The sequence below is a fragment of the Conger conger genome, chromosome 13, assembly GCF_963514075.1.
Source record: "Conger conger chromosome 13, fConCon1.1, whole genome shotgun sequence".
NCBI classification, from domain to species: Eukaryota; Metazoa; Chordata; class Actinopteri; order Anguilliformes; family Congridae; genus Conger; species Conger conger.
In genome coordinates, this window is record NC_083772.1 from 22311679 (window position 1) to 22383767 (window position 72089).

Below are 72089 nucleotides of genomic sequence, written 5' to 3' on the forward strand. Positions count from 1 at the left end.
TACTGAAAAATAACAACATTACGACAACACTACGTTTTTGTAATTTATATGTTATCTTTTGATACCCAAGATCGAGATGAAGAAATTTCAGTGATCCAAAAATGTTGTTAAAATACATGTGTTAGGCGGCATGGATGGTGCAGTGGGTAGCACTGCCGCCTCACAGCAAGGTGGTCCTGGGTTCGAATCCCTGTCGGCCGGGACCTCTGTGTGTGGAGTTTGCATGTTCTCCCCGTGTTTGCGTCGGTTTCCTCCAGGGACCGTGTGTGTGTGTGTGCGCGCGCGCGCGCGCGTGCGTGCGTGTGTGCGTGTGTGTGCTTGCCCTGCGATGGACTGGCGACCTGTCCAGTGTGTATTCCTGCCTTTCGCCCAATGTATGCTGGGATAGGCTCCAGCCCCCCTGCGACCCTGTTCAGGATAAGCAGGTTAGGATAATTAATTAATTAATTAATTAATTCTAGTTTCTTCTCCCTCTCTCCTTTCAATTTAGATGCACGGGCCTGATTCCACTCATCATTCATCACCTGTTGCAGATAATCAGCTCACCCCGGCCTATATATATATTGCTCCTTTTCCCCTTCATGAGTGCTGTGGCAGAGCTGTTTGATTCTGTTCCATTCATTTTGTACGGTGTTTTCTTTTATTAGGTTAAGTATTCATGTGAAGCTTCTTTTTCTATATTTATTAGTCATTGATTTAATTTGTTTAAACAGCCAAATGTAGTTATCTTTTGTTAGTATCTGTTTGTTGCGCACAGGGGCAAACGGGGTTAGGCGAGATACCCTTGGGTCTACATTGTACATCACGTAGTCTTACCACCTGTTGGGGCGGCCTGTAGTGTAGTGGTTAAGGTACATGACTGGGACTAGCCACAATCCACACAGCCGTTGGGCCCTTGAGCAAGGCCCTTAACCCTGCATTGCTCCAGGGGGGGATTGTCTCCTGCTTAGTCTAATCAACTGTATGTTGCTCTGGATAAGAGCGTCTGCCAAATGCCAATAATGTAATGTAATGTTAAATACTCTAGGTTAGCAGTGAGCACCACCCGCTGTCACCTAATTCTTGTTAAAAAATATGATTTATTGCATATACTGGTTTCTTGGTTTGTGTAGCCTGCCACCTCATTTATCACCACATTGCTTTATGTTGCGCCCTCCTACTCTGGGCCACTAGAGGGCGTAACACATGTAACAAATAGAAAGGTGTTTTTACAGAATTACTGTACGTGTTCAAAACTACAATTTACAATTTGTGTGATTCTAGAGCAATTTACAACCAACATATGATTCTGACCTACTTACTGTTGCCATATTATTGTAGCTGAGTTTGTGCTGAAAACAAAGATATGAAACATTGTATATAAGGTTGATTAAAATGACATAAATGTCAGAGCACAGTCACCAAACAGAGAAACAAAGAAACAAACTATGAGACAGGGGCACAGGACTTGACAGGAATTCCAACCCGTTAAAGGAGGTAAAAGTAAAACTTAGACCTCCCAATTTTTGCTATGAGCAAAGAAACATCAGTGCATCATTTAGGGAAGTAAGAGCTGACTATTGTTATGTTATGTTTGCTGCAGCTGTGTAAAATAGAACCTTCATTCTCAAATGTTTAAAAAAAAAAAGTTTTTGAAGCCTTTTCAACGAGAATTCAGCATCTCTATCAGGCTGAGAACTGCCTGAACAAGGGGATAGAGGTGCAAATTAGAGTTAATGTTGCTTTCATCATAGAAGATGTCCACAGTGGACTCTGAGCTAGGAATGGAAATCACCATGGTGCTTAAACGCAAGTTTCAGTATGATAACCCCAAGCAGTCTTTGTATGCTGCTTGACTTGACAAAATGCATTTTGTCTGATTGAGGTCTTCCTCTTTCCTTGGGATCATAATAAGTGCGCACCAACTTTGCCATTCAAGCCTTGCTTGCCAGGTGATATTAAAATTTATTTTGTCACACATTACATTACGTTACATTACATGGCATTTAGCAGACTGGGAATATGTTGGATACCTCAGAGGTATTGACGAATCTGAGCTACGTCACAATTTGGTGTGTATTTTTACATGGCTGTCATTATAAAGGACTCAAAGCTAGAAATTTCTCTTCATTCAGATGTGGTGTGCACTTCTCTGAAGGCAAGGAACCCTGTGGACTGCACTTCTCTGAAGGCAAGGAACCCTTTCAAGGAAACAGGTATTCAATAAATATATGCTAGACTTCTTGTGCAAGTGTTCTCAATTTTTTTTTCGAAACCTTTCCAGTCTTGTGCATCACTGGACAGGTCCTATTGATTATTTTATTCTGTAAATGTAGTATGTAGCCCGTTTAACATACTAATAATTATTATCATTATTGTCAATACCAATATAAATATTTTTATCTGAGGAAAAGTCTTCACTGATATCAGGAAAAATGTTTCTACGCAGACAGTTTTCAGTGTGTCTTGCAGCTTGCCAGGTCATACAGTAGAGACAGAGATCCTCTGGGTTCTTGATGCAGTGCTGGATATTCTCTAGAGTCTAGACTGTAAGCAAATGATGAGCCTGAGAGAGCCCAATGGACTTTTCTCATCCTTATGGTTTTATATAAATTCTAACCAACTGAAAAACTGTCAAATCTTAATGCATTACCAATGCCATATGTTGATTTACTTCAGTGTCAGAAGTCCTCAGCTTTAAAATATGTTGACAAAGCCTCAAATTCTTCTCCACAGCACTGACTCTACATCCAGTTGACCATGGAAAATGTATCAGCAGTGACATCCTTTATATTGTCGGCATACACTGAACTGAGAGATAACAAATACTTATACTCCTTATGTTTTCTTCTTTCATATATTATTATATTTTTGGGCAATTCAGTTCTTATTTTGGTCATTTATATTGAGAGAGGTCTGCATGAGCCCATGTATTTGTTTATATGTAATTTATCTCTTAATGGACTGTACGGTAGTACATCTTTATTACCATCTATGCTTGCCCATTTGTTGTCTCAAAATTATGAAATATCTCTGACCTGTTGTCTATTGCAAATATATTGTTTACACTCATATGCTACGATTGAAATTACTATGTTAGCAGTGATGGGCTATGATCGATATGTTGCTATTTGTCACCCATTACACTATCACCTCCTCATGTCTCCTAAGAAGCAATATGTAGCTATGGCATTACCGTGGGTGCTTCCCTTACTTTACACTAGCCTTTTTACCATATTTGCTGCACAGCGGACATTTTGTGGCAGGATCATTGAAAAAGTGTATTGTAGCAATTTTCATTTAGTTAAACTGTCTTGTTTTGACACAACTGCTCAGAACCTTGTTGGACTGGCATTACTTCTAGTTTCACCTTGTTCTCAGTCTGTCATTGTACTATATTCATATACACAAATACTCAGAATCTGCCTGTTTGCTTCGAAGGAATCCAAAATGAAAGCTATTCAAACATGCACCCCTCACTTACTGACTGTGCTCAACTTTGTAGTGGGAGGGCTTTTTGAAATTATCCAAAGTCGTTTCAACATGAGTTACGTGCCATTTCAAGCTCGCTTGTTTTTGTCCCTTTACATTCTGATAATTCCGCCACTGTTTAATCCTGTCATTTACGGAATTAGTATTCAAGCAATAAGAGTTCAGATTTTCAAACTGTTCAGTGGTAAGATAAATAAGTGAACTGTTCTGAAGGCGATGGTTTTCTGTCTTAACATTGCATTATTATTCTGATTTTTTGGGTGATGATCACAACATTTGAAATAGATAGTTCACTTTCTGATGATAGTATTTCAGGTGTTGTTTGTTTTTTCAATTCACCCAGGCAGTCTTCTGTGTGAAGAAGGATCGAGACATATATTAGATATTATGTTTTTGATGCGCCTTTTCAAAGGCTGGTATAGGGGCATCATTTATTATTTAAAGCTAATTTAACAAATACATTACATTCATGATTTTAAGAAACAAGTTCACATACAGTACATTCAAATCCGAAACTGCTTGTATAGAGGTGTTATTTTCCCAGAACACATCAGCAGATAAACATTATAGCTTATATTCAAGATTAAGATCACACAATGCAGTTCTTCTTTCCCCCTTGTTTCTCAGTGCAAGCTCTTCACTCCCCAGGGCCCCCGCTGTAAGGTTAAGAAAACCGTACCACAACTTCCTGGACTGCAGGTGCTATGGACAATTGGAAATTGTTTTCTCAATATCGAGGGCTTAGAACCAGAGGGGCATTTGGCAAACTTTACAGGAGAGCCTAAATAAATTTTCACCAAACTTTCAACAACTGTATTTAATAACTTTCAGCTATAACATTGGAACCACATAGATACATAAATCAAATAACACTAACTGAACAATATAATCTTTTTAATATTCCTGAAATGTGAAACTATTTTAATAATGGCAAAAAGGTCACATATGCCTTTTTGATGGCAACTATTTCCTTTTCCTAGTATGTAAGCAAGGTGGCCTGTAGCATGGTGGTTAAGGTACATGACTGGGACCCACAAGGTCGGTCGTTCGATCCCCGGTGTAGCCATAATAAGGCCTGCACAGCCGTTGGGCCCTTGAGCAAGACCCTTAACTCTGCATTGCTCCAGGGGAGGATTGTCTCCTGCTTAGTCTAATCAACTGTATGTTGCTCTGGATAAGGGCTTCTGCCAAATGCCTTTAATGAAATGTAATGTAATAATGTAACATTAAAAAAATTAACCTGTTTTCATTAGATTTTTTGTTTTTTTTTACTTGAGCAATTACTTGATTGAATTGAATTAATTATTTAAAATATATATATAATTGGTAGAAATACAATTTAACAGTACGCACCAAGTTGTATTTTTCCATTAAAAAAATGTGTTCACTTACATCATTAAGTTGTATTGTCTTACAATAATTCCATTTATATCAAACAAGAAAAGAAACACTTCTGATTTAGATATGTACTCTTACAGTATCCCTCATAAAGTATTTATCCTTATCACATTTAAATTTAATTTTCAATAATTCATGTTGATTCTATTAATTTATCACCTTCAAAGCCTGATATAATTCTTTTTTTATTTCTCCCTTTATTTTATTTTTCCTTTTCTCCCAATTTGGTTGCCAATTGTACCCTATCTATACCAATTACCCATGTTATCTAGGATACACAGCATACACGCAACAAGGTCCCCCGGTAGCAGGAATGGATTTAAATGACCCGGAGAGTGACAATGTCCAAGCCGCATCGATTCCAACTGCAACTGTAACTGTGAGATGATCGCGGCGCTGTTGTTGTATACGGCGAGCCTCCCCCTGCTGAGTCCTCCCCCCTCCCTCGGAGCGGCGAGCCAATCCACATGAGCCAGCCAAGCTCAACCTTTGGTGCTTTGTGTCTTTTGAAAATTGATATGGGTTTGGTGTTGTGCCACCGTCAGTTTTCAGACTTGTTGGGGCAGATAAATTGTACTTTACAAAGATTGTATTTGGTTCCGCCTTCACATAATGAAACCATTTAATCTTCCGCTTGTGCCTCCTCATCTTTCCCCACTGTTTTTGAATGTGTTACTGCAAAGGGACTTGAAGTCCAGGAAGTCGTTGTGGCCAAGTTCATGAATATGGTAAGGGTTGTTCCTTCTTGCCACTCTCACAAGGGTGTAGTCGTTATCTGGCGCATAGATTGGCACTTTTCTTCTTACAGCCTCCACTGCACCATGGACACTGTCACACTGCATTTGACTGTGACCTGACTCCATGTATTTATGGCCAACAGTGGAAGGGAGCAATGCACTGACAGCATAGAAGCACATGGTGCTAAAGCCAGCATATCTATTCGGTCCATCACATGTATCTGTATACAGGACTACATGCTCAACATCCGAATTGAGTGCAGTGAGGTATTTGTGCTGACCTCTGAGGATCTACAGCCACATCCCCCCCTCATGAAACATATAACAATCTGCTTTTTTACTGGCTAATTCATAAACACTGAGATTGCAAGTCGTAATGTATGTGAGTAGTACAGGCTACTGATGTTGCTCCAAGGAGTAGTCAACACTTGCTCCAGGTGAAAAGTGGCAGCCTTGAATAAGGATTGCTGTTGTGCTTTCCTTTTATCATTTTCTTTATGCTCTGTGTTTTCCTTGACAGGTGGCCATCAAATGAATCTTTGTGATTTAGCTTCTCATTGTCTTCTAGGTGCAATACCACTCACAATATGTGTGAAAACCCAGATGGAACTGTGTCTCAAACACCATTCTAGATAGAATTACCTATGGGATTACCACATAGGATACAATTACTGTCCTTTTGGGGTTCTTCTATTTGTGGAACAATTTAATGTGTTGCCCAAATCTGATCCAAATGTGCACTATCAAGCTAAATACATCTGAAAATATATGTTCACAAATACATCTGCTAGGATATACAGTAGTAGTAGATGAAGTAAATAAGTCTGCAGTATTCAGCAACTTATAACTAAACACCAAATGCTGACAAAATGTAGCTAAATGCTAATAGCGTACTGGAAAGCTAATAATACATACAAAATATCCTACAAAATACAGCAGTAGGCTTACAAATGTACACTTAACAAAATAAACAGAAAACAATGTACTTTCACATTCATTTTAGGTTAACCCACTAAAATTACTGAATTTCCAATAATACATTTTCAGGGGAAAGCAACTCACTTTGCAATCTTTTTGCCTCACCACATTCTCATTTGGCTTTGGGAATATGAGGGCCAGAGTCAGAGACATAGAGTATGGCAAACCACAGGGATTACACTCTATCTTGCATTTGACCTTCTCATTAATCCAAATAGAGCACAATATTCATTTTAACGAGACAAGGGAATATATGTCGCTGCGTTGTAAAAGGGGTAACATTTAAATTGTACTGAATAATGAAACTGCATCAGATTTGATTTTGGTCCAAAATTTGAAAAATTTAATTTTGAAATACTTGTGTAATGTTAATTGACCATTCCGAAGCCCTGCCCACTCTAGGGACCTCAGTCAAAACATTCCCTCAAGATGGTGAGACTCATACCCTTAAGCCAGCTACAGCAAGTAATAGGTTTGTTTGTTGGTCTAGGTCGGAGTAAAAAGCCCAAACACAAGAAGGCAGTCCAAACAATCAACGGCACAGAACGTAATCCAAGAGTCAAATCAAACCTAAGCAAAGTTCCATACCAGGTGATCAGAATCATAACAGAAGAATAATCCTAAAAGCAGAAGTTGGGAGTACACAGAGTCAGTACACAGACTAGGCTACCAGACGAGCAATACACAGGAAAATTAACTGAAATGACGAACAGGTGCAGTTGCAGAGTAACAGGTAATGAGACACAGGTGAAGTAATGACTACGGAAAGCAGACTAGGATAAGAGACTTGGGAAACCTGGCAGGAAAGAGACAACGCTATGACAGGGGGACATGGAGTGTAACATTAGTAGCACTCTGTTAATTAGAAAATGCAGAAATGTAATATTACCATATGTAACAATGTAACACTACCGTGCGCAACTCCACCTGATTTCACTAATTATTTTACCTGCTTGATTCAGTTAAACCAATTAGTGAAAAGGTGGTGTAGTGCATGGTAGGAGCAAATAACAGCATCCACTGTGTGCAGCATTTATTTAGAAAAGGGGTGTTTGGAGACACCCAGTTATTCGAGCTATTGCACTGGTGAGCGTACACCCTAGGGTATAACATTCGATTTAGGTGTTTTAAATGGATAGAAGAGATCTTATTTGAACACGTTTCCTTAATGTTCACTCCCTTTTTCAGGCTGCTGAATTGGTGACCAGGGAGGGGGGGAGGGGTTGTTGCTGAAGTGGGGAGTGGGGGGTTGTGTTTAAATAATCAGTGCTGTGAAATATGCAATCGGGGGTTCCTTCATCCTTTCTGTCTCTTTAATTTGCAATAAAAATGCAATACTTTAGAAATGAGAATGTAGTATACAATTTCATAATCATAGTCGCTGCCTTGCATGGCAGCCATTGCCATTGGTGTGTGAGCATATGCGAATGGGTGAATGAGAAGCATTAATTGTACAGCGCTTTGGATAAAGGCGCTATATAAATGCAGACTTTTACCATTTCCCATATAATGTTTATGAGAGGTCATTATGGGTACAGAAACCAGAAAGCTGGGATCTTAGAGCTGAATTTAAAGTACTTTGAGCTATATTTTATGGATGCTATATAAGGTGCTATATAAATAAAGCTTATAATTATTATTTTAAAATGCTGTCTGTCACGCCTCCCACCTAAAGCTCATGCCTACCTATGTCCTGCCCCCAATCTGTCCAAACCGGGCTGATTTTTAAACTGTGACAAACTCTGATTGAAGGCTGATTTCACAAAACATACTTTAACAAGCCATATCTCCAAAATGGATTGGCCAATCCAAACAAACTATACCTGATTTTGTAGCTCTGATCTTTCAGCTTACATCTCGCTAAACAAACCGCTAAGATACACCATGGACAGTGTTGCGTCACATAAGTTTGATATCTCACAGGTATTGGCTGTAATTTTGCTGTAATGTCACATGTGTGATTATAAGACTACTATATAAGACTCAAAGGTGGAAATTTCTCTTTCAGTCATCCAGAGGATTACAGAACTGCAAGCACTCAAAAATGTATTTGAAGGCTTTCAAAAGAAGCAGGTAATTCACAAACAAATGATCCGAGATTTCGAGTTCTCCTAGACAAAATAATTTCCAGGTTGAAAAGTTAAATGAAGAAATTATGATGCTGAAGAGGGAATTCAACCAAGCAGAGACTGTTTCAGGGTAAATGCAATTCAATCAAAGCCTTTGGATTCATTGATCATTGCTTCAATGAAGGCTGTCCAAATCTCATTATGGAAACTTGAAATCAGAAAATTGTTTGCAAAGACCAGAAAGGTTTGTACAAATAAAAAAAATGTTTTTATCCAACTTATTTTAAAGGAAAATTATAGTTCCTGCTACACTTGATGGGATTTAAACACTGGTACTTAACTTTACGTAACAATTAAACACAATCTTTTTATTTTCTAACTTCAACAGTTTTATGTGCACCGACCATGAAAATAAGTCACCAAGCTGAGTTTCTGAAGAAAAAGTGTAACCTTTGCATGTACTACTACAACATTTGATTGAATACAGGTTGGCATGTTACATTTATTATTATCAGGGGAATGTCAAGCTTGTTTTGAAATAGTTTTATATGAACTGGAAATAAACAGGAAACTCTTGAATGTAAGTGGCTAACTGACACCATATGTAATTAATGTAAGAAGTCCTCAGTTTTAAAATATGTTCACAAACCCTCACAACTGAAAGTGCTGACTCAACAACCATGTGACCATGGAAAATTTATCAGTAGTGACATCCTTCAGATTGACAGCATACACTGAACTTGAAGATCACAGATATTTATACTTTGTATGTTTTCTTATTTTGTACATTCTGATATTATTTAGCAGTTCTGTTCTCATTGTAGTTATATTCACTGAGAAAGGACTCCATGAACCTATGTATTTGTTTATATGTAACTTAGCAGCGAATGGACTTTTTGGAAGCACATCATTATTACCATCGATACTTGGCCATTTGCTATCTCATAATTATGAAATATCTCTAACCTTTTGTCTATTACAGATATATTGTTTACTCTCATATGCTACAGTTGAATTTACTATTTTAGCAGTGATGGCTTATGACCGGTATGTTGCCATTTGTCACCCATTACACTATCATCTCCTCATGTCTCCTAAAAAAGTTTATGCAGCTATTTTATTATCCTGGGTTATTCCTTGTCTTTATGTTGCCCTTTATTCCATATCAACTTTTGTACTTTCATTTTGTGACAGGCATATAGAAAAAGTTTATTGTTTGACTTTTGCTTTAGTTAAACTTTCTTGCATTGATCTGACCTTTCAGAGATTTCTGGGACCAGCATTACTTCTTATTTGTCCAGGTTCTCATATTGTCATGATACTATTTTCCTATGCACAAATACTCAGAATCTGCCTGTTTGCTTCGAAGGAATCTCAAATCAAAGCTTTACAAACATGCACCCCACACTTACTGTCTGTGATGATCTTTTCTGTGGGATGCTTATTTGAGATCATCCAAAGTCGCTTCAATATGAGTCATGTAGTTTTTGAAGCTCGCATGTTCCTGTCCATTTACATATTTTTATTTCCCCCGTTGCTGAATCCTGTCATTTATGGGATTCTTATTCAAGCCATTAAATCTCAGATTTTGAAATTGTTTAGTCATAAAAGAATAAGTGAACCCCACACAAGATTCTGATGGAAAAAAAACAAAAAACTGGATCTTTCTATTATTATATATACACTCAGTGAGTATTTATTAGACTTATTTTTTAGACATATTGGTCTTCTGCTGCTGTAGCCTGTGTACTTAGAGGTTTGATGTGTTGTGTGTTCAGAAATGCTCTTCTGCATACCACTATTGTAGTGTGTGGTTATTTGCATTACTGTGACCTTCCTGTCAGCTTTTACCAGTCTGGCCCTTCTCCTCTGACCTCTCTCATTAACAACATGTTTTTGCCTTTAGAACTGCTGCTCATTGGATGTTTTTTATTTTTCGCACCATTCTCTGCAAACTCTGGAGCATTGTGTGTGAAAATCCCAGGAGATCAGCAGTTTCTCAGATACTCAAACCACCCTGTCTGGCACCAATAATCATTCTACAGTCAAAGTCACTTTGATCACATTTCTTCCCCATTTTGACATTTGATCTGAAAAATTGCTGAACCTCTTGACCATGTCTGCGTGCTTGTATGCATTTACTTGCTGCCACATGATTGGCTGATTAAATATTTGCATTGACAAGCTGGTGTACAGGTCTACCTAATAAAGTGCTCAGTGACTGTATGGTTAGTTTGGTTGCGCTCTGTATCACTAGGGTAGCGACATGTGTGGTTTTAGACCAGAATGTCCAGTTATCAAATTATTTGCGGTCTCAACTGGTTTATATAAATGCTCAGTCTGAATAACTGATTTAAATGTGTCTGCTAGTGTCTAATGGGTTTCTTTCAACGCTGCTGTTACACTTCTCTTCATTTTTCCCACCTCCGTGAACCACCTCCGTGAACCCAAACCTCACCTATGTATGTGTGTGGACATGTATGTGCATGCTTGATTTCTCTAAATCTGGAAAACCTATGTAGCTTTGTATATTGAAAATAACCTGTCTGGATATTGTGTGCTTTATAGATAGTTAAATAAATATCTGTTCTTTAAAGTATTAAAGTTCTTTCATTGACCAGGCTTTGTTGTATGGCAGACCACACCCACTTAGTTTAGCCCCAACCAATCAAAACCATTTGTAATAGAAAGCAGACACACCAACGTTTTTTTAAATAGTTTTTGTGAAATAAAAACAGGGCAGCCTGTAGCCTAGTGGCGAAGTTATATGACTGTGTCCTGGAGAGGTCACTGTTACCATGGACACTGTTGCTGTAAATGTGTGGCCTCTTTTTAAATGTACCCTTTATATGTTCATACGTATGTTTTTTTCTAACATTGCTATTATGTGTATTTATTATGAGGGAGAAAATTACAGACTTTCTAATTATGTTTAATTACATGCACATCATAACATGGCCTAATTATGCAAAAGCCTACAAATGCAATAACACTCCTTCACCATTCAAAATAAACCATATGCATCATGCAGCACCTACATTGTTTCTCTGTTACTTTATTTTGGCAGCGTAACCAAATACATTTGTCTCTGGCCAAAATATATATTTCTTTGTATTTATTTCTGTAAGCAACACAAACATAGAGTGACCTCAGCAGGGATTTGAGAACTATGCAAGGTTGAAGATGAGCCTGGCATCCACGGTCTGGATGAGCTTTAGTGGCTGGTGGCCAGACTACCATAACCAACATTCCATACACCATTGGAAAGCTGGATAAACAGTTCCCAAGAAAAGCATAATGGGTTGGAATACAATTGTCTTTAAATACAAGTCGGTTATTACTGTTCTGTTGCTCATATAAATGCCTACCCCCATTTCCTATTTGCATTCTTTTTCTCAAACAGATTATTCAAGACAATAAACAGCCACTGAACTTTGGAAGGGACATTTGTACTTGTAAAACCAATGACAATATTCCATATGTAGTGGCAGATATTGACAAAAGAATGACACGGCAGGATTACACAACAATTCCTCAAGTATATTTTGCCATTGAATGAGCAGCATTATTCTCAACTGTGATTGCGTCTGGCTATTTTTGGCTTTATTTTGTTGCTATGGCAAAAGAAAAAATTTTGGTTGTGAAATGTTTGTATGTATCCTTGAATTTGTGCTCCCAGAATAGACCCTATTGTCCAATGTGTCCCACTAGTCACAGATGACACACTTAGAAACTCTGTATTTGATTTAGATTGTGTATCACTTACAAATTAAGCTATAATGGATAGTTTGTTGCTTCCACTGAGTTTGGTTGCAGGAGCACTGAATGTCTGAGATGAGCAGTCTTCTGGCGCTGATGCCATGGTCACTATGGGGCTTGCATGGAGGAGTCAATATAGGCAGGTGGAAACAAATACAAATTTCAAAGCCATCATTCATCTGTACTAGGTGAGCCAAGTAAAACATAACGAGCAGATAATGGACCAACGTAGACTCACTGGGCCTCATTTATCAAGTGGGAGCTGAATGAAATTGGCCATAAATACTTTGGGAATGCATTTGCGCAAATAATGTGGGATTTATCTAAGTTTGGATGTCAGTTTTTTTGTAGGAGCCGAAGAAATTTAACGAGTGGTCTCAGCTGTTCGCATTGTGTGCGGAAATGAAAGCGCACGGTCGTAGAGCGTGTTTTGTGCGTTTATTTGAGACGGGTACGTGGGGGGTGTTTTCAAGATGTAACTGAGCTAAAAAGTTGACACGCAAGTTCTGCTCCTATTCAAATGCATATCCCCACAATCACCCTGTTTTCCCCCAGTCTATTTACATTTCCTTTCCTGGTGTTGATTTGAGGTCTAGGTGCTGACAACCATTTGTCTGTGGCCTAACCAGGAAACCTGTCAATATACATTATCATATCTAAAGGAGTGTTTTGCCACAATGGATGAAGCACTTCCTTTCAGATGCTGATATAAACTCTGTCATTCCCAGTAAGGATTGTGTAAGATTGGTGAAAGCTTTCCTGAAACACGATTCGAAGTACCAGCAGCGAAACAGTTATAATATTGAAGAAGAACCAAGAAGTTCTTCAGGGGTTTGGACCCAAAATGCACGACTCAGAAACAATGGTGTAGTAAAGTCCCATCAGGGCTTTATTTGGGGAATATCCAGAGAGAGTAGTCAACAAGCAATGTTCGTACACGTAAAATCCAGCCAAAAAACCAAAGCGCAGTACCGAGGGAAAAGGCAGTCTCGTAATGGGTACACCATGGAAGAAGTCCGGTAGCCAGGAAAGCTGTCAGTGGGGCAGAAGTACAGGCGGGCGGTAGGCAGGCTCAGGGTCGAAGACAGTGCAAGAGTCAAGACTGAAGTCTGCGCCACGGGGCAAAAGTACAAAAACAGCAGGCAAAGTCGTGGTACAGGCAGGCAATGGTCAACAAAACTGAAGTCAATAATCTTTGGTCAATAAACAGGCTTGGATCGTAACGAGTAGTCAATTTTGCAAAGACATGAAACTGAGCTTTATATGCATGTGTAGACAGGCGCAGACAATTAGATTCAGAGCAGCATGAGAATGGAAATTAGGTGTGGAGGATTTACAAGTTAACAAGGTAATTAGTAATCATTAGTAATAAATCTATCCTGCTCTAGAGTTAGTAAATTAGTAAATGACATGCACAAGAAATGTAAGGTAACATGAACACATGGTGAGAATGTTAGTATTACCCAATCCTGATCTAGCATTAGTAGATTAGTAAGAAGACAAGGGAAATTGAAACAATTAGGGTGTGAGTGAGAGAAAGGGAGAGAGAGAAAGCAGGAATGCAAGATTTGCAGAAAGACACAAAAAATATATATGCTAATCAATGAACAATACAACATAACATGAAACATAAATTGTGACATAACAAGTTTGCAAAACTATGGCAATAAACTACATTACGTGACATGACAATAACATAACCAAGACAATAACTAAACATAAGACATGACATGACAAGCATGAAACGTGACATTATTATTACATAAATGTATATTTTATTTTGATTTAGAGTGGCAAAATTGTTTTCATATGCCCATTGAATATTATAATTATTCATATCATATAAAAACGCAACAGGATTCAACATTAAAATGGGTGACGTTTCATTCTGGTAATCCTGATTAATTAATGCTTAAGTGGAGTTGAATATAAATTGCATAAGTTTGCTATAAGTCGGGGGTAGCCTTCAAGTCTAAAAGTTTGCTATAAATAGGGCGTTGCCTGCTTAGACCATTGTTTATATGGCTGGTCTCTCTTTACATTACATGTACAGTACTGTGCAAACGTTTTAGGCAGGTGTGAAAAAATGCTTTCAAAAATAGAAATGTTCATAGTTTATTTTGATCAATTAATGAAATGCATGAACGGAAGAAGTGAATGAACAGCAGAAAAATCTAAATCAAATCAATATTTGGTGTGACCACCCTTTGCCTTCAAAACAGCATCACTTCTTCTAGGTATACTTGCACACAGTTTTTGAAGCAACTCGGGAGGTAGGTTGTTCCAAACATCTTGGAGAACTAGCCACAGTTCTTCTGTGGATTTCGGCAGCCTCAAATGTTTCTGTCTCTTCATGTAATCCCAGACAGACTCAATGATGTTGAGATCAGGGCTCTGTAGGAGCCATACCATCACTTCCAGGACTCCTTGTTCTTCCTTACGCTGAAGATAGTTCTTAATTTGGGGCCAATCAAATGCCTCCCTGATGGTATTTCATGATGGATAAGTATCTGTCTGTACTTCTCAGCATAGAGGAGACCATTAATTCTGACCAAATCCTCAACTCCATTTGCAGAAATGCAGCCCCAAACTTGCAAGGAACCTCCACCATGCTTCACTGTTGGCTGCAGACACTCATTCTTGTACCGCTCTCCAGCCCTTCGGCAAACAAACTGCCTTCTGCTACAGCCAAATATTTAAATAGTTTGACTCATCAAGTCCAGATAACACAGGAACTGGGGTGGAGAAAAATGGTTTTCATGCATAGTTGAGTTGCTTGGCCTTGTTTCCATGTCGGAGGTATTGGCCGCAAGTCTTCCATGAAGACCACTTCTGACTTCTCCGCACAATAGGTGGGTGTACCTGGGTCCCACTAGTTTCTGCCAATTCTGAGCTGATGACACTGCTGGACGTGAGGGAAGTGAGCATGATGTGTCTTTCATCTGCTGCACTAAGTTTCCTTGGCCGACCAAACTTCAACATTTCCTGTTTCTTTGGGCTCAACGTTGCCCGTTTCTTTGTGCTTCTTCAACAGAGCCTGGACAGCACTGTCTGCCTTGAAATTTCTGCCTGGGAGAGACCTTGCTGATGCAGTATAAATACATTGTGTCTTGTTGCTGTGTTCATTCTTGCCATGGTGCATGACTTCTGACATTAAACTGTCTTCAGCAACCTCACTTTCGAAGCATAGTTTGGGTGTTCATCACCCAACACAGCTGTTTCTGTTTCAGTTAATGATTGTGTTTGGACCTCCATATTAAATTGATGATCATTAGCTCCTGTTTGGTATAACTGGTTAATCACACACATGACTTTCCCTGACTTAGTGCTAGTGTACCTAGAAGAATTGATGCTGGTTTGAAGGCAAAGGATGGTCACACCAAATATTGATTTGATTTTGATTTTTCTTCTGTTCACTCACTTTGAATTTTTTTAATTGATAAAAATAAACTATTAACATTTCTATTTCGAATGCATTCTAACTTTACTTCATTTTTTCACACCTGCTTTATTAGACGATTTGAAGCATATCCACATAACCATTTTGTGCGATGCTTGGGACACCTCTTTCTGGCACTCTGCAAGGACAGGGAAAACGTATCGCCAATGTCATCCACCGGTGGGAATCCAGACAGCGATGTCCTTCCTATAATTTGCCAATGCATTCCTCCAGCCCTGTACTTTCATTCCCTCCATCAGTGAAGCCTGGAAGGCAGCAGCTTGTAGAACAAGTGAACTAATCGTGAAGGGTTTAGCAAACTAGCTAGCTCAGTAACATAGATAAAGATACATTCATGAAAAAACATTCAAGAAAAGATGCCAACGAAATAGTAATATGTAGCTACACATTATCTGTGGTTGGCGGAGCTGAATCTGCTGCCTTCCAGGCTTCACTGTGAGAAGGAAAGTACCAGCCTTTTGCCTCCCGTTTAATGTCAAACCATTTTACCTACTGCACAGTGCATTTTACTTGAAACAGCTTGGCTATATGTTGCCAGGCTTTAGTCTTCCCCAGCTAATTCAATCAATTGCTTAGACTATGAAATAAGATATGTTTGGCTTGTACTTCCATTAACAGAACTTCAATCTCCACTTCAGAGAATCTTCTTTTTTCAGCTATCTCTTTAAACAGGCACAAGTCCATATATGGTATTTTAGGGGCACTAATCACAAATATTGTGAATCCGCTTTTGATGTACGATTACTTGGTATTTATTAACATACACAGATGGATACGAAAAAAGCTGTGTCTACTCGTGTTTGATACTTGGATTCATGTGAATTGTTCAGAAAACCTTGTAGCGTAGTAGTGTCGTGAGCCACGGACCCCTTGCCGAGCTCAGACCTCATGTTCCCACGAGCAGTACCCCACGAGGAGGTGTCTCGGGGACGAACTCAAGTACTCCGAACGTCCTGGAGCCCTGGTAAGTTCTACTGAACTTCCAGCCCAGTCTCGAAGTGAAGGGTGTGATGCAAATCTGATATTCAATGTCCTGTATTCAATGTATTCCTCTAAAGAATCTTTATCACATATGATTATAGTAAGATATACTTTATTATAATCAATCAAAAGAATAGAGTTATACAGATTACAGTGTAAATATCATCTTTTCAGTTTGCTGATCACATGCAAGTTACATATACCCCTTTAGCTCTTTCTAATTTACCTTTCCACCATGATGTTTAAAAGTTAAGGTACACCCCTCAAATACCCATCCTCTTTGGCCTTAGCCTTATCCTATAGCTCCCCCTTCTGGACGTTTAAAAGAAACTATTCCTAGAATATTATATTTATCTAACTATAATAACTTCTCTACATTTTTCTACCTTATATAGTACCTTAATGAGAAATAAAAGACATTAAAATAAAAGGAAACTTATAATGTGTTACTTCTATGTATTACTTTTCCTACTTCTACAAGTAATATAGGTTATAATTACCACCCATGCCCTAAATATAGCCATCTCGTTTTCTGTGGGATTTGATCCCTCCTCCTTGCTGTTGATGAGCTCTTTGAAGAGCTGCATTGGTTTGGGAATCTGGGGCAGGATCAGGACCCAGACTTTCGAAAGACGTGACTTTGCACTTCGTACTTCTCCTGCCTGTTGTATGGGATGTGCACTGGTATGTCTTCGAACACGTCGGGGGTTTTGCAGTGCAGCCGCAGCATATGCCTCTCCTCACTGACACTGAGGTTAGGGGGAGAGGCTTCAGGTTCTTGCGTGGGTCCAGCAGGAAGGTGTTCTGTAGCGTGGAGGAACCCCGCGTCCCGTCTGTTGGCCTCCAGGTGCAGTTCACGGCTCCAAGCATGTCGTAAAAGCCCTTTAACTCTTTCACCAGCTTTTCTGTATGATGAGGGATGCGCATGAACACCTCTTCGACAACAGTCCTGCTGCCACAACTCTCGGGCTGAGTCCGCACCGCGTACATCACTCTGCGCGCCACTCCAGGATCTGGATATGGAGAACAGAGGGAGCGCGCCACTCCAGCTTGACTACAGCTGTCCTGTGTTGCTCTCTCTTCAACAGCCCATAGATATCTTCTGAAGCAAAATTCGAAGATGCCATCCTAAGGTCTAAAAGCTTATTCCTTATATATCTTTTTTGCATACAAAAGTGTACCTTTTTGATCAGAAATGTCCCCAATATTTCAAGCGGGAAGACATTTATCTGTTATGTAACTTGTTTTTTAATGACTATATTCATCATTTCTGTTTTTCCCACTGTCATTTTCTCATACCTCAAAAGAAATTTCCCCAATACTTTATCTCATGTGCCCCTCCGGTTGGGAATTTCCACCATCTCAATATACGAGTGGAAAAACACTAGCTCTTATGTAATTTTTTAATGAACCTATTCATCACTGGTATTTGTCTCCCTGTCATAATCTCTCCTTGGACTCTCTCCAAACTTTGACTTCATACAAGCCAGAAGTTAGTGCCCTCCACCATCTCAACACACTCTTCAGGTGCCCCTCTCCGCGGCGCCTTAAGGGATCTACAAAGGACATCCAGCCAATAGCTGAGTGTAAATCATCCTCCAACTCTTCTATAGTCAGTCCTTTGAATCTATCCGATAAATTATTTGTGCTATAATCAGGAAGGCCCTTGAAGCCTCTTAATCTTCTTTCGGTATTGACATCCTTTCCATTTTCCTTATTTTTTTTCTTTAGCCAGGCATTGTGCCCCTCCCCTGTAGGGTTGGGGTATTCTCAGTCAGAACTTTAACCTAGCTCCTTAAAACCCTAAATCTAAGTCCCCCGACATCAGACTCCTCTACTGACAAGTATGGCTGCTCATTATCTCTGAACCACATATTTATACGGGCGTTCTTACTACCACCTCGATGGCGTGTGCGAGGGGTTAACAATGCATTCCTTCTGAACCCATCCCCCGTCAATCTCTCATCAGGGGGGCCTAGGGCCGGGTCCTCGACAGTAGTTAAGGTGCATGACTGGGACCTGCAAGGTCAGTGGTTCAAATCCCGGTGTAGCCACAATTTTACTTATATCGGTCAAGTAACACTGTTCGGAACTGGGTCTGATGTTAGCTATTACGAACTCACTGTTCAAAGCCATTGCCAGCTAAGTCTTTGGTTCTTCAGTCCGGGCAACTGATAACTATCGCAACCCAGAGGTAGGCAGTATAACTGTCTTTATTAAAAGACAGGCAAATCAGGCAGGCAGGGGTGGAATGCATGCAAACAGGTACAACAGAGAGAACTTACATTTTTGTTCGTCATTCAGCATATACTTTTAACCCAAAGTAACTTATAATCAAGTTTGTGGTCTAAATCACAGGCAAAAGTCCAAACACAAGAAGGTAGTCCAAACAGGCAATTTCACAGAATGTAATCCAAGAATCTAAATTCACCAAGCCAAGCAAAGTTTCATAACAGGTGATCAGAATCAGAACAGAAGGATAATGCAAAGAGGAGAAGTCAGGGTACACAGTCAGAACATGAGGGGCGACATGGCTCAGGCAGTAAGAGCAGTTGTCTGGCAGTCGGAGGGTTGCCGGTTCGATCCCCTGCCCGGGCTGTGTTGAAGTGTCCCTGAGCAAGACACCTAACCCCTAAAATGCTCCTGACGAGCTGGTCGGTGCCTTGCCTGGTAGCCAATCGCCATCGGTGTGTGAGTGTGTGTATGAATGGGGGAATGAGAAGCATTAATTGTACAGCTTTGGATAAAGCTGCTACATAAATTTCAACCATTTACACAGGGCAGGCAGGCAAAATACTGCTGGAAAGTATGGTCAAGACACATAACAATCTGGCATAGAAACTAGGCAAACAGGCAGGCATAAATAAACAGACAAATTAACTGAAATGACAAACAGGTGCATTTGGAGGGTAACAGGTAGTGAGACACAGGAGAAGTAATGACTACGGAAAGTGAACTAGGACAAGAGACGCAGGAAACAGAAAACCCTATGACAGGGGAGCACAGAGTGTGACATTAGTAGCATTCCGTTAACTCGAAAATGTATTATCAGATGTAACATTTAAATAATTTCACTAACTATATTGCCTGCTTGGTTCAGAGGATACGCTAATTAGTGAAATCAGGTAGAGTAGCATTGGTTAACCACCACAAAAATAAAAAGTGGGACAATAACAACATTTATTTAGAAAAGGTGTGTTTGGAGACACCCAGTCATTAGAGCTAGTGAGTGTACATAGGCAAGAAGGAATGCTCCCAGGGTTCCAGCTCAAAATATAATGTTTCTATTTATGTGTTTTAAAATAGATAGAACAGATCATATTTGAACATGTTTCCTTAATTTTCTTTCAGACACACATACTTTATCAAGCCATATCTCCAAAACAATCCCAACTAGTGATACCTCCTTTTGAAGCTCTGACCTTCTTGTTTCATCAAAAAAACTTTTTTAAAAACATCTCCCCTAAGATACGCCATTTACCATGTTGCATCATATAAGTTTGATACCTCCAGGTATTGGCTGTAATTTTGCTGTAACATCACGTGTGTCATTATAAAACACTCAAAAGTGGAAATATCTCTTTCAGTGATCCAGAGTTTGTGTCTGACTACAGAACTGCAAGCACGCAAAGATTTCTTTGGAGGCTCAAAAGAAGCAGGTAATTCATAAAATAAATTAACTCAGATTTTGAGTTCTTGGAGACAAAATCATTTCACTTTTCAATTTCAAACCTGGAAATTAAAAACTTATGATGCTTAAGAGGGGATTCAACTGAGTGTTTTAGGCTAAATGGAATTAAATCAAAGCCTTTGGATTCATTCATTACTTCAATAAGGGCAACTTCAATAGAAATAGAAATGGACATTCAACAAGTGCAAATAATGAAAAATAAAGAGGTTTCACGTATAACAACGAAAATATAAGGAGAGACCTATTTAGGTTCAGCATCAAGAAACTAAATGAGGAATATTTTATTGATGAGTGCTTAACAATGTGAATGACAACAGATGTTTCAGGACCAGTCAGTAAAACAAAGAAGCCTACGCTGGAATTTATCAACCTAAATGTTTTCAACACAACAGTATACCTACTCATATACTGAAGTCAGATACTTTTTGGGGGTTCAGGTGCATGATTGATACAGAGCTGAATGCACTCAAAACTGTTGGCCAGGCATGAGCCTAGATGGGCTGAATGATCTGTTTACATAAGCCAATGCTATATTTCATAACGACATCCAACCAATCCAACTTAGTAGTAACTTAGTACTTGAAGTAAAATGATAGCAGATAGCTATACTTGGTGGGATTTAAACAATACTGGTACTTAACTTGACATAACAATTAAACACAATCTTTTTCTTTTCTAACTTTAACAGGTTTATGTGCACCGACCATGAAAATAAGTCACCAAGCTGAGTTTGTGAAGAAAAAGTGTAAACATTGCATGTACTACTACAAAATTTGACTGACGACAATAATTACTGTATATAAATGAAAAACTCTTAAATGTTAAGTGCAACACCATTTGCTGATTTAATTCAAGTCATTTAATTAATGTCAGAAGTCTTCACTTTTAAAATATGTTCACAAACCCTCACAACCCACAGCACTGACTATATCCAGGTGACCATGGAAAATGTGTCAGCAGTGACATCCTTCATACTGACAACATACACTGAACTCGAAGATCATAGATATGTATACTTCGTATGTTTTTTTCTTTTGTACATTCTGATATTATTCAGTAGTTCAGTTCTCATTGTAATAATATACACTGAGAAAGTACTCCATGAACCTATGTATTTGTTTATATGTAACTTAGCAATGAATGGACTTTTTGGAAGCACATCATTAATACCATCGATACTTGGCCATTTGCTATCTCATAATTATGAAATATCTCTGACCTTTTGTTTAATACAGATATACTGTTTACTCTCATACGTTGCAGTTGAATTTACTATTTTAGCAGTGATGGCCTATGACCGGTATGTTGCCATTTGTCACCCATTACACTATCATCTCCTCATGTCTCCTAAAAAGGTTTATGCAGCTATTTTATTATCCTGGGTTATTCCTTGTCTTTATGTTGCCCTTTATTCCATATCAACTTTTGTACTTTCATTTTGTGACAGGCATATAGAAAAAGTTTATTGTTTGACTTTTGCTTTAGTTAAACTTTCTTGCCTTGATACGACCTTTCAGAGATTTATGGGACCAGCATTACTTCTTATTTGTCCAGGTTCTCATATTGTCATGATACTATTTTCCTATGCACAAATACTCAGAATCTGCCTGTTTGCTTCGAAGGAATCTCAAATCAAAGCTTTACAAACATGCACCCCACACTTACTGTCTGTGATGATCTTTTCTGTGGGATGCTTATTTGAGATCATCCAAAGTCGCTTCAATATGAGTCATGTAGTTTTTGAAGCTCGCATGTTCCTGTCCATTTACATATTTTTATTTCCCCCGTTGCTGAATCCTGTCATTTATGGGATTCTTATTCAAGCCATTAAAGCTCAGATTTTGAAATTGTTTAGTCATAAGAGTTTGTGAAGCCCACACAAGATGGGAAAAAAAAATACTGTATGTTTCTATTATTATTTATATACACTCAGTGAGCACTTTATTAGGTATTGTTTAGACTTATTGGTCTTCTGTTGTAGCCTGTCCACTTAGAGGTTTGACGTCTTGTGTCTTCAAAAATGCTCTTCTGCATGCCACTGTTGTAGTGTGTTGTGACTGTCACCTTTCTGTCAGCTTTTACCAGTCTGGCCCTTCTGCTCTGACCTCTCTCATTCACAAGGTGTTTTTGCCCTCAGAACTGCTGCTCAATGGATGTTTTTTTATTTTTTGCACCATTCTCTGCAAACTCTGGAAACGAGACTGTTGTGTGTGAAAATCCCAGGAGATCAGCAATTTCTCAGATACTCAAACCACGCTGTGAGGCGCCAACAATCATTCCACAGTCAAGGTCACTTTGATCACATTTCTTCCTCATTACGACATTTGGTCTGAAAAACAGGTAAAACATGCTTGTATGCATTTAGTTGCTGCCACCTGGTTGGCTGACTAAATATTTGCATTGACAAGCTGGTGTACAGGTCTACCTAATAAAGTGCTCAGTGACTGTATGGTTAGTTTGGCTGTGCTCTGTATCACTAGGGTAACGACATGTGTGGTTTTAGACCAGAATGTCCAGTTATCAAATTATTTGTGGTCCCAACTGGTTTAAATGCTCAGTCCAAATAACTAATTTAAATGTCTCTGCTAGTTTCTAATGGGTTTCTTCCAACCCTGCTGTTACACTTCTTTTTATTTCACCCACCCCTGGTCAGTGAACCCAAACCTCACCTATGTTTGTGTATGTATGTCTTTGGACATGTATGTGCATTCTTGATTTCCGGTTTTCGAAAAAAGTTTACACTGTTAGCTGTAAATGTGGCCTCATTTTAAATGTACCCTTTATATGTCCATATGTTTTGGTATAACATGATGTTTATTTATGATGAGGGAGAACATTACAGACTTTCTAATTATATTTAAATTTTATGCACATCGTAACATAGTCTAACTATACAACATGCAATGCAGTATGCAAGCCTACAAATGCAATAACGCTCCTTCACCATTCAAAATAAACAAGTCCATGAGCATCATGCAGCACTTACATTGTTTCTCATACTTTATTTGGGCAGCATAACCAAATAGATTTGCCTATGGCCAAAAATATATATTTATTTGCATTTATTTCTGTAAGCAACACAAACTTAGAGTGATCTCAGCAGGGATTTGAGAACTGTTCAAGGTTGAAGATGAGCCTGGCATCCATGGTCTGGATGAGCTGTAGTGGCTGGATGGCCAGACTACTATGACAGACATTCCATACACCGTTGGAAAGCTTATACTCTCCTCTACTGGATTAAACTGTTCCCAATACAAATTTAATTAGATGAATGGCATTTGGCAGACACTCTTCTACAGAGTGACGTCCAGTTGATTAGACAAAGCAGGAGACAATCCTCCCCTCCCCACCGGGGATTGAACCACTGACCTTGGGGGGGTCCCAGCCATGTACCTTAACCATTATGCTACAGGCCACCCTGTAGCAAAATGGATTGGAAGGGCTTGATTGTCTTTAAATACAAGTAGGTTATTACTGTACATGTTGCTCATATAAATATCTACCCCCACTTCCTATTTGAACAGATTATTCAACACAATAAATGGCCACTGAACTTTGGAAGGGACATCTGTACTTGTAAAACTGACAAGATTGCATATTTATTTCCATATTTAGTGGCAGATATTGACAGCAGAATGACACGGCATGATTACACAACAATTCCTCAAGTTTATTTTGCCATTGAGTGAGCAGCGTTATTCTCAGCTGCATTTGAATTGTTTCTGTCTATTTTTGGCTTTTGCTCCCAGAATAGTCTTCTATTCATTGTCCAATTGTCCACAGAATAGTGCAATGCGTCCCACTAGTCGCAGATGAGACACGTAGATATATATATTCAACTCATTCTTAAATTGAGTTGAATATAAATTGCATACAACATGTTAAAAAGTTTCACGCATCTTCAAAGACCAAGCCGATTTCTTTGGTGAGGCTCACCGAAGAAACAACAAATAATAACGATGAGTTCAAGTTCAAGTTTACACCTTCAAGCATCATGGTATAAAAGTGGCATGGCATGTGGCTGATGCGCTTAATTTGTTGTCAGAGGTTGACATGAACTGTTTTACCCAGTCAGAAGGTGCTAATTCAGTCATTCTGATATGATGTGAACACAGTATTGGGCTTTGTAGCTATGGCTGACCTCTCTTTCTGACCATTTACTGCTTGATTAGAAGATTTGTAGCATGGGCATATAACCTTTGCAGAAAACCGCTGGAAAGTACGATCAAGACACATAAGAAGCCGGCAAAGAAACTAGGCAAACAGACGGGCATACGTACACAGATAAATTAACTGAAATGATGAACAGTACAGGGAAACAGGTAATGAGACACAGGAGAAGTAATGACGACGGAAAGTGAACTAGGACAAGTGACAAGAAAAACCAGGCAGAAAACAGAAAACGCTATGACAGGGGAGTACGGAGTGTGACATTGGTAGCATTCTGTTAACTGGAAAATGCAGAAATGTAACATTACCATATGTAACAATGACTCATATGTGTGTATCCACTACAAAATAAAAAGTGGGACAATAACAGAAAATGTGTGTTTGGAGATGCACAGTCATTAGATCTGTTGCGTTGGTGAGCATATATGGGCAAGAAAAGAGCCTCACAGGGTCAGGTCTCGCTAAATATTTCCACCCCAAAATCTGCTCAAAATATAATGTTCCATTTAGGTGTTTTAAACGATAGAAGAGATCATATTTGAACATGTTTTCCATGTTCAATCCTCCTCCTGTCTGCCCTGTCAGCAACGGGCATCTGTGGCACAGCCCTGGACTGGATTGAGTCCTACCTCTCTGGTCGCTCTTTCCAGGTTGCCTGGGCTGGTTCGGTATCGACACCTCGGCCCCTCGCCACAGGAGTTCCCCAGGGCTCAGTCCTAGGCCCGCTTCTTTTTTCTCTTTACACTCGCTCCCTTGGCCCTGTGATCACTGCACATGGGCTATCCTACCACTGCTACGCGGACGATACCCAACTCTTCGTCTCGTTCCCGCCGTCTGATACGCAGGTTTCAGCCCGTATCTCTGCTTGCCTGAGGGACATCCAGAGCTGGTTGGACAACCACCATCTAAAGCTCAACCCAGGCAAGACTGAAATGATATTCATCCCTGCTAAAACCTCTCCCCATCTGGATCTCTCCATTTCCCTCGGGGATACCACACTCATGCCGTCACCCAGTGCAAGGAACCTCGGCGTGGTGATGGACAGCAGACTGTCCCTCTCCGAGAACATTGTGGCGGTGACCCGGTCATGCAGGTTCTTCCTATACAACATACGGAGAATCCGCCCCTTTCTCACCCCCTACTCGACTCAGCTCCTGGTCCAAGCGATGGTTCTGTCCCGCCTGGACTACTGCAATTCCCTCTTGGCTGGCCTCCCAGCGTCTGCCATCAGACCCCTCCAACTCATCCAGAATGCAGGAGCTCGTCTGGTCTTCAACCTTCCCAAATACTCACACGTCACCCCCCTGCTTACTTCCCTCCACTGGCTGCCTGTCATGGCTCGCATCAAATTCAAAACATTGGTGCTAGCCTTCCAAGCAGTTAAAGGGTCTTCCCCAGCTTATCTACAAAAAATCATCAGACCCTACACCCCTGCCAGACCTCTTCGTTCAGCCTCCACAGGCCGCTTGGCACCTCCCCCTCTCCGAACCTCCACATCACGCTCACGACTACTGTCTGTTCTGGCTCCACGGTGGTGGAACGAACTCCCCGTTGAGGTCAGAACTGTAGAATCTCTCCCCACCTTCAAGCGCAAGCTGAAGACACACCTCTTCAAGCAGCACCTCTCCCCATCCCTCCCTACCTCCCTGTGAACCTTAATTGTTGTCTCTGTGACTTGCTTTGTGTATCGGTATTTTTAGTTGGCTAGGTAAGCAGTGTTTGGATAGTTAACTTTGGTCACTTTTGCTCTGTTTCTTTGTTTCTTTGTTCTCAAAAAAAAAAAAAAAAAGGGCCCTCGTCCTTATCTTTGTTGTACAGGTAGCAGTTGAAATTGTACTTCCCTCTAGGGTCTTTCAGCGAACTTATCCCTGGTTATGGGTATGCACTTTGTTGTACGTCGCTCTGGATAAGAGCGTCTGCCAAATGCCAATAATGTAATGTAATGTTTTCTTCATTTTCTACTGAAGTGGTGAAGTGGGGAGGAGGGGGCCGGGTGTTGCTGAATCAATCAATGAGTATTTATTTACATCAATTTTTATTTGTATAGTGCTCTTAACAAAGGGGCTTTGTCACAAAGCAGCTTTACCGATAACTGGCACCCAGGAGTACACGTAGGGCAACAGTGGCAAGCGGGGAGCAGGGGGTTATGTTTAAATAATCAGTGCTGTGCTATAAACAATCAGGGGTTCCTTCAGAATGTAGTATACAATTTCATAATCTTTGTGAGAGGTTGTTATGGGTGCACAAACAAGAAAGCTGCAATTTTATTTCTAAATTTAAGGCACTTTGAGCTATATTTTATGTATGAATTGTGCTATATAAGGGTGCTATATAAATAAGCATCTAATTATTATTTAAATGCCTTTCAAATGTTACGCCTTGCATCTAAAGCTCATGCCTACATGATGCAGCTCATTGACATTGGGTGCAGGATCTATGGATTGGGCAATTCTGACAAGTGATACCTCATTTTGTAGCTCTGTCTATATGTATATAGTCTAGTTTCACATCAATGAATCATAAAACAAAAAAAGATCTGTGCTAAGATACACCATTTAATGCGTTGTGTCAATACTCTCAGGTATTAGCTGTCATTGTGCTGTAACGTCACGTGTGTCATTATAAGACTACTACATAAGACTGAAAAGTAGAAATATATTTTTTAGTCATCCAGAGGTTCTGTCTGACTACAGAACTGCAAGCACACAAAGATTTATTTGAAGGCTTTCAAAAGAAGCAGGTAATTCTTCAAAAACAATTATCCCTGACATTTGCATATGGGTTCTGGGAGACTATATTATTTCCAGGTTTGAAATTGAAAAGTTAAACGAAGATGCTCAAGAGGGGATTCAACCAAACAGACACAGACTGTTTAAGGGTAAATGCAATTAAATAAAAGCCTTTGGATTCATTCATCACTGCTTCAATAAGGCCTACTTCAAGAAGGGCTGTTCAAATCTCAATATGGAAACCTGAAATCAGAAAAATGTTTTCAAAGAGCAGAAATACCAGAAAGGTTTGTATGAATAAAAAATACAGAACAAGTACAAATAATGGGAAATAAAGAGGTTTTAGATGTATATGGAAATTATATGAGGAAAGATCTATTTAGGTTCTGCATCCAGAAACTAAATAAGAAACATTTGATCGAGAGTATAAAATGTGAATCAGTGGTGAACAATGTGAAGTCAGCAAAATAAACTAGTGTACGTAGACATTTTAGCCATTGCTACATTTCACAATTACATCCAACTTCTTTTAAAGGAAAACGATAGTTCTTGCTACACTTGGTGGGATTAAAACAGCACTGGTACTTAACTTAGCCTAACAATTAAACACAATATTTGTATTTTTTTACTTTAACATTTCTTTGTGCACCGACCATGAAAATAAGTGAACAAGCTGAGTTTGTGAAGAAAAACTGTAAACTTTGCGTGTAATACTACAAAATGTGATTGAATACAGAATGTTATTATCAGGAGAATGCCAAGCTTTTTTTCAAATGATGTTTTATTTCAAATGCATATATGTTAACTGAGAAATTCCTATCCAATACGTTGATTTAATTCAATTAATTTAATTAATGTCAGTTTTAAAGTATGTTCAGAATCCCTCACAACCCACAGCGCTGACTCTACAGGTGACCATGGAAAATGTGTCAGCCGTGACATCCTTCATATTGACGGCATACACTGAACTTGAAGATCACAGATATTTATACTTCATATGTTTTCTTGTTGTATACATTCTGACATTATTGGCCAATTCAATTCTTATTGTAGCAATATACACTGAGAAAGCGCTGCATCAACCCATGTATTTGTTTATATGTAACTTAGCAGTGAATGGACTTTTTGGAAGTACGTCATTAATACCATCTATACTTGCCCATTTGCTATCTCATAATTATGAAATATCTCTGACCTTTTGTCTATTACAGATATGTTGCTTACTCTTGTATGGTACAGTTGAATTTACTATTTTAGCAGTGATGGCCTATGACCGATATGTTGCCATTTGTCACCCATTACACTATCACCTCCTCATGTCTCCTAAAAAAGTGTATGCAGCCATTGCATTGTCCTGGTTTATTCCCTGTATTTTCATTGTTCTTTATTCCATATCAACATTTATACTTTCATTCTGTGACAGGTATATAGAAAAGGTTTATTGTATGAGTTTTGCTTTAGTTAAACTGTCTTGCCTTGATACAACCTTTCAGAGATTTGTGGGACCAGCATTTCTTCTTGTTTGTCCGGGTCCTCATATTGTCATCATACTGATTTCCTATGCACAAATACTCAGAATCTGCCTGTTCGCTTTGAGGGAATCTCAAATCAAAGCTCTTCAAACATGCACCCCACACTTATTGTCTATGATTATCTTTTCTGTGGGATGCTTATTTGAGATCATCCAAAGTCGCTTCAATATGAGTCATGTAGTTTTTCAAGCTCGCATATTCCTGTCCCTTTACATTGGGATACTTCCCCCGTTGCTTAATCCTGTCATTTATGGGATTCTTATTCAAGCCATTAAAGTTAAGATTTTCAAATTGTTTTGTCATAAAAGAGTAAGTGAACCGCACACAGGATGCCGATGAAAAAAATATTTTGGATATTCTTACACTGTATATATTTATATTATTTATATACACTCAGTGAGCACTTTATTAGGCATTTAATATTTAGCATTTTTGCCTGCAAAATTTTCTGCAACCTCTTGAGACTGTGCTTGAGATCAGCAGTTTCTGAGCTATTCAACCCATTCTGTCTAGCACTCACAATCATTCCATGATCAAAGTCGCATTTGGTAAAAAAAACTGCTAAACCTTTTGACCATGTCTGCATGCTTGTATGCATTTAGTTGCTGCCACATGATTGGCTGATTAAATATTTACATCAACAAGCAGGTGTACAGGTCTACCTAATAAAGTGCTCACTGAGTGTATGGTTAGTTCGGCTGCACTCTGTATCACCAGGGTAGCGAGATGTGTGGTTTTAGACCAAAATGTCTGGTTATCAAATAATTTGTGGTCCCAACTGGGCAATGTAAACAGTTTGAATAACTGAATCAAAAGTGTCTGCTAGTTTCTAATGGGCTTCTTCCACCCCTAATGTTACACTTTTTTCATTTTTCCCACCCCCGGTCAGCGAACCCAAAGGGCAAACCTGGCAAACCTATGTAGCAATGTAATTGGAAAATTACATGTCTGGATATTGCATGGTTTATAGATAGTTAAATAAATATCTGTACTGTAAAGTTCTTTCATCGACCAGGCTTTGTTGTACACCTCACCCACTTATTTAAGCCCCAACCAACCAACCAAAACCATTTGTAATAGAAAGCACAAACACTGACATCGGCATTTTTGTTTTTGTTGTTTTTTTGAAATAGGAAATCATCATATGGGCCTTGTGGCTGAGGTACATGACTGGGTCCTGGAAAGGTTTGCGGCTCAAGCCCTAGTGTAGCCACAATAACATCCGCACAGCTGTTAGGTCCTTGTGCAAGGCCCTTAACCCTGCATTGCTCTAGGGGGGAATGTCCCCTGCTTAGTCTAATCAATTGTAAGCTCCTTCGGCCTTAGCTAAATAACAAGTGTATACCTTCGAGAAGGGCACAATAGTGCACATGATGAGTGCACAAGTGATTTCAGTTGTTAGTTTGTTTGTTTTTTACATCCCATGTGTTGTCAGCCATTTCCTCGCCCCATTACTGTTAGACTCTGGTCTGGACTATTAATTATCTCTGCTGCCCACATGTGCAACAGCCCCCCAGCATGGTGTTGGTGACATGGCTGACACTGACTCCAGTCATCAAGAGTGCTGATCTAGGATCAGTTCCAACTCACTCATAATGGATGAGGTTAGGATGTGGACAGAGGATACCTGTGCACGGTTGCATAAAACACCTTAAGTGTTTCCCTTAACTCAGACACTTCAGGGTTGATTTCCTCTTGGCTACAGGAATTACCTGAGGGTGTTGCATATAAACCCTTCAACGTTTTTCTTAGTGTGACGGCCCTCTTGTATCCCTTTCCGGTTTTTCTTTTTGCTTGTCTTTCAAGTGGCTGGCTGAGGAACAAGAGGGTCATCAGGTTAACGAGGTGCACCTGCGGCCGGAGGCTTTGTGCTTAAAACATCTGCCATTCCTGCAGTTGGGGCTTGCTTCCTCCCATGCTGACAAGCCTTTTTGTTTGACTGGTTAACATTGACACATATCCATTCACATTCAATTTATGCACCTACATTAAATACATGACACATAGCTCTACACACCTCATTGCCTATTTTTGTATGTTTTGTTATCTTTTGTATTATTAAATTCTGTTTTGTTATTCCTTAAACTGGTGTGTGTCCTTTATGTTACGATTTACGAGCGATCGTAACATTAGGTAAGGGAAACGGTTAAGTGCCTTACTGCAGTGATTGACGTTTTACTGTAGCAAAATTTGACAGTAACCATGGATATGTTATCTCATCGGTTATGATCATTGTGAGACGGGTGCGTGGGGGTTGGACCCAAAATGCACGACTCAGAAACAATAGTAAAATAAAGTCCCGTTAGGGCTTTATTCGGGACGAGTCCCAGGAGCGTAGTCAACACAAGCAAAGTCCATACACGAAGATCCAGCCAAACAAATACAAAACAAACAAAAAGCACGGTGCCGAGGGAAGAGGCAAACTCGTAGTCGGTAGGCGTGCAGGGAGGTCCGGTAGCAGGAGAGCTGTCAGCGGGGCAGATGAACAGGCGGACGGCAGGCAGAGGCGTAGTCATGGGCGAAGCGGGAGTCGAAACCATGAAACAATCAGCGGGGCAAAAGTACAAAAACGGTAGGCGGGGACGTAGTCAAGAAACAAACGAAGGTCACAAAACAGAAATCAATAATCAATAGTCGATGACGGGCTTGGATCGTAACGTGTAATCAAAACAGTAAATGCTCAAGAGTTGCGTGGAAAACAGAGGCAGACAATTTCGCAGTGAACAGTTGCGCGACTGGGCTATAAATGCAGGTGTAGACAGGTGTAGACAATTAGTTAGAGCGTAGCAAGGAAATGGAAAACAGGTGCGATGGATGACAAGTTTAACAAGGAGATTAGTAATCGTTAGTAATAAACCTATCCTGCCCTAGCATTAGTAAATTAGTAAATGACATGCACGAGAAACGTAAGGTAACATGAACACATGATTAGTTTGTTAGTCTCTACCCAATCCTGATCTAGCGTTAGTAGTTTTAGTAAATAGACAAATAGAAACAATAGGAAGTGAATGACAGAAGGAGAGAGAGAGAAAAGGCGGAACGCAAGGTTTGCGGAAAAACATGTAAAAGTGTATGCATAAACCGTGACCAGTATACGTAACAATAAACATAAATCAAAACATGACACAACGCGAAAACTAAGACGATAATCACTCAACATAACCAGGTAATAAAATCGTACGAAAACATAACTAGACATGACAAGAAAATAAATCGTAACGAGACATAACTAAACAACATGACGAACCTAGACAACATAATACATGACGAGACAGACCTGAAACGTGACACATTGACTGTAGGCTATACAATAAAATAAGGTTTTAACTACTAACCTAGCTATATTTAAATACGGAAAACAAAAAAGGAAACCAAATTGGTGTATACTGTGGGAGGAAAACCATTTTAAAAAGTGAACTCAATCCGACTGTGACAGCGACCAAAAACAGAAGATGTGGGAGGAAATAACAGATTAGATTAATGCTAGAAATATAGCTGTGAAGACAATCCAGGAGGTCGTTAAAAAATACGAGAATATACGTATCTGCGAAAAAAGTATTGAGCAATTAGCGATACGAGGGAATCCAGCAAAACCAGTGAGAGCTAAAGTAGCCTAATAGCTAGCTAGTTAGCTACCCATAGATAACTATAGCAAGCCATATTCGATCAAGTAACTAAAATACATTTTTGTAATCTTTGAAGCCCAAATGATCGGCTACAATTTTATGGCACTGTTGAAGCCAAACTAACATTGTTTGATTGGAAGTGGACCGCCCCCAACCGATTTATCAGAGTGGGAAGGACTCATCGGTTCTTGCTGGTATACCAGGCGGTTTAGAGAGTGCACTCAGACCACCTGAGCCGATGGAGTAGCAGAGTGAGAGTAATTTAGGAAGTAGCTAATTATGAAATATGAAATAAATTAATTTGCCTAGTATAGTCACTCTCTTCTCTGTAGACCTAGCACTGCTTTGAAACTTTTAGCAAAAAACCGCAGTGCAATTAAGAGTTATAATATACACAGTCTCGTAAATAGATTGACGCGCAAATCTATGTTCAAGAATGAACTTTTCGTCTTTCATGTAATCTAGAGCATTTTCTCTATCATGAAAAATTTGCGGAGGGTCATTTTCTTCCTCCAATGGCTAACAAAAACTAGTTTACCGAGACTTAAGGTAATCTGTAGCTAACCTTAAATTTTACAGAGGGAAATTGTCGTTAAGGTGTTTTATTTAACATTTAACGGATTACTTAAGGGAAAATGCAATGCTTAAGAGTGTTTTTGAGGGTTTCTGGCATTTCACTTTAGGAAAGCCTTAAGAGACACTTAAGGGTTTGTTGTGCAACTCTCTTAAAGCGAAACTTAAGGGAAATCTTAAGGGGAAATTACACTTCCCACACAACCCCACACAATCAGTGACACAACCGGTCACTGATCCTCAATCAGCACTCTTACTCTGACACACTGTGTGAATATGGGCCCGGGTGTTCAAATGCCAAGTGTGTGCATATATTTTGACTACACCATGCATAGAATAAAGAATATTCAATACACCACATTATGACTTCTGATCAACTTCCATTGTTTCCAATAGAAATGTATTTTGCAGTGAGTGTGGGGTTTGGTTGCAGAAGCACTGAATGTCTGAGATGAGCAGTTCCTCATTTCTCTCTTGTGCATGTCATGAGACTGTTGTGTGAACTTGGTCTGATCGTAGATTAAGGATTTAACAGCTTAACTAGTATCTTGTCATAGCATCTATGTAAATCATACATTATTTTATTTTGTGCATTGTGTACCAGTTGCCGACAGTTATAATTTGTCAGCACCGGAGAGATTTGGTAGTCAGCTAAACAAAACTGAATCGCTACCTCATCTTGAGCCTTGCATACAGTCACACATACAGACAGACACACACACGCATACACACACAGTGCATAGCTCTCTCATTTGTGGTCATTAAAAAAAAAACTCCCTTGTAGGCTGCTATTACTACCAAGACTGAAATTCGATGACAACATGAATAGTGGGGCTGATACGAACGGGCAGGCATATACAGCTCAACCAAAAGTGTTCCTTGCAAAATTGTTCACGCACGTACACACATCATTTTATATCGACACTTTCGGTTTTTAATTAATGTTAAGATGAACCAGATAAAGGTTTAACCCTTTGACACATATGGTCACATGGGTGTTTCAACGCTAGAGTGGGTGACATACCTGTTTCTAGGTGCCAGAAGTTGGTTGAATTAATGCAACGTAGATGCGCAGCAGTTATCAAAAACAATGGTTATGCAACTAAATATTAGTTCAGTAATTTAAAGTGAAGTTAAATCTTGAAAAATGTTGTCAGTTTATACAGTTTGAAGAGAGTTTGAAGAGAAAAATGTTGACATTTTTTGTAACAGATTAATATTCCTTTTCTTTGTTTCCTTTAAAAGAATAATGCAGACTTTAATAAATGATGTTTCCACTACATTTGAAATATTGAACTGAAGCATCCAGATGAACATTTATTCACTTTTTTAATGCTCTGCTATTTATTTGAACACAACTGTACTGGATTTGTGATATAATATAAACATTAAAAGTGACATTCATCTTAATGAGACATGGGAATGATGGATACCTCACAGGTATTGGCTGGTCTAAACTGTAACGTCATATGCATGTATTATAAGAGACTCAAAGGTAGAAATATCTCTCAGTCATACAGATTTTCTGTCTGACTACAGAACTGCCAGCAGTCACAACGATTTCTTCAACGGGAAAAAACTTCATTCATAAGAAGCAGGTAATACACAATGAATGTATCTCAGACATATAGATGTTTTTCTGAAACTTGTCTTGGAATTGCATCAATCTTCATCAAACAGCCGTCTAGTATTCTCTATGTTTTATAGCCTGCTTTAAACCTTTTATGAATATGGTAATAATGAAAATATTTTTTAGAACAAAATAGTTTATTAAGAAGATGATATGCAATAATATGCTGTGTTCTTGAAATTTTGATGGATGGCAGATGAGTAGCACCATAAGTGTGATATAGATTTTCTTTTACAATAAACTCAATTTTAGTTACATTAAGAACTTAAGCTACTCAAGATGAGAGGAGAATCTACCAAAATTCAATAGGGGATATTTTGCTTAATATGGAAACCTGAATGAAAAATATTAGTGAATAGCAAAATACCAGAATGGTTTGTACCAATCAAAAATATTGTATTGTAGATATAGAAATATAGATACATTAAAGTAAAATAAAATTTGCAGAGAATGTATTCAGGTATAAAATGCAAAATGAGGAAAGACTTATGATTTGTAATCTATTTAGTTTTTCTTTGACATTTAAAAATATGTAAAAGTAGTTAACAATGTGAATGACAAAATATGTTTCATTGTCAGTCAGGAAAACAAGGAGGCCTGCATGGAAATGTATCAACCTAAAACGTTTTCTGCAGTTTTCAACACACAGAACAGCTTGCCTGCTCATGTACTGAAGGCAGAGACCTTTTGGGAGTTTGGGTGCAGGCTTGATACAGAGCTGGATGCTTTCAAATCTGTAGGCCAGGCATGGTGGCTGAATGATCTATTCTCATCATTACATAATACACTGTAACTTCTTTTAAAGGGAAATATTAGTTCTTGCCACACCTCGTGGGATTAAAACAACATTTGGACTTAACTTTGCCAAGCAATTACATTTTATAACTGACCAGGCCAAGTTCATGAAGGAAATGGTGTAAAACATACAAATTAGTCCTGAGCCAAATTTGACTGAATTCTCAATTTCTGTTTTTGAAATAAACTGTATATGAATGAAAAACACTTTAATGCAAGCGCTTCTCCAACACTGAATTAAATCAACATAAGTCTTCAGTTGTAAAATATGTTCACAAACTCTCACATTCTTCTCTACAGCACTGACTCTACATCCAGGTGACCATGGAAAATGTATCAGCAGTGACATCCTTCATATTGATTGGATACACTGAACTGGAAGATCATAGATATTTATACTTCACATGTTTTCTTCTTTTGTACCTACTGACATTATTGGCCAATTCAATTCTTATTGTAGTAATATACACTGAGAAAGGTCTGCATGAACCTATGTATTTGTTTATATGCAACTTATCATTTAATGGATTGTACGGCAGTACGTCTTTATTACCATCTATGCTTGGACATTTGCTATCTCATAATTATGAAGTATCTCTGACTCTTTGTCTATTACAGATATATTTCTTACTCTCCTACTGTGTAGTTGAATTTACTATTTTAGCAGTGATGAGCTATGACCGATATGTTGCCATCTGTCACCCATTACACTATCATCTCCTTATGTCTCCTAAAAAAGTTTATGCAGCGATTGTGTTATCGTTCATAATTCCCTCTCTTTACATTGCTCTTCATTTCATATCAACTGTCCAACTTTCATTCTGTGACAGGCTTATGGAAAAAGTTTATTGCATGAGTTTTACTTTAGTTAAACTTTCTTGCTTCGATACGACCCTTCAGAGATTTCTGGGACCAATATTACTTATTGTTTGTCCTGGTCCTCATATTGTCATGATACTATTTTCCTATGCACAAATACTCCGAATTTGTATATATGCTTCTAAGGAATCTCAAGTCAAAGCTCTTCAAACATGCGTCCCTCACATACTGTCTGTGATGAACTATTCTGTGGGGTGTGCATTTGAGATAATCCAAAGTCGTTTCAACATGAGTCATATACCTTATAAAGTTCGCATATTCCTGTCCATTTACACTGGGATATTTCCCCCGTTGCTGAATCCTGTTATCTATGGAATGCACATTCGGGCCATTCAAGTTCATATTATCAAATTGTTTAGTAGTAAAAAAATAAGTGAACCCCAGTTAAAATAATGATGAAAAAAACTTTCTATGCAGCTAGCTAACATAATATATTATATAGCTAGCATAAATCATGCAGTAATGATTATAATAATGATTAGATTTACGAGGAAAAGCAAGGCGGTATGGCCAATGGTGATTCTATAATGAGAGCACTTGCTCTCACTCTACACTGGAGACTCATGGGAAATCAATACCTCCAGTATGCTGAATATCTCACAGGTATTGGCTTATCAGAGCTGCAAAGTCACATGTTGATGTGCATTTTTACATCGCTGTGTAATTACAAAAGGCTCAAAGGTAGAAATCTCTTTCAGTCATACAGATTTGGTGTATGGCTAGAGCACTGCACAGCAGGTTTTCTCTAAAGTGTTGTCAAAATTACCATGGACACTGTTAACTGTAAATATGTGGCCTCATTTTAAATGTACCCTTTATATTTTCATATATTTATTTACAATATTGGTATTATGTTGATTTATTATGAGGGGGAACATTACAGACTTTCTAATTATATAAAAATGTTATACACATTAGAACATAGCCTAACTATGCAAAACGCAATGCAATAATGCTCCTTCACCATTCAAAATAAACTTGATTACACAAGAATTCCTCTTGTTCATTTTGACATTGAATCAGCAGCATTTTTCTCAGTAAAACCAAAGCCGTAGTGGAATTTCATCAGGCTATTTTGGCTTTATGTTGTTGCTATGGCAAAATATTAATTTTGGTGGTGAAATGTTTATATGTCTCCTTGAATTCATGGTCCCAGATCGACCCTGTTGTCCTGTTGTGTCTCACTAGTCACAGATGAAATTGGGCAGGGGGTGCTAGTTAAATGGCCAAACTATGCGCCAATGTTGGCACTGTATTTGATTTAGTTACTGTGTATCACTTATAAATGAAGCCAAAATGGAGAGTTTGTTGCTTCCATTCATAGTTTGGCCCGCTTACTTTTTCATTTTTGCACTGGCTGCAGTAGCTGTACATCAGTGATGAATGCATAACATAAAGTTAACACTGTTTTGCTATAGCCCAGTTACTCCCTGGTTCCTCTCCCTTAGTTTAGTAAGAATTACTGCCTGCTGCGGTTTTCCTCACTTCTCTCTTGTGCATGTCATGAGACTGTTGTGTGAACTTGGTCTGATTGTAGATTAAGGATTTAACAAATTAACTATCTTGTCACATTATTTTATTTTGCGCATTGTTTATCAGTTGCTGACAGTTAAAATGTGTCTGCAGCACCACTGTTTGCCGGAGAGATAAACAAAACTGAATTGCTAGCCTACCTCAGCTTGAGCCTTGCATACAGTCACACATACAGACACACACACACACACAGACACACACACACAGTACATAGCTCTCATTTGTGTTCATTTAAAAAAAAGAAACTCCCTTGTAGGCTGCTATTACTACCAAGACTGAAATTCGATGGCAACATGGATAGTGGTGCTGATACAAACGGGCAGGCATATACAGCACAACCAAAAGTGTTCCTTGTAAAATTGTTCACGCATGTACCCACATCATTTTATATAAACGCTTTCGGTTTTTAATTAATGTTAAAATGAACCAGATAAAGATTTAAACGTTTGACGCACATGGTCACACCGGTGTGATTAGAACACAAGATTATAATATCTGTTTAGGAATGATGAAACAATTAAACCTTGTTCTTTCTAAGACTAAATGCAGTCGTTTTCCACAATACACTGCAACAAATAACTCTTTACAACAACAGTATTTATGTCCTCACTGTGAGCATTTATTTGTTGGAACTTTGTACTTTTCTTTTGGTTTTTATTTCAGTGCATATACCTGTTTTGGAAGGGTTCCGTGATTCACCCCCCAGAAGTAGCATCCCCCTAGCCTCAAACTGTTAATGCTGTCACAATGAGCAAACCACATGCTGACACAAAGCAGAACAACAATTGCAATATACAATGTATCACCAGTAAACTCACTTAGTGGTTCAAATACCAGAATAAACACTCTGGAAAAGTTTGAAAAGAACCCGACCATAATAGTATGTTTTGTGGCACTGCCAGCTTGTTCTTCCCCATTCAACCAAAGATAATGTGCTCATTCGGAGGTTGCATTTGTTGCAAGTGAGTGATCTTTGTCATGTTAACATCTTTGGTTTAACTAGATTACATTATTTTGCTGCGCCCGTGTGAAGTGTACAATAACAGTTGTGTGGTTTTACCTTTATGGCCGGTCCTCCCAGGTGACCTGGGCTGGAAGAGTGTCAACCCCTCACCCCCTTGTTACAGAAGTCCCCCAGGGCTCAGTCTTCATACCCCTCCTCTTCTCCATTTACACAAGATCCCTTGGCCCTGTTATCTCTGCTCATGGCATCTCATATCATTGTTATGCCAATGACACCTAACTCTTTCTCTCCTTCCCCCTGTCGTGAGCCACGGACCCCTTGCCGAGCTCAGACCTCACGTTCCCACGAGCAGTACCTCACCATGAGGTGTCTCGGGGACGAAATCAAGTACTCCGAACGTCCTGGAGCCCTGGTAAGTTCTACTGAACTTCCAGCCCAGTCTCGAAGTGAAGGGTGTGATGCAAATCTGGTAATCGATGTCCTGTATTCAATGTATTTCCTCTAAAGACTCTTTGTCACATATGATTATAGTAAGATATATTTTATTATAATCAATCAAAAGAATAGAGTTGTACAGATTACAGTGTACATATCATCTTTTGCAGTTTGCTAATCACATGCAAGTTACATATACCCCTCTTAGCTCTTTCTAAATTACCTTTCCACCACGATGTTTAAAAATCAAGGTACACCCTTCCTATATCCATCCTCTTTGGCCTTAGCCTTATCCTATAGCTCCCCCTTCTTGACGTTTAAAAAGAAACTATTCCTATAATATTATATTTATCTAAATATGATAATTTCTCTACATTTTTCTACTTTATATAGTACCCTAATGAGAAATAAAAGATATATAAAAGTAAACTTATAATATGTTACTTTTCCTACTTCTACAAGTAATATAGATTATAATTACCACTCCAGCTTGGTTATAATTGTTCTGCGTGGATCTTTCTTCACCAGCTCGTAGATATCTTCTGAAGCCAAATTCTGGGATCCTGCTCTAAGGTCTAAAAGCTTATTCCTTATATATCTTTTTTGCATACAAAAGTGTACCTTTTTTGATAAGAAATGCCCCCATTATGTCAAGCGGGAAGACATTTATCTTTTATATAACCTGTTTTTTAATGATCATATTAATTATTTCTGTTTTTCCAATTGTCATTTTCTCATACCTCAAAAGAACTGTCCCCAATATTTTATTTCATGGGCCCCTCTGGTTTGGGAATTTCCACCATCTTAATATACGAGTGGAAAAACACTAGCCCTTATGTTGTTTTTAATGAACCTATTCATCACTGGTGTCTGTGTCAGTTTCATAATCTCTCCTTGACTTCCTCCAAACTTTGATCTCATGCAAGCCAGACGTTAAAGCCTGCCACCATCCCAACACCCTCTTCAGGTGCCCCTTTTTGTGGCGCCTTAAGGGATCTACAAAGGACATCCAGCCAATAGCTGAGTGTAAATCATCCGCCATTAATCATTAATTTTCTTTCGGTATTGACATCCCTTCCGTTTTCCTTATTTTTGTTTTTCTTTAGCCAGGCATTGTGCCCCTCCCCTGTAGGGTTGGGGTATTCTCAGTCAGAACTTTAACCTTGCTCCTTAAAACCCTAAATCTAAGTCCCCCGACTTCAGACTCCTCTACTGACAAGTATGGCTGCTCATTCTCTGAACCACATATTTTTCTTCTTACGGGCGTTCTTACTACCACCTCGATGGCGTGTGCGAGGGGTTAACAATGCATTCCTTTCTAACCCATCCCCCGTCAATCTCTCATCAGGGGGGCCTAGGGCCGGGTCCTCGACACCCCCATCAGACACACAGGTCTCTACCCGTATCTCCGTCTGCCTGAGACATCCAGAGCTGGATGGACAAGCACCATCTAAAGCTCAACCCAGGTAAGACGGAGGTAATCTTCATCCCTGCTCTAATCTCTCCCTTCTCCAATTTTTCCATCTCACTAGGGGATACTACAGTGACCTCATCCCCTAGTGCAAGAAACCTTGGAGTGGTGATGGACAACAGGCTGTCCTTCTCCGAGAACATCGCTACGGTGACCCAGGCATGCAGGTTCTTCCTGTACAACAACTGGAGAATCCTCACCACCTACTCCACTCAGCTCCTTGTCCAAGCAATGGTCCTGTCCCGCCTGGACTATTGCAATTCATTGCTGGCTGGCCTTCCAGCATCTGCCATCAGACCCCTACAACTCATCCAGAATGCTGCAGCCCGTCTGGTATTCAATGTTCCCAGACATTCACATGTCACCCCTCTGCTCAGCAACCTCCATTGGCTGCCTGTTATGGCTTCCATCAAATTTAAAACTTTGGTGCTCGCGTACCAGGTAGTTAAGGGATCAGCCCCTGTATATATTCAATCACTTATCAAGACATACACACCAGCAAGACCCCTCCGTTCTGCCAGTTCATGCAGTCTGGCACCTCCCCCTCGCCGCACCTGCACTTCTCGCTCACCATTGCTGTCTGTCCTGGCCCCACGGTGGTGGAATGACCTCCCTGTGGATGTCAGAATGGCTGAGTCTCTGACCTCTTTCAAACGCAGACTGAAGACTAATCTCTTCAGGCTGCACATTTCCCTCCCTAACTCACCACCATGATTAGCCTTATATATGCCATAGACTAAAAGGCACTTATATAGTTATATATTGTTGTGTTTTGTATAACCTCAAAGCAGAGCTAACATTTTGTAATGCAACCTCACATTCATTGTTTACTTTCAAATCCAATGAGCTAGAGTACTGATTACTATATATAATATAAATATTTTTTCATATAAATTGATTTCTGGCGGCACGGATGGTGCGGTGGGTAGCACTGCTGCCTCACAGCAAGGAGGTCCTGGGTTCGAATCCCTGTCGGCCGGGGCCTCTCTGTGCGGAGTTTGCATGTTCTCCCCATGTCTGCGTGGGTTTCCTCCGGGTACTCCGGTTTCCTCCCACAGTCCAAAGACATGCAGGTTAGGCTGATTGGAGAGTCTAAATTTCCCATAGGTATGAGTGTGTGAGTGAATGGTGTGTGTGCCCTGCGATGGACTGGCGACCTGTCCAGGGTTTATTCCTGCCTTTCGCCCAATGTATGCTGGGATAGGCTCCAGCCCCCCTGCAACCCTGTTCAGGATAAGCGGGTTAAGATAATGGATGGATGGATGGATGGATGGATGGAAATTGATTTCTGATTTTTCCTTTTTCTCTCAATTTGGTAGCCAATTGTACCCCCCTCTATTCCTTGGCGGGCTGAGGAAGAGTGGCACCCTTCTTCAAGACATCTCATCTCTCTAATCGTGTCCAAGGCGCTTATTGTGCAGCAATCAGCTAACCCTGCCAAGAGCAGCGAGCCAATTATGCCGCTCCGTGTGAGCCGGCCAAACTTGGCTTTTGGCAGGACTGGGAATCGAACCCTGGTCCCCGGTGTGCAACTGCAGCGAACTGCAACCACAAGTCTGCTGCATCTTAGCCTGTTGCCCCACCGCGGCCCTATAATATTCATCTTAATGAGACACGGGAAAGATGGATACCTCACAGGTATTGGCTGGTCTAAACTGTAACGTCATATGCATTTATTATAAGAGACCCAAAGGTAGAGATATCTCTCGGTCATACAGATTTTCTGTCTGACTACAGAACTGCCAGCAGTCAAAGATTTCTTCAACGGGAATTCATAAAAAGCAAGTAATACACAATGCATGTCTCTCAGACATATGGATGTTTTTCTGAAACTTGTCTTGGAATTGCATAAATCTTGTCCTGTCTAATATTCTCTATGTTTTACAGCCTGCGTTAAACCTATTATGGTAATAATGAAAATATTTTTTAGAACAAATAATTTATTAAGAAGATGATATGCAATAATATGCTGTGTTCTTCAAATGTTGATGGATGGCAGATGAGTAGCACCATAAGTGTGATATAGATTTTTTCTTTTATAATAATATTAATATAAATATTAGTAAATAGCAAAATACCAGAAAGGTTTGTATCAATCAAAAATATTGTATTGTAGATATAGAAATATAGATACATTAAAGTAAAATAAAATTTGCAGAGAATGTATTCAGGTATAAAATGCAAAATGAGGATTAATTATCTATTTAGTTTTACTTCGACATTTAAAAATGTGTGAAAGTAGTTTATGTGAATTACAGTTTTCAACACACAGAACAGCTTGCCTGCTCATGTACTGAAGTGGGTGCAGGCTTGATACAGAGCCGGATGCTCTCAAATCTGTAGGCCAGGCATGATGGCTGAATGATCTATTCTCATCATTACATAATCCAATGTAACTAATATTTATTTTAAAGGGAAATATTAGTTATTGCCACACGTGTTGGGATTAAGACAACATTGGGACAACAATTGCCAATGACAATTGCCAAACAATTAAATTCCATAGTTTTAAACAAACCATGAAGATAACTGACCATGCCAAGTTTATGAAGGAAATAGTGTAAAACCTATGCAAAGAAATATGCAACTTATCATTTAATGGATTGTATGGCAGTATGTCTTTATTACCATCTATGCTTGGACATTTGCTATCTCATAATTATGAAGTATCTCTTTGCCGGGTTGCATAAATCATTTTATTTTGTGAAAATGGAAAATACGGAAAACAAAAAAAGGAAACCGAATTGGATGGATGAGGAGAAGTCTATAATGTTAGGAATATGTAAAAACATTTTAAAAAGCGAATGAAAATAGTCTAATACATTCTTGGGAAGGACTCATCGGTTCTGGCTGGTATCCCAGGCGGTTTAGAGAGTGGACTCTCAAAGCTGATGGAGTGTAGCAGAGTGAGAGTAATTTAAGAACTATGAAATATGACATAAATGAGTGTGCCAAGTATAATCACTATTCTCTGTAGACCTAGCACTGCTTTGAAACATTGTAGCAAAAAAAACGCAGTGCAATTAAAAGTTGCAATATACACAGTGAGGCATGCGTTGCGTTGGGTGATCGAGTTCGCCTTCCAGGTTATTTGCGATCTTGTAAATAGATCGATATGCAAATCTATATTCAAGAATGAACTTTTTTTCCGTCATGTAGTTGTGGCACATTTTCCCTCCCATAGCTATTCCTTCGTTTAGTGAGACTTAAAGTAATCTGTAGCTAACCTTAAAGTCTGCTTAGGAAAGTTGTCATTAAGGTGTTTTATGCAACACTTAATGCATTTTAAGGGACTACTTTAGGGAAAATGACGGTTTCTGACATTTCACTTAATGGAAGCCTTCAGTGACACCTAAGGGTTTGTTGCGCACCTCTTTTAAATTTAAAGGAAACTTAAGGGAAACCTTAAGGGGAAATTACACTTTTATGCAAGTTTTTTATGCAGGTGTTTTATGCAACTGGCCACTGACCCTTTTTCTATTACAGATATATTTCTTACTCTCCTACGGTGTAGTTGAATTCACTATTTTAGCAGTGATGGGCTGTGACCAGTTTGTTGCCATCTGTCATTACTGTGACAGGCTTATGGAAAAGGTTTATTGTATGAGTTTTACTTTAGTTAAACTTTCATTAAACTTTCTTGTTTTGATACGACCCTTCAGAGATTTCTGGGACCAATATTACTTATTCTTTGTCCTGGTCCTCATATTGTCATGATACTATTTTCCTATGCACAAATATTCAGAATTTGCATATTTTCTTCTAAGGAATCTCGAGACAAAGCTCTTCAAACATGCGTCCCTCACATACTGTCAGTGATTAGCTATTCTGTGGGGTGTGCATTTGAAATAATCCAAAGTCATCTCCATAGCTGCCAACTCTCACGCCTTCGGCGTGTCTGTTTTCACACGCACATGTAAATGCGTGTGTCTCACGCCGAAAGCGTGAGAGTTGGCAGCTATGCATTTCAGCATGAGTCATGTACCTTATAAAGCTTGCATATTCCTGTCTAGTTACACTGTGTTATTTCCCCCCGTTGCTGAATCCTGTCATCTATACAATGCATATTCAAGCCATTCAAGTTCATATTACCAAATTGTTCAGTAGTAAAAAAAGTAAGTGAACCCCAGTTAACGTGATGATGGAAAAAAAAAAAAAAGGTTTTGTTTTGGACCAGAATGGCCAGTTGTCAAATGATTTGCCCAGACTGAATAAGTGATTGAAATTTTATTGCTAGCTTGTCATGAGTTTCGTCCATCTTCACTGTTACATGTGACAGTGGTATTTTTCTTTCTTCTTCAGAGCATTAACTACTGGAAGGTAATGGCATTTTAATTTGGAGGGTAGCATGACTGAGAAACAGTATTTGTACAATTGTAAGCCCTTTGAAAATAATGGTATACAGTTGTCTGAACATCTTATCAAATTTCATGGCTGCTACCATTAGTTCAGAGATACACTATGCACTTATGTAATTTGGCAGTGATTACCTCTTTTAGTTTCTTTTACAGAGCGTGAATTCCTAGAAAGTATCAAGACCCATAATTGGTAGGTTGAGCAACGAGATACATATAGCATATACCTTATTGATTTTATTCTAGAAATTAATCAACTATTTAAGTCCTCTGAAAATAATCTATTTGGTTGTTGATTCAAAGACAATATTTGATTGTTATGTGCTTGTACCATACTTGTACCATACTTTTCCAGCGGTTTCGGATTGATACCTTTATCACTTGTTTCGTCCCTGACCTCCGAGTTTAGCTTATTCCGTCTGTCTGATTCTGACCTGTAGCTTTTTGACCAGTTTCAGTTTTTCAACTTTTGTTTCTGGATTGTGTTTTTGTCTGATTAGCCTGTTTGTTTTTGACCCTTTGCCTGTGACCACTACTACTCTTTGGATTATCATTGATACATCTGTTTGCTGGAAATCTGACCTATTGCCTGGACTGTCTATTACAAACTGCCTGATCCCTGCTATATCTGTTTGCTGGCTATTTAACCTCGCCTGTCTGACCTGCAACTTTATAATAAAGACTTTTATTATAAATACTACGCCTTGTTCTCACATCTGGGTTGCCTGTTCTGAGTGCCTGATACCTTGTCAGTGCATAGGTCAAGATAATGTTCTCGGTGCTTCTGTGAATTTCCTGTCTTTTTCGGCTTTTGGCAATCATTATCTCATCTTTGAAATGTAGTTTTTGGGTTGAATTTCCTCTCTTTTACGGCTTTTGCCATTATTACATTATCTCTCACTTTAAACCTTTTTTACTGGAAGGTAATGTAATCATATCTATATGATATCGATGATATCTTGTGTTTTCAGAAAGTAAATCATTTCAAAATCTGCGTTTTACAATATTCCACTTGCATTCTGAATAAACTCCACTAATTCTGCCTTAATAATTGAACTATTAATGACAAATTTAATTTGTATTTGATCATTTAAAAAAGAAGAGAGAACCATAAGTAGTTTAAGACTGTTACCTATCAAATACATAATGGCCCTTACATGTGAATGTCACAGCAGCAAGAGCTTGAGTAAAGTAGCCAACAACCCTTATACCCTTTGAACCACATTCTTTTCCGCCTTTTCTGGACCAAGTCAATAAAAAAAAAAAATGTTTTTCGAAACTAACAAGTTAGCTAGGTCACGAAGCTATGGCAGTTACTTCTATAATTTGCTTCCTAGGTTAATGGAAATATTATGATACTAAGTACGACACATGCTAGATGCCGAAAGCTGATCGGCTTAGAAACACACTCAGTTAGTTCCACAGGTTCAGTCTGTGTGTGTGGCAGCAATTATTTCAGGCTCTAATCAGTATTTAATGTGACAAAGTTAATCTCAAAATTTCTACTTGTTTGGAATGCAAGATACATTTTATTCTGCATTTTTTCTGTTTTTTACCTGCATATATAAGGCAGAATACAGCATTAGTGTGACCACTGATCTAAAGATGTCTGTAATCAGTAAATATAGTGTTCCATCACCAATCAGCCACAAAATGAAACCCACTTGCTTACATCAGTTTTTTCATGATTAAAAAATGCTAAAACTGAATAAACTTGTCTATAAACATGTATATTTCATTATAGGATATTTGTACTTATATAAGCAGATAATCATAAGTGAATTGCATTCAAAAGTTTACTTTTGAAATGAAAATAGAAATATTGTAAGCCCATTTGGCCGGGGGGTGCATTGTTTTGTTATTGAAATATCTTGGTACGTAGTGGTGTTCATGATCACAACTTAACCGGTGCTCCAGGACGTGTAGAATAAATAAATAAATAAAGACCACCTGCCATATTTAAAAATCCATGCCATTTAATCCTACAGAAGTTTCACCCTTCTTCCCTCCATTGGAATTACACGACACTGCATGTGGTGAAACTTCTGTAGGGTTGCCTGAGCATATTAATTTCTTTCCATCTTGCTGTTGCAACAGTACCCGAAGTAAACAAAAAAAACAGGGATAAAAACAAGAACATCAGACTTATTTTCATTGTGATCGAGCGTCTGTTGTTTTTTAATTTACTAATGGTTAAGGTTAGGATTTGGGGAGAGAAATCTGACCCTATGGGGCAACTTCACTCCAGAGGGCAACAGAAAAAAAACATGACAGCTCCATTATAAGATCATTTCATTAGCTGCTGACTACACAGGTTAGATAACTATGTTTGCTAGCTAGCTACATGACCAACCAACCATAGGAGACAAAGTTTTGCTAACTTTACTGTTCAAACTAGCTAACGTTAAATCATGATCAAAGCCAGTTACTAGCTAGCTCTGCCTCTCTCGCTTGCTATGATAGCTGTCCATGTAATTAATGTAGCAGCAGGCAATGAAATGAACAGAGAAGATGTCATGCCTCATGCCAGGGTGTGCTAGCTGTTGATAACTGCAAATCTGTGGCAAGTGTAAGCTGGGCAGTGACAGCTAGTCTACTTAGTCTACTGCTGTTGTTGGTTTTATGTATATGCTTTACAGGACTTAATAACATAGCTAGCTAGATAGAAGTTGCCATCATAGCTAAATTGTCTTTTTAACATTACATAGCAAGCTAGCTAACTATGTAATGTTAAAAACACTAACTAACCAGGTGTGAAGTTGTGTAAAGTATGTTACCCATTGATCCAGGGTCAGGCATAATGTCAGTTAGTTATTTGGGGAAATCAGATCATCAGAGCAGCAGGCCAACTTAAGCCTGCTTAATATATAGCTAGCAATATAGCTGTATAGCTAGCTAGCTTGGTAAGTCACACATTAGGTGGGGTAACACTAGGGTTGCCACCCATCCTGGATTCCTGGGACGGTCCCGGATTTTAGTTGTCTGTCCTGGAAAAAATAATTAAACTAAGTATTTTTGAGTGTTGCATACATTAGTATTGCTTAATGAAATGTTGACAGTGTATCCAGTGTTCATTCCTAAATGTAATGTAACAAATGGTGCAGAGATGTAATTAACCTTCACAAATTACACTCTTTATTTTTTTAATGAATGAGAGTCCGGCTTACTCAGTTTGCCAGCTTCGTATGTGTCCAGGATTTTTACAGGACTGAAGTGGCAACCCTAGGTAACACATATTTATTCAAGTTGACTAACTTAATTATAGCTTTGTAAAGTTGTATCGTTCGCTACTAGTAACTAACAACCTAGCTAGCTATCAATAGCTAATGTTAGCTGAGCTAACTCCCATCTTGAAAGCGGTCAGAAATAGCCTGCCATGCCGGAAAGTACATACTTCTTAACTCCACTACCACCCTCCTCCTCTCTGTGTCCTAAAACTGATCTTTGTGAACTCACTCCCTCCATTGTCCCATTTTGAAGTGTAGGAACAAAATGGCTAACACTCTGCCTTCCTGCCATTATTATCACACATATCATCCTACCTTGCGAAATATCACATTGTTTTTGTGGGTCATATCCGACAAACAAATTAGGCAATTTAGAACAGGAAAGTGGGTTTATGTATTTGGTTGCAGCCTACATAAAACCAGCATAACTGTTAACAAGCACAGCAGCTATAATTATATCAGTCGCCTATGTAAACTTGCATGGATTAATTTATTCAACCAACCGTTTCCAAATGCCATATTTACTAACAATACATTTCTTACAGATGTTACAGTGGGAAATAATTGTTTTTCAATGCGAACACTCACGATAACTGACATATGAATGCCATATAGGATTGGCTACGTTTCACTAATCTACAGAAAAGTTTCTGAATTAACATATGTGAGAACTGACCATAACCAAGAGCATAAACTGTTACAATAGCCGTTGTTCAGAACAGACACATTGGGATTCTGGGATTACAGTAGGCTAAATAGTTATGTTTGTATAGATTTTTAGTTTGATCCAATGTCGCTGGTTCCATATTATTTAGTGTCTCGAGGTGAACTGAAATGTCAGGTTCCTGTTTTTACACGCTACTGTATCCAACTTGAAACTTAAAAATAACTTACTTTTATATTCCAACATTGAATGTATGCATTGGTGTTGGTTAAATGACACAGAAAACACTATACACATTCCTGGACATCAGGAGGCAGCAGACCCATTCTTTGTGTTTCTAATAATAACTTTCGTTTTTTTATAATTTTGTAAAATAATGTGACACACTCTGGTACACATACCTAAACATTTAATTATTCACTGTTAGTGTTCTGTCCTCTAAGAGTATGCAAATTTTTGTTACGAGTGGATTTCAACACTCACTTTCACTGTGAGTGGTATGAATTCTAACAAAGCATGCCACTATGAGCGCTCTATAGCACTGCACCTATACTAGCTAGCTAGCCCCAATACAAGCATGATTAGCTAAGGCTAACAGTTGTCTATTACAGCCAATGCAGAAATAAAAATGTCAGAAAATCTGCAATAACGCAAATATCTGAAGTTTTACAAGCACATCACATTATCCTGTAGGGCAGTCGGTAGCGTAGTGGTTAAAGTACTAGGACCCCCAAGGTTGGTGGTTCGATCCCCGGAGTAGCCACAATAAGATCCGCACCGCCATTGGGCCCTTAACCCTGTGTTGCTTCAGGGGAGGATTGTCTCCTGCTTAGTGTGATCAGCTCTGGATAAGTGTCTGCCAAATGCCATTAATGTAATGTAATGTAGTGTAATCCTTGAGTTCATACTTCCTCAGCTGCTCTTGATTAACTGCTCAAATTCATGTCAGCATGCCTAGAATTTGCTTTAGCTATGCGAATGAGGTGGCAAAAACTGGTCCACACCTCCATTAACCAAGAACACAAGAATTTATCTTCAATTATTTCGCTATTCAGTGAGCATTTTTTTTACCCGCTGCATTGGAATACCATCAAGCTGTTCTTGGCTTGTTGCTATGACAGAATACTAATGTTAATGTGGTGAAATGTTCGTAGAGAACTAAAAGTGTATTTAGGAATAGAGCATGACAGCTCAAATATGGATGCTAATGGAAAAAGTAGAAGCTTTGCTTTACACCACTGTTGGCAATTGTTGTTAAAAGCTGGTGGAAGTATTCCACCAACCCCCCCCCCCCCCCCCCCCCCCTCTCTATTGTGCTCGGGTGTAAAATTGGGCTAGATCTTGGTGGGCTAGATTGGGTCAGCCTGTTGAAATGTTAGGCTTATGCCTTTTTGTTATACGATTGTCTTCATACGACACTTGTCGCAAGGATCGTACGACGAGTATAAATCAGGCCTCATTTCTAGGCCGGTGCAGAACAATAATGAGGACCATAATTTCTCTAAATCAGTCCTGAATCCACCCTTTCAGTGGGATCGAGATTATCCCAAATTTGGTATGAAAACATCCAGATTTTACCTTTGAGCTTAAATGCAAAAGCAGCATTTTAGCTAGTATTGTTTTTTTGTTTTTTTTCAGGTTTAACCCAATCTGTCTGTTGTTGTCCTGCCAGATGAGTTTTAAAAAACTGTGTATAGTAGAACAAGCAATCATTGGGGTGTTTAATATATATTTTTTATTTTAATGCTATAAAATATAGTGTTACAAAATGACATTCAGCTTAATGAGACATGGGAATATTTTGGATACCTCACAGCTATTGGCTGGTCTGAGCTGTAACATCACATGTGACATTCTAAAAGATTCAAAGATATATATATATAATATATTTCAGTGATCCAGGTGTACTGTCTGAACTGCAAGCACTTGCAAGACTTCCCTTAAAGCAGTAAAAAACCTTTCAAAATAAACAGGTAATTCACAACAAAATGACATATAGCATATGGATTTTATTATATTTGCAGATAAGTAGCAAAATAGGGGCTAGTTTCAAAGACACAAATTAAACCTAGTACAAGACTAAATCTGATTTTGAGTTCAGAAAAACTGAATTTAGTCCAGGAGTAAGCTTGTGATGGATTTATGAATATGTTTAGATTAAGCAGGGGGATAGTATTTAAAAATGGATGATAATTGCAGCCTGTTAATTATAGTAAAATAAAATCTGGTTTTACACAGTCTGGTTCAAAGCCAATGGATATTCATAATGTGTATGCCATGTTACCCTTTGTGTCACAGATTACCTTTCTTTTAAAGCACCTCAAAATCAGTTCTGGTCCAGTTCTCTCACTACATTTAAGGTATACTTATTTATTTATTTTATGAATGTATTGTGCTGATCTACAGTGAGGAAGTGTGAAACGTAAAGTTAAATTAAGAATTCATAACACTTAGAGGGGATTCCAAGCACACTTTAGGGGTTGGGCATGCAATTCAATTAAACCCTTAGGATGAATTATGTGCTGCTTCATTACTTTACTTTCCAAATCTAAACCTGGAAACCCAAAATAAAATGTTTGCAAATAAGAGAAAGGTTTTTACCAATATAAAAATAATTAAATATAGAAACAGAAAGGCAGTAAAACTCTTAGTCAGGTCCTGTTTGCAGTCCCAACTGGACAACATAAATGCTTAGTATGAATAACTAGTTGAAATTTGACTGCAAGTTTGCAATGGGCTTCTTCCAACTCCACTGTTACACTTTTTCCAATAAAGCCCCACAGCATGGTGTTGGTGACATGCCCGACACTGAGCCCAATGTTGATCTAGTATGTGGACACAGGAAACATTGTTCCTAGTTCAGTACCATGTTTGAATACAGTGGGCCCAGGTCTTCAAATGCTAAATGTCTGCATGTAATTTCACAACACCATGTATGAAATAAAGTCAATTTTAAATAATGTACTATGAGGTTACTGTTCACATCAGTAGAAAATAAATAACATTTTCAGCTGTAAACTGCATCCATTTCAGGCTGAGTAATGCTTGAACAAGTGGACAGAGCTAGAGGTTAGAGACAGTTTGTTCTCTTGCATTGCCCTAACTACATATTTGAAGCTGCTTAGGCAAGCAGTGTGTTTCTATCTTTTCTTCTTCTTATTATTTATCATCATCATCTTTTTTTTCTGGCTAGTGTTATATGACAGCCCCTAGAACCATGTGGTAAAAAGTTGATGCCATATAGGATTAAACATTTTCTGGCATATAGGATTTTCTGAAAAAGTTTTAAAAGGCTTCACAGGCCACAAATTGGTGCAGATGATGTTCAGACCTAGCCTCACAAAAGTTATCGTATGGATTTTTTATTTTCAAAGTTAATGTTCGTCCGTCACAACCAATCGCAATCGGCGGCAAAGTCACCAAACTGGAAGTGAACTCATGTTTCAGCAATGCTTTGCTTTGATGCATTGACACCACACTTGGTAAACTCAGTACCCCTTCCTAAGGATGTGCAAAAACATTTGAGTTATTTCAGAACTTGGAGGTGCTGTAAAAATAAGATTTGGCTAATAACTGTCACAAAAATAAGTATCATCTCTAGTACTTTGAGTGGTTCCAAGGCTGAGACAAGGTAACTCTTCATGTCAACCTAATTGATGTGAGGGTGTTTCGATTTGATACAGCTCCGACCCCTCCCCTCCATCGCTCCCCTCGTTTGGGAAGGCCCCCCTGACATGATTGTGTTGTTTTGGTTTGGTTTTGGAACAGGGGCCCAAAAGTGATATCTTCAGATATTGAAAAATAACGGCTGATGCAATGGCGAAGAAGCGTAGATGTGAAGTGCAGGGTGGTTGCCTCTGCAAAATTTCTTTCGATAGACGACATTAGGGGCGACATTTGCTCAGGCGGTAAGAGCATTCATCTGGCAGTCGGAGGGTTGCCGGTTCAATCCCGCCCTGGGTCTGCAGAAGTGACCATGAGCAAGACACCTAATCCCCAAATGCTCCTGACGAGCTGGTTAGTGCCTGGCATGGCAGCCAATCTCCGTTGGTGTGTGAGTGTGTGTATGAATGGGTGAATGAGAAGCATCAATTGTACAGTGCTTTGGACAAAGGCGCTAAATAAATGCCAGCCATTTACCATTTAGACCCCTGGATTATCTCACTTATTATATGTCCAATTACCACAGTTGTTCAGATACCGATACCAGTATCGGAAATGCCTCCGATACAGCCCAACACAACACTATGGATTGGGTATCAGCGAGTACAGTGCTAGTGGAGAGTTGTTAGTAATGTTAGTCAGAGCTAGAAAAATGTCAGCAATTTGGCAATATTTTACAGAATATTTTAGTTTTAAGGGGTGGCCCTAGTGTTGCCCATTTAAAGACCAGGGCTATAGTGCAATAAGCTATCTGTTCACTGTTTATTTTGGTCTTTAATGTGGATCCAGGTGATGGTTCGATATTCTGCCATTTGATTGAACAGATGGTAGCACCCTTGACCCTCCAGGGCCCACTTGATGGCAAAGCACTCTTTCTCTGAGATTGAATATCCTGTTTCTTTGGGGAGGAGCTTCCGGCTAAGGTAGAGGACAGGCCATTTTGAGGGTGGTGAAGGTTGCCTGACACTCCTCTGTCCAAACAACAGGGTCCCTGTCAGATTGGTGTGGGACAAATCAATGCCAGTACCGGCCAGCCCCAAAAAAGACCTCACCTGTTTTCAAGTATGGGGGCTGTTTTGCATGGCCTCCACTTTGTCGCTGAGGTTCCGAGTTTCCTGCTATGTTTGCTCACATTTTCCACATTCAAGGACAATCCATTTCCCATAGTTGTGGTCAATGTGCTACAGGACCTGCCTAAGAGTTGTTTACTCCACATGTTGCTGAAGACGAGGACATCATGCAGGACATCATGGGCAGCAGTCCTCACAGCCATGCAGTAACCATTCCATAAGGTGCTGGATGGTGCCCGGTGCCCCACGCGATCCAAAGTGCATCACAATGAACTCAAACAGTCTTGGAATGCCCTTTAGTCTCTGCACTTCTGTTCCATGGGCACCTGCTGGTACCCCTTGCAGAGGTCCAGTCTGGTGATGAAGTTGATCTGTCCAATATTCTCCAGGAGCTCTTCAATGCAAAGCAGTGTTTGTTAGGGCTGTAAAGCTGTGATTTGGTACAATACCGTACAGTTATTGAAGGTTCATGGCTCGGTATGGTTCAGTACGGTTTCAATAAAAAAATTTGTACTCATATACATTATGTTTTAATTAAAATCTATTGAAACATTCAACAAATTTTATATTTGTAAATGTCACAGAAATAACAGAAAACATGTCAGTAGCACTCAACAACAAAAAGATAGTACAATAGCAAAACATTGTAATATAATGTTGCTATTATGGCGTTGCTAAAATATTGGCGTGATGGACTTGTGTGATGTGGCTCAACATGTGTTCAAACCCCCCGTTCTCGACCTTAGAAAATGGTCTTAAATCTGCCGCAATAAACGTCCCTTTTGCAAAAGTGAACTTTGCCTGCAGTGAACTACCAGACAGGGCTGATGCTAACTTGCTGCTGCTGCATTATTGTGGATTTGTGTTTTCTCTTAGAGCCACCGAATTGCTCAGAGGGGTGATGTCGCCGCAATTGAGATGACAAATTTGATGTGTAGGTGTGGCAGTTGTTTGACAAACGGCAAAGTTTCTTTCAACATGGCGTTTGCCATCACCTTCATACCTTATGGCAAATCCAAAGTGTTCCCAGACACCTGATCAAAAATGTGTTGGAGGGTCTTCTTCTCTTTCTATGACTGCACTCTGAACTCTCGCAATTCTCAGCTAAATGCTGCCTGCAAACGCTGTGCTTGTGGCATGCTTACCCTAGTTAGAGGGGAGGATATTTTGTATCCAGTTACTTGGTGGGCGGGGACATGTTCACATTCAGATTGTTGGTGGTGGTTTTTCCCGCACTGACATGCAGTAGCAGTGCATTTAAATAATATTTTTCCCTAATAATGTCCTCGAACTGCCTTCTTCAGAGTGGTCTTCCTCTCCTTCCATTCCTTTATTAAATTAATTTGATAGGTTTGGTGGTCCTTACACTTGTCTGGATTGACTTCGTATTTACTAGGCCCAGCAGGCAAGAGGAGTCCCAGGTAGGACGTCATTGGTTAGTCACTGCAGTCGCACCAACAATGGCCATGCACCCTACACCTTACAACAGAGGGGATCCTACCCTTGTTGTCTGGCAACCAAGAAGCTTGGTTGCACTCTTGAGGAAGTCATGTTGCAGCTCCCTTTTCTGGTGCTAGGCCAGGGCTTCTTGCACAACCACCTTGCATTTTGACCAAATAGCTGGGCTACCATGCCCCAGCAGCCTTAAGCAATAGGTAGTCTTCTACTTCCTGGGTGGGCTGGTTGTGGTACGCCTTTAAAGCTGATCTGCTGAGGAAAGGGGATAGGATGCTGAATTAATACTCCAACATTTCCGCAGCATGCACACTAGCTCTTCAAAGTGCTTCCAATTGTCAACATCATAGATCTTGCTCTGGAGATGGTCAGCAAGCTGACACTGGTGACTGGTGGAAACAAGGAAATCACATTCCAGAAGAGTAATCATTACATTACATTACATTAATGGCATTTGGCAATCATTCGACAACCCTCACATAGTTTGGGCCAAAATGTTGCTATCTCTCCCTAAGTAGTGTATGTTTTATACGTTTTTGAGAAACTTTGTTAACCATGTACAGCAAAGGTGTCTTATAGATCTGCTTCCTTTAATTTTGTGAATTACCATTACAATAACGAAACATGCCATTTTCAATAATGTAATATTATGTTTAGTATTATCTGAGCTGTATCATCACACCTTGGGTGTTTACATACCCACTAATAATCTTTTTTTTCTTTTTTTACTAAATTAATTTATGATTTTTTCCCCTTTTTCTCCCAATTTGGTAGCCAATTGTACCCCATCTAATCCAATTAGAGTTAGTGTTAGATACACCGCCCACAGCCCATCCCTCGGCGGCCGGAAGGAGAGCAACACGCCTTCTTCAAGCCGTCTCGTCTCATGCTTGTGATCGTGATTCCTAGGCGCCCAAGGTGCTTATTGTCCGGCGATCTGCTAACCCTGCCAAGTCCCACCCTCTGGAGCAGCGAGCCAATTAGGGAGTGATTAATGATTGTATGTAAGGTGGGCAGTCCCCTTAGCAGCCTGAAATACCAACACTAGGGCCTTGAAGCGGATGCGTGAGGCAATAGGAAGCCAGTGGAAGCCAATGAGTGGGGTGACATGAAATTATAAAAATAATTTATCAGTGTAAATTATAATCAGCATATACAAATCCTTTAACATGCCTGGATTTTTGCCAAATTGTTAAAATTTTTTGATGTTTGTAGACATCTTGTAGAATTGTTTTGGCTATTTCAAACTGTGCATGTCAAGCAGAAGTCGAAGATCCAAGATGAAAACAAGCACGGTTACACTCTCAGAAATAAAGTGACAGTGGAAGTACATTTTTGTTCTTCAAGAATCAAATTTCCCAAATGTAACCTGACAGTACAGTAATGTTCTTTTCGGGAGCAAATGAGGGGGATTAATTAATTCAATATTGCTAGCAAGAGGTACAATTTTCATTGAGCATATACTGATTATGGAAAAAATCATGTACAGTTGTGTTCAGGAAAATAGCAGTACGACATCAGTCACCGGATGAACCACTGTTATTAGTAGTAGTGAAATTTCTGCATGGCAAATACGTGTAGATGTAGTTGTGTAATAGAAGAACAACAGACCCAACTGTCATGACATGCACGCTGCTTGTTTCGAGTAGTTGACTCATGAAAGGGGCATGTTCAAAATAATAGCAGTGTGGAGTTTACTTAGAGAATGAATTCTTTCTGTGAAAAAACAGGTGTCATTAATTGTCCTTTATTCAGGAAAAAGGGAAGCAAATGTTTCACACATTGTTATAAAATATATTTCCTTCTGAATTGCTCAGTAAAATGGGCCGTTCCAAACATTGTTCGGAGGAACAACGTAATTTGATTAAATATTGATTGGAGATGGGAAAATGTTGAAAGAAATGCAGCAAATTATAGGATATTCAGCTAAAATTATCTGAAATGCTTTAAAATTGCAACAAAAACCAGAGAAAGCAGAAGAAAACCAGCAACTACTGTTAAAACAGAGCAAAGATTCAGCCATTCATCAGCTCCAGAAAGATAAAAGATGACCTATAATTACCTGCAAGTGCTGTTACAGTCAGAAGACGTTTGATCGAAGCTAGGCTATCAGCAAGAAGCCCCCGTAAAGCACCATTTTTGAAAAAAGGGCATGTGCAGAATCGGTTAAAATTAGCCAAGGAACACATCGATTGGCCCAAAAAAAAAATGGTGTAACATTCTGTGGACTGATGAGAGTAAAATTGTTTTTTTCAGGTCTAGTGGTCGTCGACAGTACGTCAGACAACCCCCGGATACTGAATTCAAGCCACAGTACACTGTGAAGACAGTTAAGCATGGTGGCACAAAAATCATGGTATGGGGATGTTTTTCATACTACGGTGTGCGGTTCGTATACCAGGGATAATGGATCAGTTTGAATCCATCAAAATACTTGAAGAGATTATATTGCCGTATGCCGAAGAAGAAATGCCCCTGAAATTTGTGTTTCAACAAGACAATGACCCCAAACACACGAGTAGGTGAGAAACATCTTGGTTCCAGACAAAAAGGAGATATTGCAGTGGCCAGCTCAATCCCTGACCTCAACCCCATTGAAAACTTGGGGTGACATGAAAAATGCAAAAATGGACAGGAACTGTGGAATGTAGTTTGTTCATCCTGGGCTGAAATATCTGTTTCTAGGTGCCAGAAGTTGGTTGACTCGAAGCAATGCAGATGCACAGCAGTTATCAAAAACAATGGTTATGCAACTAAATATTAGTTAAGTAATTTAAAGTGAAGTTAAATTTTGAAAAATATCTGCAGTTTATACAGTTTGAAGAGAGTTTGAAGAGAAAAATGTTGACTGACATTTTTTTGAACAGATTAATATTCCTTTTCTTTGCTTCCTGTAAAATAATGAAGCATGAATTTGTACATTTTTGATAACATGTAATGTTTCCACTACATTTGAAATATTGAACAAAAAACTATTTGCACTTTATACCTTTTTTGAAACACACTGCTATTTATTTGAACACAACTGTAAACACAACTACTTGAGTAAAGCAATTATTTATAGCAATGCATTTACAAAAATAGAAATCCCAGCATGAACTGATTCTACCCAGTAGTCAGGGTATGGTGTGCTTATAGGTAAACATAGCCATTGGTATATTCCATATGAATGATAAACTGTCAAATGTAAGTGCCTTACAAAAGCCATATGCTACTATAGTTTAATTATTTTTCAGTAGGCTGGAAGCGCTCAGTTTTAAAACATTCTGGTTCACATTTTTCTCCACAGCACTGATTCCAGGTGACCATGGAAAATGTATCAGCGGTGACATCCTTCATATTGCAGGCATACACTGAACTGGAAGATCACAGATATTTATTCATCATATGTTTTCTTATTTTATATGTTGTGATATTATTGGGCAACTGTGTTCTAATTTTGATCATTTTCTTTGAGAGGGGCCTGCATGAACCCATGTATTTGTTTATATGTAACTTAGCAGTGAATGGACTTTATGGGAGCACATCATTATTACCGTCTATGCTTGTCCTTTTGTTATCTCATAATTATGAAATATCTCTAGCCAATTGTCTGATACAGATATATTGTATTTACTCATATGGTACAGTTGAATTTACTATTTTAGCAGTGATGGCCTATGACCGGTATGTTGCTATTTGTCACCCATTACACTATCACCTCCTCATGTGTCCGAGAAAGGTTTTTGTGGCTATTGCATTGTCCTGGATTATCCCATGTCTTTACTTTGCCATTTACTTTATTTCCTTTATAGTTACTGTCCAAGATTCATTTTGTGGCAGAATCATTGAAAAATTATATTGTAGTATTTATCCTTTATTTAAAATCTCTTGTACTGATACCTCAGTTATGCACCTTATTGGGCTGGCATTCCTTTTTTTTTCACCTTGTTCTCAGATTTTTCTAATACTACTTTCCTACGCACATATACTCAGAATTTGCCTCTCTGCTCCTAAGGAATCTCAAATCAAGGCTATTCAAACATGCACCCCGCACTTACTGTCTGTGCTTATGTATTCTGTGGGGAGCTTATCCAAGATGACCCACAGTTATTCACAGTTTGGCATGAGTAATGTACCTTATGGAGCTCAGTTATTCATGTCAATTTACTTTCTGATAATTCCCCCATTGTTGAATCCTGTAATTTATGGGTTTAGCATTAAAGCCATAAGAGTTCAGATTTATAAAATGATAATTTGAAAATAAAAAGTAAATGATTTCCACTGTAAGTGATAATGAAGTAATTTTCTTTCTCTGTTATTTTTTCTTATTCATCCTACTGTTTTGAACAATGAGTAATTAGAAGAGTTGAAATGGATAGTTCACATTATGGACGTTTATAATTTTCCCTTCTGCTTTTCCATTTAATCTGTGCAGTTTTGTGTGGTGAAAGATACGTTAGATAGTTTGCGAGGTTAGGTCGGTAGAGGGACATTGATCCATCCATCCATTATCTTAACCTGCCTATCCTGAACAGGGTTGCAGGGGGGCTGGAGCTTATCCCAGCATACATTGGGCGAAAGGCAGGAATACACCCTGGACAGGTCGCCAGTCCATCACAGGGCACACACACCATTCACTCACACACTCATACCTACGGGCAATTTAGACTCTCCAATCAGCCTAACCTGCATGTCTTTGGACTGTGGGAGGAAACCGGCGTACCCGGAGGAAACCCACGCAAACACAGGGAGAACATGCAGACTCCACACAGAGTGGCCCCGGCCAACGGGGATTCGAACCCAGGACCTCCTTGCTGTGAGGCGGCAGTGCTACCCACTGCACCATCCGTGCTGCCCGAGGGACATTCAGTTGTTCCTAATTTAAAGATGAAAACAAAAATACACTTCTGGTGCACGTAAGTTCAACTCTCAAGCTCCTTGGACCGAGATGTTCCTTTATTTTCCCAGAGGCTGACCAAATCAGCAGATTTGCCTTGAATCAAGAACCACCGAGCACCCTGCTACATGCCATTACAGAATCTGTAGGTCAACAGTAGCTTCTCCAAAAATCTGAAATATCCCGAATCATGCACAAAAACTCCCTGAGCTCATGAAAGCATACATTAAAGAGAACAATCCATTAAACAATGCCTGATTTATACTTTGCCGCTTGGCTTTTTCGGGAAGTGTCGTGCAACAAAAATGAGTGTTGCATTTACACTTTGGTGAAGGTCTGTGATTTGGATCCTCTTGTCTCTATTGCAAGATGGAAAAAAGCTGAAGCTTGTGGTGCCTGGTGTGATGCCTGGTGTAGCCTATCCATGACAATGAATCATATTGTTCCATTTGACTGTTGAATCAACGCTGTGCACCAAAAAAATATATATATCTGTTAATATTTATCTCTATAATATTTTATTTATATTTATCTCTATTATATTTCATCATACTATGGTGCTTATTCAGGATTCGGTAAATGTTAACCAATTTCCAGGGCATGAAAAATTGGTCCGGGATCATGTTGGATCTCCAACGGCCGGAACCAGGTGATATTTATTTTGTCCCACTTCATAGTGAATGAGGAACTTGTAGGGCTGTCCCAACTCCTGGCCAAGAAGGAAGCACCATTGACCCTCCAGGGAAAACTTGACATCAAGCCACTCTTTTACTGTGGCTAAATATCCTGTGTCTTCGGGGTGAAGTTAACGGCTATTCCTTGCTTTTAAACTGCCCCTGCACCAATCGTCTATCCCCAAAGTTTGGACTCAAGAACTGGAGAGGTACATAAATGGTAGTTGAGGGTGGTGAATGCTGCCTCACATTTACATTTACAGTTTACATTTTAGTCATTAGGCAGTGCATAGGTTCTACCATAAGTCAAAGCATCACATCCAGAACTAGCAAAATACACATGAAATGCTGTTCTAAACATAGTTGTCATCATAAGTGCCTTTTTGGGGGGGGGGGGGGGGGTTAGACAAGGATAGGGATATCAGAAAGGAGGGGCAGGGGAAGGACTAAGGTAGAGTTTGAAAAGGTGGGTTTTGAGTCTGCGTTTAAATAGGGGGAGGGATTCTGCTGTTCTGACAGTGGTAGGCAAGTCGTTCCACCACTGAGGAACCAGAACGGAAAACAGGCGTGAACGTGCAGCTCGACCGCCACGTAGAGAGGGGACCATAAGGCGACCAGAGCTGGCAGACCGGAGTGATCTAGCTGGGGAGTAGGGAGTGATCAGGGATTGTATGTAAGGTGGGGCAGTCCCCTTAGCAGCCTGAAATGCCAACACTAGGGCCTTGAAACGGATGCGTGCAGCAATAGGAAGCCAGTGGAGGCCAATGAGAACGGGGTGACATGAGCCGACCTGGGCTGACTGGTGATCAGGCGGGCTGCAGCATTCTGGACCAGCTGGAGGGGCTTGATGGCACACGCTGGGAGACCGGCTAGGAGGGAGTTGCAGTAATCCAGGCGGGAAATGACGAGCGCCTGGACTAGGAGCTGGGTGGCTTTCTCAGTCAGGAGATGACGGATACGGCGTATATTATACAGAAAGAACCTGCAGGTTCTGGCAGTGGAGGATACTTGTGGAGCCAGGGTGAGGCAGTTATCAAGAGTCACCCCAAGATTCTTTGCCGTACGGGAGGAGGAAACTACAAAGTCCTCAACAGTCAATGAGAGGTCGATTGATGGAGAGGACTTAGCAGGGATGTAGAGAAGCTCAGTTTTGGCAAGGTTGAGCTTCAGGTGGTGGGAAGTCATCCACGCAGAGATATCAGCCAAGCAGGCAGAGATCCGTGTGGTGACTTGGGTGTCGGGGGGGAAGGAAATAAAGAGTTGGGTGTCATCAGCGTAAGAATGATAAGAAAAGCCATGGGAAGAGATAACAGAACCAAGAGACATGGTGTATAGCGAGAAGAGGAGAGGCCCAAGAACTGAGCCCTGCGGGACTCCAGTTCGTAGGGGGTGAGGGTCAGAGACTGAGCCCTTCCAAGTCACCTGGTAGGAGCGACCAGAGAGGTAGGAGGAAAACCAAGCGAGTGCAGACTCCTCTGTACAAACAGCAGGGTTCCTGCCAGGCGAGGAACTAAGAGTGGTGAGAGACACAGCAATGCCAGTACCAACCAGCCCCAAAAAGGACCTTACCTGTTTTCTTTCTATGGGTTGTGAGCTGTTTCATATGGCCTCAGCTTTGTCCACCAGGTACCATGGTTCTTGCTATGCCCGCTTACATTCTCCAAATTCAATGTCAATCCAGCCACCTTTATGTGCTACAGGACCTGACAAAGATGCTGGAGTTGAAGCATCACATAAATAACACATGAAGGGCGGTTCTAAACAAAAATACAGTCATCGTAAGTGCAATTTTTTTTTGGGGGGGGGGGTTAGACAAGTGTGAAAGGGGGGATTAAGGGGAATCAGGACGGAGGTCTAAGGTGTTGTTTGAAAAGGTGTGTTGTTAGTCTGCGTCGAAATAGGGGGAGGGATTCTGCTGTCCTGACAATGGTAAGCAAGTAATTCCACCACTGAGGAACCAGAATAGAAAATAGGTGTGAACGTGCAGCTCGATCACCAGGTGCTCATAGTGAGGGAACCATAAGGTGACCAGAGCTTGCAGACCAGAGTGGTCAAGCTGGAGAGTAGGGAGTGATTAAGGATTGTATGTAAGGTGGGGCAGTCCCCTTAGCAGCCTGAAGCAGCCTAAGCACCGTGGCACAGCGGCCTTCAGCAGTGCATAGTCTTTGACTTCCTGGGTGGGCTGGTTGTGGTATGCCTTTCAAGCTGATCTGCTGAGGGAAGGGGATAGGATGCTGGACTAATACTCCGGTTCCAACTTTTCCCTGGTCCGCTCAAACTTTCACTATGCCATGCCCTTCAGCTACCTTAGTCAGTCAGTCCTTAGCTCTGTGTGAGTTATGTGGCAGGGGATCCTGCCAGGTCCGCTGGTCCTGAGCCTTGGTGTTCTGTTGGAGCACCACAAAGACCGCCAGTCTCCATAGTCTGAGGTCTCCACCCCTCCCGGCTGTGGCTTGCACACTAGCTCTTTAAAAGAGATACTGCTTAGTTCCTGGAACTCAATTGTGAACTATGCAAATGTCCAGCTAGCTGGCCCTCAAGATCACGGATCTTGCTCTGGAGATGGTGACCGATTAACGCCTCAAGGAAATCACTTTCTAGAAGAGCAGTCATTCAACATCCCTCACATAGTGAGATTCTGATAAGTCATGATGGAGACACCAAAAACCATAGCTTAAAAAGTGGGACGTGGCACCGAAGAGTTAGCAGTAGAAAGTGGAGAGGGAAAAACTCCTCTTAAATAAATATTGGAAGTCTTTGTATGACTTTCTAGTACTTTCTATGTATCTAGCTAAAAGCAAGGAAAAGCAAGATGGTTTGGCCTATGGTGATTCTATAATGAGAGCACTTGCCCTCACTCTGCACTGGAGACTCATGGGGAATCAATACATCCAACATGCTGAATACCTCACAGGTATTGGCTTATCAGAGCTACAAAGTCACATGTTGGTGTGTATTTTTACATGGCCGTGGAGTTACAAAAGGCTCAAAGGTAGAAATCTCTTTCAGTCATACAGATGTGGTGTATGGCTAGAGCACTGCAATGAGTCAGAAAGTTTTTCTCTGAAGGCAAAAAAACATTTTGAAGGAAACAGGTAATTAACTAAACATATGGCAGACTTGTAGCATATTGTCTACATTTTTTAGAAACTGTATTAATCATGTAAATTTTTATTATCTGATATGTATTATTATCTGAGCTGTATCATCACACCTTGGGTATGTTTACATACCCACTAATAATCCCATTTTATCCCAGATATGGTCAAACTCTGATTATCAGGATGGTTCTGTAGATGTCTTTATCTGATATCCTTTATCAGCGTAAATTATTATCGGCATATACAAATCCCTTAAAATGCCAGGATTTTTGTAGAATCTTATGATCTTTTGGTGTTTGTTGAAATCGTGCAGAATTGTTTTGGCTATTTCAAACTTTGCATGTCAAGCAAAAGTCAGATTCCAGATGAAAACAAACACCAAATAAAAATCTAAATCCTGGCATGAACTGATTCTACCCAATAGTCAGGGTATTGCTGTGCATAGAGGTAAACAGAGCCATTGGTATATTCCGTATGAATGATAAACTGTCAAATCAAAGTGCTTCACAAAAACCACATGTTACTGTAGTTTAATTATTTTTCAGTATGCTGGAAGCGCTCAGTTTTAAAACATGTTCACAAACCCACACATTTTTATTCACAGCACTGACACCAGTTGAACATGGAAAATGTATCAGCAGTGACATCCTTCATATTGCAGGCATACAATGAACTGGAAAGTCACAGATATTTATTCTTCATATGTTTCCTTCTTTTATATGTTGTGATATTATTGGGCAACTCTGTTCTAATTTTGATCATTTTCTTTGAGAGGGGCCTGCATGAACCCATGTATTTGTTTATATGTAACTTAGCAGTGAATGGACTTTATGGGAGCACATCATTATTACCCTCTATGCTTGTTCTTTTGTTATCTCATCATTATGAAATATCTCTGACCCATTGTCTGTTACAGGTATATGGTTTATACTCATATGGTGCAGTTGAATTTACTATTTTAGCAGTGATGGCTTATGACCGGTATGTTGCTATTTGTCACCCATTACACTATCACCTCCTCATGTGTCCAAGAAAGGTTTTTGTGGCTATTGCATTGTCCTGGATTATCCCTTGTTTTTACATTGCTGTTTACTACATAATCTCTGTACAACATTCATTTTGTGGCAGAATCATTGAAAAATTGTATTGTAGTTTTTATCCTTTATTTAAACTCTCTTGTACTGATACCTCTGTTCCACACCTTGTTGGGCTGGCATTCCTTTTTTTTTCACCTTGTACTCAGATTGTTCTGATACTATTTTCCTATGCACAAATACTCAGAATTTGCCTCTCTGCTCCTAAGGAATCTCAAATCAAAGCTATTCAAACATGCACCCCACACTTACTGTCTGTGATTATCTATTTTGTGGGGAGCTTGTCTAAAATGACCCACAATTATTCACAGTTTAGCATGAGTAATGTACCTTCTGAAGCTCAGTTATTCATGTCAATTTACTTTCTGATAATTCCCCCATTGTTTAATCCTGTAATTTATGGGTTTAGCATTAAAGCCATAAGAGTTCAGATTTACAAGATGTTAATTTGTAAAGAAAAAGTAAATGATTTCCACTGTAAGTGATGATGAAGTCATTTTCATTCTCTGTAATTTTTTCTTGTTCATCCTGCTTTTTTTGAACAATGAGTAATTAGAACAACAGTTTAAATTAGTGCAAATTTCAGTTTTGTAATTTTCCCCATGTGTTTTTTCAATTAATTTGTACAGTTTTGTGTGGTGAAAGATACGTTAGATAGTTTGAGAGGTTTTTGTTGATGGAAGGTATAGGGGCATTCAATTGTTCATAATTTAAAGGAGAAAACAGAAATACACTTCTGGTGCACATAAGTTCAACCGTCAAGCTGCCTCTACAGAGATTGTGTCCTTTATATTCCCAGAAGCTGACCACATCATCATTTGCCTTGAATGAAGAACCACCAAGTGCCTTGTTACATGCCATTACAAAGTCAATAGTTAACAGTAGCCTCTCCAAAAATCTGAAATATCCCAAATCACACACAAAAACTCCCTGAGCTCATGAAAGCATACACTAATGAGAACAATCCATTCAACAAGCCTGACTTATACTTTGTCGCTCTGCTTTTTCTGGAAGTTTCATGGGACAACAATGAAAGTGTTGGACTACGTTTTGCATTTATACTTTGGTGAAGGTATGTGATGTGGATCCCATTGTCTCTCTTGCAAAAAGATAGCAAACAGCTGAAGTGTACATTTTTTTAGTGTAGCCTATCCATGACAATGAATATCAGTGTTCCATTTCACTGTCCAATCAATGCTGCGCAACATAAAATGTCAATACATTTATGTCAATACAGCCCCGCTTCTAGACTGCTGTGATTGGGGGGCAGACAGAAACTTGGGGGAGGGCACGTTTTTATTCAGGGCACAGTGTGTGCCGTACTTTTTTCTGTCGTTTCCATGTATTTGTGTGTGTGCTTGTGTGTATGTGCATGCAACTACACACACGTGTGTGTTGGTACGTTCAGAGAGGCCACAATTTGTATTTGTTGAGGCCCAATTATGTATGTTTGTATTCAGATAAAAATGCAGTTTGCAGCTTTGAAAAAAAAGGAAACTTGGCAGACAGTACTGTTTTTGGCACTGACCTTCCTATTGTTGGAATATTAAAGCATTTAACTCACTTTTCTACAATACCCTAAAATAATATTTGAAGTAGAACAACAGTCTTTCATGTTATGCAAAAGTAGAAGGATAAGAGTAAAGCTAACTATTACATTACATTAGATTATTGGCATTTGGCAGACGCTCTTATCCAGAGCGACTTACAGTTGATTAGACTATGCAGGAGACAATCCTCCCCTGGAGCAATGCAGGGTTAAGGGCCTTGCTCATGGGCCCAACGGCTGTGCAGATATTATTGTGGCTATTTGTGGGATTAGAACCACCGACCTTGCGGGTCCCGGTAATTTACCTAAACTACTACCCTACAGGCCGCCCTATACTATAATATACCACCCTAGCAAATTAGCTCTTTGAGAAAATAGCAAAATGGGCAATGCATCTTCGATATGTCCTTGCCAATGTAAGATACATTTCCAAATAATTTGTGTATTTCTATCACAAAACACATTTAAAAGTAGGCTGTAGACAAGTTCCAACTAGTAGACAGTTAACAATGCTACAGTAACTAGCTAATCTTCTCTTGGTCTACAACAACAAAAGAAAAGGCAAAACAAGGGTGTTCAAAACCTTAATAATAAACATTTTAATTGAACAACCTAAGCTATAGTATCTTAATTTATTTTGCTGTGGGCAAATATTTATCTCTTCTAAGTGACAGACAAGCAGTGAGAAATGTAGAGTGACAGCACATTGGTCTGTCTCCCAGTTTTAAACTGCCAAACCATCCAGAAAAAAAACAAAACTTTTAAAATATATTTTGAATACAACATTTTTATGATTCGCTAAGTCTTCTGAACTGAGAAAGAATGGGAAATATTGAGAAAATATAGCTTGGATTTTTCTAGTGGTTGATCAAAGCAAGATTATTCAGTGGTCAAAGTTTGGGGGGGCACCACAAAAATAAGGGGGGGGGGGGGCACAGCCCCCTCTGTCTCCTGTCCTCCACCCTGCCACCCCCCTACATTTGGCCCTGGTTGCAAGGTTGTGTAAAGAAGTATAAATCTGGCTTAAGACGCAAAGTAAGTTAACGATTTCTGGCTCACTGTCACTGTATAACTTCCACAACACTGATCTAGGAGCCTGTGCCCACAGTTGAATAAAACACCTTGAGCCGATGTAGCACTGAGTGATAGTAATTTAAGAAGTAAATATGTCATAAATTAGTATTCCTAGTATAATCATTCTCTCCTCTGTAGATCTAGGCAATACATGGAAGACAGCAGTGCATGGGAAGGCACCGACAATCTTCCTATGCATTTGAACACACCGCCTGTCATGTCATCGAGAGAATTTTCTCTATCCTGAAAAAATCACTGAGAAACGCCCCTCCAATGGCTGAAAAAAACTATTCCTTTGTTTACCATGACCTAAGGTAATGTGTAGATAACCTTCAATTCTCCTTAGGGAAGTTGTTGTTAAGGTGTTTTATGCAACACTTAACAAATCTTAAGGGATTACTTAAGGAAAAATGCAATACTTAAGGAAATTATCCTGAGTTTCTGGCATTTCATTTAAGGAAAGCCTTCAGTGACACTGAAAACACTCCAATGGGTGCATATAAAATGTTTTTGTATCTCTATGCTCAATTAATATTGTTAATGTTACATTGTAACCCTAGCCTCTGTTGACAATTTATCTGGCGTTTTTCCCATGGAATATGTGTAATTACATCTATTATTTCATATATCTGTTCATGTTTTATATCAATTATATTTCTCCTTGCAATTGTAGAATGTCATCGTGGTATGGTGCTTATCCAGGATTCGCTATATGTGAACCGATTTCCAGGGCATGAAAATTTGGTGCGAGATCATGTTGGATCTACAATGGCTGGAACCAGGCAGTCTGTGGTGATATTTCTTTGTCCCGCTTTATAATGAATGAGGAGCTTGCAGGGCTGTACCAACTGTATGGCCTGTAGCGTAGCATAGCGATTAAGGTACATGATTGGGACCCGCAAGGTCGGGGTAGCCACAATAAGTCATTGGGCCCTTGAGCAAGGCCCTTAACCCTGGATTGTCTCCTGCTCAGTCTAATCAACGGTCTGTCACTCTGGATAAGAGCGTCTGCCAAATGCCATGAATGTAATGTAACTCCTGGCCCAGAAGGTAGCACTATAGACCCTCCAGGCCCCCTTGATGTCAAGGCACTCTTTCGCTGAGGTTGAATATCATGTTTCTTTGGGGAGGAGCTTCCAGCTATTCACTCCTTTCACTAAAACTGCCCTAACGTCCCCTGCATCAATAATCTTTCCCTGAAGTTTGGAATCAAGAACTGGAGGGGCACATAGATGGTTTTAGAGAGTGATGAATGCTGCCTCACTCTCCTCTGTCCAAACAACAGGGTTCCTGCCAGCTGTGGAACTAAGATTGATGAGGAACACAGCAATGCCAGTACCAACCAGCTCCAAAAAGGATCTCACCTGTTTTGTAGTATGTTTCCTGTTTTTTCGACCTATATTATTTAAATTCATTTTTGCTGTAGGCAAACATTAATCTCTTCTAAGTGACAGAAAAGCAGCAAAAAATGGGGAGTGACAGCAGATTGGTCTGTCTCCCAGTTTTAAATTGCCAAACCATCCAGAAATACATTGCCTATTTTTTTTAATTATAAATTTTGAATACAACATTTTTATGATTCACTAAGTCTCCTGAACTGAGAAAGAATGGGAAATATTGAGAAAATATAGCTTGCATTTTTCTCTAGGAGTCGATAAAAGCAAGATTATTCAGTGGTCAAAGTTTGGGGGGGCACCACAAAAATATGGGGGGGCACAGCCCACTGTCTACTGTCCCACAACCCCCACCCCCCCTACATTCAGCCCTGGTTGCAAGGGTGTGTAATGAACTATAAATCAGGCTTAAGGCACAAGGTAAGTTAACGATTTCTGGCTCACTGTCACTGTATAACTTCCACAACACTGATCTAGGAGCCTGTGCCCACAGTTGAATAAAACACCTGAGCCGAAGGAGTGTAGCACAGAGTGATAGTAATTTAAAATCATTCTCACCTCTGTATCCAAGAAGCTGGGTTACACTCTTGAGGAGGGTCGGTGAGATTGTGGCCAAAATTATCTCTCCTTAAGCCATGATAAAGTTACTGACCAGATGGAGACACCAAAAACCGTAGCTTAAAAAGCGGGAGGTGGCACCAAAGAGTTAGCAGTAGACACTGGAGAGGGAAAAATTCCTCTTAACTAAATATTGGGAATCTTTGTATGACTTTCTAGTACTTTCTATGTAGCTAGCTAACTGAATATATTGTATAGCTAGCATAAATCATGCAGTAATAACTGTAATAACGATTAGATGTGCAAGGAAAAGCAAGTATGGCGTATGGTGATTCTATAATGAGAGCACTTGCCCTCACTCTGCACTGGAGACTCATGGGGAATCAATACATCCAATATGCTGAATACCTCACAGGTATTGGCTTATCAGAGCTACAAAGTCACGTGCTGATGTGCATTTTTACATGGCCGTGGAGTTACAAAAGGCTCAAAGGCAGAAATCTCTTTCAGTCATACTGTTGTGGTGTATGGCTAGAGCACTGCAACGAGTCAGAAAGTTTTTCTCTGAAGGCAAAAAAACATTTTGAAGGAAACAGGTAATTAACTAAACATATGGCAGACTTGGAGTGTGTTTTCTATGTTTTTTAGAAACTTTATTAATCATGTACATTTATGTATTATTATTAGCTGAGCTGTATCATCACACCTTGGGTATGTTTACATACCCACTAATAATCCCATTTTACCCCAGATATGGTAAAACTGATTATCAGGATGGTCATGTAGATGTCTTTATCTGATAACCTTATCAGTGTAAATTTATAATCGGCATATACAAATCCCTTAAGATGCCTGCATTTTTGCAGAATCTTGTGATTTTTTGGTGTTTGTAGAAATCTTGTAGAATTGTTATGGCTATTTCAAACTGCATGTCAAGCAAAAGTCAAAGGTCCCAGACAAAAACAAACACAGAATAAAAATAAAAATCCAGGCATAAACTGATTACACCCAATAATCAGGATATTGCTGCGCAAATAGGTAAACATAGCCATTGGTATATTCCGTATGAATGATAAACTCTGTGAAATTGAAGTGCCTCACAAAAACCATATGTTACTGTAGTTTTTGTAGTTTTTTCAGTAGGCTGGAAGTGCTCAGTTTTAAAACATGTTCACAAACCCACACATTATTCTCTACAGCACTGACTCCAGTTGACCATGGAAAATGTATCAGCAGTGACATCCTTCATATTGCAGGCATACAATGAACTGGAAGGTCACAGATATTTATTCTTCATATGTTTCCTTCTTTTATATGTTGTGATATTATTGGGCAACTGTGTTCTAATTTTGACCATTTTCTTTGAGAGGGGCCTGCATGAACCCATGTATTTGTTTATATGTAACTTAGCAGTGAATGGACTTTTAGGGAGCACATCATTATTACCATCTATGCTTGTCCTTTTGTTATCTCATAACTACAAAATATCTCTGACACATTGTCTGTTACAGATATATGGTTTATACTCATTTGCTAATATTGAATTCACTATTTTAGCAGTAATGGCTTATGACCGGTATGTTGCTATTTGTCACCCATTACACTATCATCTCCTCATGTGTCCAATAAAGGTTTTCGTGGCTATTGCATTGTCCTGGATTATCCCATGTCTTTACTTTACCATTTACTTCATATTATCTGTACAACGTTCATTTTGTGGCAGAATCATTGAACAATTGTATTGTAGCATTTATCCTTTATTTAAACTATCTTGTTCTGATACGTCAGTTCTGCACCTTGTTGGGCTGGTATTCATTTTTGTTTCACCTTGTTCTCAGATTGTTCTCATACTCTTTTCCTACGCACAAATACTCAGAATCTGCCTGTTTGCTTCTAAGGAATCTAAAATCAAAGCTATTCAAACATGCACCCCGCACTTATTGTCTGTGATTATCTATTCTATTGGGAGCTTATTTAAGACGACCCACAGTTATTCACAGTTTATGAGTAATGTACCTTCTGAAGCTCAGATATTCATGTCCATTTACTTTGTGATAATTCCCCCATTGTTTAATCCTGTCATTTATGGGTTTAGCATTAAAGCCATAAGAGTTCAGATTTACAAGCTGTGTATTTTTAAAGAAAAATTTAACCATTCCCACTTTCAGTGATGATGAAGTAATTTTCTTCCCGTTATTTATATTTTCTTATTTATCATGTCATTTTGAGCAATGAGTAATCTGGAAATAGATAGTTCACTTTGTGGAGTTTAATATTTTTTTGTGTGTTTTTAAATGAATCCGGGCTGTTTTGTGTGTGGTGAAGGGTATTTTAGGTGGTTGGAGAATGAATCAGACAGTATGTAATGGCCTTGATACCTGCCATTACAAGTATGTTGTTCGACAGCAGCTTCTCTAAGTATCTGAAAATATCCCGAATCACACACAAATA

The 72089-nt window shown here is 39.4% G+C and overlaps 2 protein-coding genes and 1 pseudogene across 2 annotated transcripts in view; all 3 read left to right on the top strand.

Annotated features, from left to right (window-relative positions):
- Positions 1-9341: 9341 nt before the first annotated feature.
- On the top strand, positions 9342-10292 carry LOC133107399 (olfactory receptor 51B5-like). Its single transcript, XM_061216391.1, has 2 exons — positions 9342-9792; positions 9955-10292. The coding sequence occupies exons 1-2, from the start codon at positions 9342-9344 to the stop codon at positions 10290-10292; spliced, it is 789 nt and encodes a 262-aa protein (XP_061072375.1).
- Positions 10293-34288: 23996 nt separating this feature from the next.
- Positions 34289-36871, top strand: LOC133107400 (olfactory receptor 4C6-like; annotated as a pseudogene).
- Positions 36872-70855: 33984 nt separating this feature from the next.
- The window catches only part of LOC133107401 (olfactory receptor 1S1-like), a 2916-nt gene continuing 1682 nt past the window's right edge, over positions 70856-72089 (top strand). Inside the window, exons 1-2 of the mRNA XM_061216392.1 lie at positions 70856-71095; positions 71270-71446. Of these exons, the coding sequence (XP_061072376.1) occupies positions 70856-71095; positions 71270-71446 (417 nt within the window). The remainder of the gene's footprint in view (positions 71096-71269; positions 71447-72089) is intronic.

What these genes read in the sequence shown, in the direction of transcription:
- LOC133107399 (XM_061216391.1), top strand. Translation starts at nt 9,342, where the DNA reads ATGGAAAATTTATCAGTAGTGACATCCTTCAGATTGACAGCATACACT. An exon ending in ATTATCCTGGGTTATTCCTT is followed by an intron (nt 9,793 to 9,954) that starts GTCTTTATGTTG and finishes TTATTTGTCCAG; the next exon opens with GTTCTCATATTGTCATGATA.